Consider the following 72,089-nt stretch of genomic DNA (forward strand, 5'->3'; position numbering starts at 1 on the left):
TGGGGCCTCTGTGGCCAAGTGGTTAAGTCGCTGACTTCAAATCATTCCCTCCTCACCGATATGGATGTGCCTCACTCGTGGCGTTTAATTCATCATGAGAGGAAGTCATCCAGCTGGTTTATAGAAGATCGGTGGTTCTACCCAGGTGCCCGCCCGTGATGAAATTAGGCGTGGAGGGGCATCTATGGTCTTCCTCCACCATCAAAGCATGACCTGTAAGTGTGTCGGTGCGACGTTAAATCCAACAAAATAAATGGATGAAATAACATACCTTAATTAGACTTTGTAAAATGTACTCAATCCAATTCAAGGTAAAGAATGACATGAAACGGGGTGTATATTTTGTTTTTGACAGTCTATCAGATCTTGTTTCATTGCTGTTCATTGTATGGGTCTTTTCAAACTTTTGGTGTCAGTTTACTGATATTTCTTCCTTTTAACTCATTCAGGCCTGATAACTTATCTCTGATAAGAGTCTAAGGGTTTATCTATAGCTGGAGTCTACAGCAAAAGTGATAAACTGATATATCCTGTACAAGGATTTTGAACAACATGCACATGCCATGCAAAAAAGGTTGTAACTGGGTCATTATGAAATACAGACTCACCAAACTTCATATGCATATTGGGCATACTTGTACCTTTCTTGTGATGTAAGTTAATCCAATATATTTTGTATTTAATTAAATTCCAAGGCTTGAATAAACACAAAACACTGCACAATTACACTGAATTTTCCTGATTTCACAGACTTTGCACTTATTTTCTTTTTATTTTCATTGAATAACACACTTTCAAGGAAGCTGGTAGTGTTTTTTCTAATTTTATATAGAAAAAAATGTAAAAAAGCTATATATATATGTATATATATATACATGTATGTACATTATTTACAATAAAGATCTGGGCATGCTGTCAAATAAAATCATTTCACTTATACACAGTAATGTACAATGTATATGTGTATTTTTTTTTTGTTTATTTTTTTGTTTGTTTTTTTGTTGTTGTTTTTTTAGGGAAGGGGGTACTTAATTTTTTAATTTGCTACCAACTCCTTGATGTTCACTATATATTTTTTCCTTTGCGCTTTATATATTCCTGTATTTTCCACATATCGAATAATGAATAACGCGCACAATTTCACTTTCGCATAACTAGTCGCGACACTGCATTGGCTCAATAAACACACATTTCTAATTTAGCACACTTTCAAGACGGCAAGTAATTATTTTGAATTTTTTAAAATGTAGAAATGTTAAATAATTAATAGACATTATAATGAAACATATTTACATCAAATGTCATTCTTGTTGACTGACAGGTAATGATGATACCATATAGGGGCCGCGCCATGAGAAAACCAACATAACGCGTCTGCGACCAGCATGGATCTAGACCAGACTGCGCTTACGCGCAGTCTGATCTAGATCCATGCTGGTCCGAAATACACTATGTTAGGTTTCTCATGATGCGGCTTATACATTACACAGATGCTGTTGTAAATAGAGAAGTTAAGCAGTAAATTTATAGATTTTTATATTTATATTTATTTTATTTAATATTTTGTTAATGAATTACAAGCCCTCTTGATGTTCAGAGATTTAATTTATTTACACACTGATTTTGAGCACTATTTCCCAAATCGCTCCGGAAATTTTTCAACGTGGTACTGCTTATAGCACTCAACAAAAAGATTCACTCCGCATCCTTCACAGCCATACTGTGTTTCGCGTCGCTTTCCATTTTTTGAACACATCTTACAGGTTCGCCTTTTTCCCAAATTAGCCGGCCAGCATATCCTGCCTTGTAGCTGAATATTTTTCTTGAGCACGTCGCGTTTCCTTTACTGCATAAAGTTCCCAAGTAGCTGCTTCGCGAGTTTCTTTCGAAAATCCAGTTGTGTCAGTGGCTTAGGTTTTCCTGTTCTTGTCTTCTGTTGGTGATTTGGTGATTCCTTCATCAGAATATAGGCTCCAACTATGGCAAGATAAACTAAAAACCAGAAAAGATATTTCCACCACTTGGCTGACTTGCGCGCTAGACTGTACATTGCCCGTAGCTGATCCGCATGGTCAACACCGTTCATGTACTTTGTGTAATTTCGTACAGACTCCGGGCAAGAAACATCTTTCTGACTTCCGTCTTTCTGCCTTCGTTGAACTGTTGTCCTCGGCGTTGTTGGATCGAAGTTTGTAGATAAAATGAATACGGTCTTCTTGTCCCTCCAAGCTGTCGCAACCATGTTTCCTTTCTGCATCGTGATAGATGTCCCTTGTTCCTTCAGCTTCTGCTGTTTTATTTCGTCCGGAATTCCTCGTCTGTTGGATCTAAATGTTCCACACGCGTAAGTTCCTTGCTGTTGTAATTCCTCGAATAGTCCTACCGTAGTGAAATAATTGTCACAATACACATGATGTCCGCGATTCAAAATTGGTGTTACTAAATCCATCACAACTCGTTCCCCTAAACCCTTGTCTCCGTCACGGTTCTCCTTACCTAAATACACTTGAATGTCATTCACATATCCATTGTGAGGGTCCGCCCTTACCCACACTTTGATCCCACGTTTAGTCGGCTTCATTGGCACATATTGTTTGAATCCTAAGCGACCGGTATATCCAATCATAGCCTCATCAACTGTCGTTTCACGGTGCGGTTTATAATTGGCCATCAAATTTACACGCACGGCTTCAAGAATCGGTCGAACATGTGAAAGTTTGTCATGGCCTGGTTGTCCGCGTGCCGGATTGCATGATGTGTCAGCTACGTGGAAGTACTTACTGATTTTATCATACCGATCGCGTGTCATTCTCTCTTTTATTCCACATGGACTAAACATAGGATCACTACTCCAGTACATATCCAAATTGGGTGCTGCAATAATCCCCATCACAATCTGAAATCCAAGATAGGCTCTTATTTCACTAAATGTAACGTTCCTCCATTTATCGTCAGGTTTCTCCAGCTGCTTTTTTGTTGCATATTTGTTGGTCTCATCCACGATTTGTTGAATCATCTGGGGTGTGAATAATAAATTAAAAAATTCCATTTCAGTTTTATTTACATCCATAATCACGGAAGGTCCCGGATTTCCACTGAAAACGTTAACATTTATCGGTCTAAAATTTGCACTCCATTCTTGTACCCCACCCACTTCCTCGTCACGTCGGTTCACATTCTGTCGCTGAATTAAGTCAACTAAAGGCACATCGTCGTCAGAATCATCGTCACTAGACATAGAAATATCTGAATCATTCACGGTTTCATTAAATCCCATCATATATTCCATTTCTGTGTCGTCTATATCCGAAAAATCATTGTCATGAAAGCTCTCCATGTTTACAATTTTTGTTTTTCTTTCGTTTTGAAACTCCCGCATTTACATAAGAATAAAACAGATTATACTTGTCCAATCAAAATATTTTTTTAACATCATTGCGAAGTTAAAGCTTTTATCTGATTGGCTAAATATTTGGGAAAGCCTTTTGTGTTTATAGTTTTAAACCAATCAAACGTTTTTTAACAAGGGGTTGATCACGCATCAATACGGGACCCGACTTACACTATATCGTTATCATCACGCATTAATAAGGGATCCGACTTGGAGCGCTTATCTCATATCACGGATTTTCAAGGGATTAGGCCTGAATGAGTTAATTAATGTAAAATCAACAAGTATATCCGTGGTAACATGCGTTTGTTTTGTGGCTATACATAATTGATATATTTCACTTTGTTTGTCCTTTATTCGTATGTCAAAACCTAAGCGTATATAATCAGTAGAAACATTTATATACTTAATGTATGGAAGTATATAAAGATGGAAATGAATGCTCTTTTTATTTATTGAATCATAATGAATACGTACAGAAAGCAATTTCGTTACTACTACTACTACTACTACTATACTACTACAAATACCACTAATACAAATAATAAAACAAAAGATAAAAGGGAAAGGTAGATTTCCCGAAAGTACTGAGCACCCAAAACACAGCCATAGAGTCAAGTCAACCTTCAATAAGGCCCTCAACAAATTGCATACAAAACTGAACCAGAATACAGAATTTTTTTTTTTAAATATTCGCTTACCTTAATGTTCAAGAAAGAATATTAGAAGCAATGCAAATTGATCTATGAAATACTTAGGAGGATGTTCCGTTTTGATCATAAGAACTGTTTTGGAAATTTAAAGGGTTCAGGAGAGGTCATCAAATTTTCATTCCGACATTAATGTAACAGAAGGTGTATAATGTTTTATAATACGTAATGATTCATAAGGCAATACCAAATCTTCCCCAAATTGCACAACAGCAGTAGTAGAAGTCGAAATGAGGTAAAAGGTATGCATTATTAAAACCTTTATGCATTTCTCAACGGAGAAAGCGTTTCTTATGAGGCCAGCGGTACTGAAGGGAACGGCAGTTTTTCTTTAAACAAGACTGTTAAAAGTAAACATGCTGCCAAGTAATATTTCGTAAGATTTGGCAGTAATTTCCTTACCTAAAAAGTATACAGCTGTGTATGATTATGTATTCTTAATTTCTTAAACAATCCGCAGCAATTCATAATTTTAACATGTCCGAAACATTGCGGAATGATTTTTCTTGGGTAATGATTACATGACTTTATCATAGACGCCTTGTATAAAATCTCAAACTTTAAACATAAATCAAAGTATTAGATCCATATATAATATTTCGATGAAACTTCAAAGTTTTGTGGTTTTTTAGCATCGTCTGGGGAATGTAAGTCAAAATCTAATTCTACTTCTGAAATAGCATGATATTTATTTCTAAAGTCATTATATGTACATTGTAAAAATACTTCGTTTCACCAAAATGGAAAATGCAACTTTCTGATTGGTCAGTTAGAACTACTGTTGTAATGATAAAGTTCTGAATTGCTATATAAACATATAGCAAACAACTTAATTATGCATGAATCTTCAATAAAATATTTAGCCGTTCCTTTTCATCCTGCTTCCATAATCTGCCGTTTACATACCATTTTTCCACGGTGTATATGCATATCGGATCCCTCTCTGTGGAAAATGAGAAAACGGGTCCCTCTCTGTTCGCGCACAGGACACCCTTTGTGTTAAACAATTAACTCCAAAGTCAGGGAGCTCAGAAAATCAAAATGTTCGTCCTGAACACATGTTTGTGCATAAAACATACGAAGCACGGGATGAACGTCGTGCGATGTTTATGAAACTTAAATACGACTCTCCTTGATTATAGCAAGTATTTCATACCTTAGATGTGAATACGTTGATCCCATCTAATACACAGTAAGTGGTTATTTTCATCATATTTTCTAACTTTCGATTTCGTTAATGCACGGGATCCCTTTCAGTCAACTCAATTTTGCCTCACAGTATCTGTCTTGGCTCTCTGCACACGGCACGGGAACCTTCTCGGGCATTTTCTATCGGTACCGGCGCCCTGTCAATTTAACTTCAGTGTTAAGAGTTATGAGCTGGTGTTCGTATATCAGGTTTAGGAGTATATCATCAAAACACAGAAATATTTGATAAACGAACAACATCTTTGCCAGTCCAGTATCTTACCTGACAATTACATGTTCTGCCGTACTGTCCCGTACGACAGATACTTAAAATATTCTGAAAAAGTTGTCAACCTTTGAAAATGAATGTCATTTGTAAAGAAATAAAAATAAACAATTGCTGAAAACTGTGTTCCACCTACTTATGTAAAATTCCAACACTCGCAAGCTACTGCAAATGCATCAAAACGAACATATGTAACAGTTCTTTGAAAATGGTGAGGTTTTAAAGGCATGAAAGTGGGACCCTTTTTTGGCAGCCCTTTTCCGGAGTTCAATGTTTATATCAGTATACTGACACTTGTTTCGTAGAGTTATATACATGTTTTACGTGCTGTTCAATTTTCATGTGATTTGGTGTTGTTTGATTTTTTTCACAAAACGTAAGGCTAAGCATTAATAGCATCACAATAATTATAGGTTATCAGCTATGCACTAGTTTTGCGGCGGAAATAGTTTGCACGAATTTTGGAGCGCAGTATGATATTCTTCCACTAAAGAACGAGTGCAAAGATAATAAGCTTTTATTACACACGTATACCATGTAATGTAACTAGAATTGTACTATTTAACTGACCTGTCTAAACATGTTTCTGACTTTCATGTTAATCTTTTATAAGCGTGAACAGAATATAATGAAAGCCGTGAACAAGTTTTGAAAGGTCAAATAAATTGTACAATACTATAAATTTCTTCAATAGTCTGAATAAGTTTGAGAGTACTATAATCACGTCACGCGTCCGATATGAAAGTCAGGCGTCAGTGTGTATGGAAAAATACCGATGTTTCCGGTATCATTGTAACTCATCGGAGAGTAATGATACAGACTTGTGTGCCCGGTTTTGGTACAAAGGTGTCGCTGAATGCCCCCTTTTCAGACTAGCTATGCATGAATGGTCCCTCTTTGTATCATATCAAATATTACAAAATCTAGTTTAAAAGTTACTTGAGTATCATTATAAGGTTTAGGCAAATGTGATAATAAAATTTAAATATGCATGTTATGTGGGGTTGCCGATTTATTTTCAATTTAAAAGCACATTAAAGGAAGTAAAACACCATGATGTATTTTCCTTAGAAAAAGAGGTTGTTTTCAATAAGAACACCATCTCAAAATTCTAACATTGAAGTTTAAGGTACCAGTGCCGATAGAAAATTTTGTCAAAGAGGGTTCCCGTACCGGGTGCAGAGAGTCAAGAGGGATCCTGTGAGACAAAATTGCACCGACTGAGAGGGATCCCATGCATCAACGAGATCGCAAGTAGGTCGGTTTAAAGGAAACATGGTGAAAGTAACCACATAAAGTGTATTTACAAATAAGATGGGATCAACGATTTCACATTTAAGATACTAGATATTTGCTATGTTCAAGGGAAGTCGTATTTAAGTTTTATAAATATAGCACGATGTTCACCAAGGCCATTACCCTCCGTCTAATTTCCATCTTCGTTTGGATTTGTGTCAACTGATATAATAAATATAACTAAAAAAGCAATGGTATATACGTCTTCCCGAGGTTCATAATTTTTTTATGCACAAACATTTGTTCTGGGGTATCATGGATACTTCTCCGAAAAATAACAACTTTACATCTTTTAAGTAAATACTACTGCATCCGGAATCCAAGGCAATGGTGTCAAGCGCAAAAGTATTCTTTTGTGAAAGTTATTTACAGTAGACAAGGAAATCATGACAAACTGCGGATGGGATTGGTTTGTGGGTTGGGAGGACACGGATAAGAACGGTGCAGAACGTGTTATTACGGGAAAAAATGGTGGGAAATGGGGAACAAACAAATACAGGTCGCAAATAAATACGCATAGGTACGGCGTACTAGGTTGAACTTCGTTTTACTGCGACTGGCAACTTGCCCTGCGCTCGGACGGGTCTCCGGTGAACTACGATGAATTACGCTTAAGTACGGACAGTCTCGGATAACTACGTTCAGCTAGGGCAAGGTAAGTTTCAGTACGGATAACTACGATTTAGTACGTTTAGTACGTTTAACTACGGATGAATAAGTTTCAATACAACTGGACTAAAGTCACGCTCAAATGGCTACGGATCGCTCAATCGTTTGTACACGTTCAAAAGTTGGAGAAACTTGCAAGTTTGGGATTAATCTTGAATAAGTTTTGACCTAGTGTTGGTTGGGGTTGGTACGGTTTACTACTTTGAGGTGCGGCTCAGGTACGGATCAATACGTATTACTACTGTTTTGTCCGTAGCTAGACGTAGCTATCCGCGCCGTATGTGTGACTCTGGTATAAGAGCAGTACTGCCGATTTTTCTAAAATGTAGAAGCATCATGATCGTACTATTATAATTGTATATTTATAGTTACAATCATTTTAGCCTACGTTTTTAGACATAAATTTGAGTTATTCAACTGTTTCTTGTTAATAATTTTATAGTGATTTGGGATTTATTGTAAAAGAACATTTACAAGAAAAATAACAAAGAATAAATTATACACCTTAATACCAAGTTTCTCCAACTTTTGAACGTGCACAAAAGTTTTAGCGATCCGTAGCCATTTGAGCGTGACTTTATACCCCAGTCACACATACGGCGCGGATAGCTACGTTTAGCTACGGATAGAAACGTATTAATCCGTATCGATCCATACCTGAGCCGTACGGATTGATACGGATTACTACTTTAAGGTACGGTTTAGGTACGGATCGGTACGGATAACTACGTTTTTACCCGTGTCTAAACGTAGCTATCCGCGCCGTATGTGTGACTGGGGTATAAGTCCAACTTGGTTGAAACTAATTCATCTGTAGTTAAACGTACTAAAACGTAGTTATCCGTACTTGAATATACATTGCCGTAGTCAGTTATCCGAGCCTGTCCGTACTTAAGCGCAGTTCAACGTAGTTCACCGCAGACCCGTCAACGTGCTGAGCAAGTTTCCAGGCGCAGTAAAACGTAGTTCAACGTAGTTCGCCGTACCTATCAGTATTTTTTCGCGTCCTGTATTTTAATGTTTTGTTCCCCGTTTCTCGCAATTTTTCTCGCACTAAAACGTACTGCTCCACCCCCTCCACAGACCAATCCCATCCGCACCGTACCACATATCCGTATGTGTGACTGTACCTTAAAATCCCGCATAAATGAAATCATACAATTTGTCGAATAAAAACGGGCTGTTATATTTTCTGGTCCTTAGGGATCATTGATTTAAGCTCATTTAGATTTGAAGATTTGAATACTGCTTAAGCCGGTGCTAAGGGGCGTGGGCAGTGTTGCTTTATCCATAACTGCTCATGAACAGACTCAATCAAACCGAGTCTGCAATTTTCACTGTTTGCTTTGTTCTCGGTGCTCCCAAGGGATCTCCTTTTCAGATTTTATTAGCTTGTTTGATCAAAATAGTTGGCGAATATTTCACTGAAGTATGGTTTAAATGCACAAAATTGTCAGAGAGGGCATGCCTAAGTACATCCGGCTCAAGCCCTAGAAAATGAGTGTGTATACACTGAATGTTGCCATCTTACAACCTTGCAAGTTAGTCCGTATCTATCATTCTAAACTAAAGATATTGGCCATATTGTCTAATCTGCATTGCATTTACATCACAGAGGTGTCAGTCACTCAGTAACTGGACAAGATAACATATTGGCGTCTGGGTTAAAAAAAATAATACAAGTTGAAGCATAGCATAGTTAAAGCATAGCAAAAGTTTCTTCTAGGGCACTTCTATATAAATATATAATGATCATCTTGCATAATTCTAGTTGCATTGTCTGTTTTGAATATTGGTCATCAGTGTTCGGAACCCAATGCCCGATGATAGGACATAAGGACAAAACCATTCTACCTTATCGACATTCCATATACCCAGGTTTAAGCGCTCCCCCCCCCCCCCCACGCCCCCATACTCCAGGGGGGCATTACATTTTGCACCAAGGGTGCGACTATTTCTGTACCAAATACACATAAAAAGAATTTTGAGAAAGAGCTATGTTGTTTTCTAATACCGAAAAATGTTAAGTCTGCTATTTCAAAAGTATTTACGCTAACATACATATAAGTTTTTAAATCCTACGACAAAGTAAATCAGATACCACTTTCATTTGAGTAAGTACGGCAATCAAGAGTAAATACGGCAATTAAGAAACCCTGGCCGGTCAGTCCACATGTAGAGTACCATTCGATGCATGTTGCGCACAATTAGAGGGTCACATTGGGGTTTGTTTACACATAATATTGACCATGCATTAGAAGGTAATGATGTTTGTTAACCTTTGTGACAAATAAGATGTTTTGGCATGTTTAAAAAGCCATTTTTCTATTCTCGGGTTTAGTAATATGTCATCCGCAGATCACGTTTAGTCAAAGAGTCGCCTCAATAAGGAAAGAATAGTTGTAACGTCAGAGGGTCATTTCTAAGGTCAAGGACTTTGATTGGCCAGCTTGTAATTACAACAGCTTTCTAGGGCAGTTGCTCAATCAAGTGTGACTTACCAATTCAAAGTGTTCCTTCTCAAGAGAAGGAAACATTAATGTATTGCGTATAACCACCCATCGTGCATAAATAGTGTTAAAGCACTCTTTTGCTATAAATTATTTCTTAAAGGAAATGATATAATTAAATGTTATCAATGAAATAACAATTATGTGAGCTATATTGTTTGGAAATGAAGTTTGAACACCTTTTCGAAGAAGGAATCAGAATGTAACATACTTTACACATGCTACGCTACTATTTAAATAACCTTGTTTTGTTACATCAATTATTTAGAAATATAGATCAGACAGCTTTGATCTGGTCTTAATGTCTCTCATTGTTTTCTAGAATAGTATTTTATTACTGTGGAGGTAAATAATGTTTCTACATTAGGTATTTCAGCAAATTTGCTTAAATTAATCTATGCTGAAACAGACATCTCTGAAAACAAGATAAAATTAAAACTGAACAACATGATGAACTAAACTGTGATCAATAAACTTGTGTTATTTAAGCTGTAGCACATGAAAATATAATGTAAATACTTATTTGAAGGAGGAATCTGTTTGTAACATACCTTACACATGTTACGTTACCATTCCAGTAATCTTGTTTTATTGTATCCTTATCTTCTCAGAAAATGGTAGAGGAATATTTAGTCATCAAGTTGTTAAATACTTCTACAAAATAGTACAGCCGCATACTTTCCAAGCAATGATATTTTTTTTCCATAACGGCTCTTTAAAGTACGTTACCACTGTACTTTGCTGTATTCAGAAATATATATGAAGAAATCTGAACCATTGATTTGTATATAATGATATCATGGATCTTTTAAAACTTTAAGGTATTAATTCTAACATTCTTTCTTCACTTTTGTCAACAAAGAAATCATCTGAAACATTCATTACACATTCAATGTTCCTTTTTTCATTTTGAATTAATGCATCGATCAGTTTAATTATACAAATATCTGTTTCTTAAATATGTTGTTCTTTAATTTGATGGTTTCAATATTGTTGTCAATACTTACATTTTACATTGATTATATATTTTCATGTATATATCCTGTATATATTAATAATGTATACATCCCTGCTAACATTCTTACACTGATAATAGAGTTACAATTTGGGGCTTCCTTTCATGGAAATCGTTTTAATGGAATATTTATCTCGTTTTGTATTATTTTGAAGTGCATCAGTGCAGTTATTTACGTGTTTTTTAGTTTCAGAAACGCATGAATTGTATTGAGATATTCATAGACTTATTGATGAAATATTCACTGTTGAAAAGCTGCACTGAACAAAAACTAAAAAATATGAAATTTCAGGTACTTCAAGTAATCTTTAGATTTAAACTTATAAAATTGGAAAAAGCAGTAAAGAATGTGAATGATATTAAGTCTGTGAAAACCAAATTGTTAGGAAAACAATCACATAATAGTATTCAAAACTGACAGAAAGATACTGAGTGCTGTATGAACGACACTAATCCTAAAGCCTTATCAAAAGTTATATATATGTACTTGTTTAAGTTACTGACAAATTATGTTTCTATCTCAACGTTTTATGTCAACGTTTTGTGTATTTTTTTCTTTTTGCTATAATGTATGCATGTTACAAATAGATTAAAATTATGCCATTACTAAATAACAATATATATTTACTTTCTATGTAGGGAAGGGCCGATCGCTAATGTTGTAAGAACTCGGGCCCAACCCTTTTGCTTTTCAATATATCGTAAATGTCTTGTCTCTCTATATATACATGTATATATAAGCAATAAAATATGTTTAAACTAACGACACTAATGAGTTGCTGAAAACATTTCGCAATAGACTTTAAGAAGATACTTTTGAAGCAAAGATTGCAACCAAACAAATTAATAGCAAACTCAGTTGGACCAGCAGTTTATGAGAGGTAATGAAGTGTGAAAAGCACTTTTACGCCCCCTAGCACTGGCTTAAGTGGAATTCTATTTTAGTACAAAAGGACCCAAAATCAAACAACACTGAAAGTGAGTACGGGGAGACTATTTAAAACCATCATATGGCACTTAAAGAGTATTTAAGGGATAGCAATTGTTTTTAAGCTCATCCTTTTGAGGAATAACAACACAATTGAGCAAAATAATAGCTGAATTGATTTGATTATGTCTGTTCGTTAGATGTAGTGAAATGTGAAACTGCCCTCATACCCCTAGCACTACCTTAAACTGTGTTCCGTTATAGTGAAATAATTCTATGGATTATTTAAAATTTGAACTTAAAATTAGATGAAATGTCTGAAAAATATGGAATGAACACAATATGAGGCAGTAGTGTTACTAGAATCAAATTCTGCACGTCTTGATTAAGGTGTTACTTACGATATTTTCACTTTAATGTTACCTTATATAGCATATATTCAGTCATGTAATGTTGAGCAGTTAACCTAACAAGTGTCCATGGATTCTGTACTGGAACTACTCAATTCTCTGCAGGCAAGTGTTAAGTTCTCCGTATTGTACAGGTGGGTGTAAGTCTGCTTCTACTTAGCTGACTTTAGACACGATGTCTTTATTTAATCGTCACGGAGAGCAAAGGCCTCATCCAGATATCTCACTCAGGACCCTGTGATTCATCCTATAAAGCTAGGGTTGGTTTTGTATATGTTCTTTTAATGCTACTTTTTCTAGAATTCAAAAAAGTACTTTTTATTAAGCTTGACTTTCATTAACAGGAAGACTGAAATGTTGTATGATCATCATATTATGGATACACAGATGGATATTATTGCGTGTTTTATTGAAATTCCAATTAAAATTAGAGATACATGGATGGTGCAATATATATTTTGGGCTATTTCTGAAATAACAGAAGAAAACGTTCTTAAAGCTAACAGCTAACAGTTTAAAGAAATCAGTATGCGACCATTTGGGCTTCAACTTCTTTTTAAATATCTTTTTTAAATAGCAATGGTAGTGGTAACATATTTTAAAGTGTGTTACGGAAAACATATCACACACTCTGACAAGTAAAAAAGTACATTGTATTATTATGGAATATTTTCTGAATAATTGATGCAATACAACAAGGTTGTTGAAATGGTAACGTAACATGTGTAATGTATGTTACATTTGTATTCTTCCTATATTAAAGTGTTAATTCTATGTTTACAAACATTATAGACCACAAAAGAATTGGTTTTTCATTGATAACAATTATAACATTTTATTCAGTTTAAGGGGTTTCAGAATTTTATTCGTTGTTTGTGACACTGGTTCATTTTATGCAAATTAGCTAAGCACATCCAGTTTTGAGTAAACAAATTTGCCATTAAAGTAACAAAATAATATATTACAAAGCACTGAGAGACTTTAAGACCAGAACAAAGCTCATTAGTACATTTAAATTGATTGGAAACTTAGGAAATGTTATTTTTTAACAAAATTTTGTTATTTTTTTTAACATTCTCATTAATATTCCAGAATATGCAAATTAGTTAATTAAATAAAAATGCTGCTTCTTAAAGGCCAATGTCTTAGCTCCATTTTGACTCCATTTTTATTGTTCTATCACTAAAACTGACCAAGATATGACTGATTATCATCTATATGGTCGTCCTTTTCAAAAATGAACGGTTGCCATGGAAACAGTGAAATCATATATAGTTCAAAAGAGTTTTTTCATGGGAACATTTTTGATTCTGAAAGAATTGGTCCGGCTGAACAATTTGGTACTTATGAAAAAAGTCTAGGGGTGCATGATAGACCTCATTGGCCGCCGTACTATTGTCTACACTGCTAAATGATAGACCGATAAACTTAACTGTTTTATAAATTTATTTCATTTGAAAGTTTATACTTATTGTTTTTGTTTATTTTGATGATAGGCCAAATTTGACTGATACTGTCTGATCTCAGTTCATATGTTTGTTTATATATCGCTGACGTATCGTTGAAGCACAAGATAGCGTGTAGGCTGCTGGACTGCAAGGTTTCTTGGTCGATAGGCTTTAACAGATGTTTTATTAATTTATTTCCAATTGTATGGGGCTTTTTTATTAATACATTTTCGAATATAGTTACTCGTTTCGATGACACTTTGAGATAAGTCCCGTTGTGCTAAAACCAGTCGTGCAGTCTGAACTGACCACATTTAATTGCTTACATCGCTGACACGTTAGTGACTTCACTTACTGGATAATATAACATGCAAGTTGCTAAACTCCTAAGCTGCTCGTTGGCTTAACATAAAATGGTTTTTTATTCATGTTTTCCTCCTTGGATATTGGTGCTTAATAAAATTTTCCTTTCGATGATTGGCCGATATGAACCACGATGTGCGAAACCAGCCGTGTCGTCTGATCTGAATACATATGTTAGCTTATCAGTGTTGCCACAACAGTGTCTTCTATAACTGGACATGGTATCATGGAAGCTGCTAGGCTTAGAATTATTATATTCATTTATTACAACTTGGATGCCAAAAAACTCTAAACTAAAACGTGCCAAATCCGTAGAGATGTTATAATCCCAAATTTTCTATAGAATTAGAAAGCAAAAACGGCATAATGTTTAAGTCTTCCACGGCTCAGTACCAACGCCTTGATTTTTTTTTCAAGTCTTTTTCGTTTAAAAAATATGATTATAAAATTATTGAAAAAAATATAGATTTATTGAAACATGCAAGTTTAATGCATGGTAAATCTGTTAAACATGACGTAACTATTTAAATCACACCTGATATAATTTTGCGTTGTCTGTCTCAGGATTGCTGATCTTTCTCGTTTTTTGTGATGATAGGCTAGGTACATGTACGAGTTCGCCAGCCTAAAAACATTCAAGCTTCCTTCAGTTTTTGACAATTATTTTCCAAATAACTCGTTGACAAATACCATTGAAAATGATTAAATTACACCTAAACCATTAAAGAATGTAATATACAGGTATACAAAATATCTCAAATGAGTTATTTTTATTGCAAGAAAACAAGAATGTGCGACTTAAAAATTTAAATTTTAAATTATGATAAATAAATGTGAAAATGTAAACACACATATTTGCATATCACTATCTACGTCTCGTGCTTCGCCTATCGCTAGATAATTCGATGTTTGAAGCGCGAGATCAAAAGTTCGAAGTGCGAGAGACCACGATGGTTAAGAATGATATTTCAAGAGCAAATACATGTATGCGAAATAATTTCGTGCTTCTCTTATTTCAGTTGCAAACGTTTCCTCAAAGCTAGTTCATTGCTTTACTTTGATGACATTTTAAACAACAAATAATATAATATGATAGCTTGGGGTAAGTTGTAATAATTCAACAGTGTTTGGACGGTTTTTGGTGTAAACCATATGGCGGCCCCGCCCGCCTAGCTCAAAAGAGAAATCGTAGTTCTAAGAAGCGCGAGGTCATGAGTTTGTTCCTCGAACATTACAATTTGATGAACGACTTCTGTCTGATATCATTCTTCCTCCATCCCGCCCACCCGCTTAGCTCAGTAGGGAGAGCGTTGGTCTACGAATGGCGGTGTTGCGAGTTCGATCCCCGGGCGGGGCGTTTGTTCTCCGTGACGATTTGATAAAAGACATTGTGTTTGAAATCATTCGTCCTTCACCTCTGATAATTCATGTGGGGAAGTTGGCAGTGTCTTGCGGAGAACAGATTTGTACTGGCACAGAATCTAGGAATACTGGTTAGGTTAACTGAACGCCGTTACATGACTGAAATGCTGTTGAAAAACGGCTTTAAACCCAAAATAAACAAACAAATCCCCTACCCCGATTCATTTGGGAAGTTGGCAGTTACTTGTGGAGACTGGTTTGTACTGGTACAGAATCCAGGAACAGTGGTCAGGTTAACTGCCCGCCGATACATAGGTGAGATACTTTTGAAAAAAAACGGCGTTAAGCCCGTGACAAACAGACAAATATCAGTATGGCTATTAATTTGGACACTAAGAACGCAGAAAATCCATGTTTTATGCATTTATTCATACCCATTTAATACAGAATGGTGTTGTTAGTTGATACATTGTATTTAACAGCTCCTAAAGCATGTTTCAGTTTAAGTTACGAAAGTGTTTTGTTCAAGTTACATACATGTATGTACAGATCATAGCTTATTTCTCACAGTTAAAGTAGACACCAAAGAAAAGTATTTCAAGTTAAAAAATTTGAAGTTCAATATTACTTTTAATTTTGTGCTTTAAACAGACAAAGCAGCTGCCCAAAGACAGAAAATAACATTTTTATCATTTAAAGATTTCTTGTATATTATTTACATGAAACTTAAATTTCTAACAGCACTTTCAGTTATTTGGCTCGACTGAAACATTCACATATACTGATTAGTTATCAGGTTTCCGAACGGAAACTACAACTGCACTCACATATCATCAGTATTTGAACATTCATTTGCTTCTATGGAACATTCCAAAAGCCACGTTTCATTCATTATGTCATTGAAATAATTTGAATCTGAGTTTTCTTTGTCGATCTTGTGGTTTCATAATCATAACACTGTGTTCTTCCACCAAAAGATCTTCTTATATAACCGTATTGTGGACAGAAATTTCTCTTGCATTTAAGATCAACAGAAGCCATGAAGTTAAGAATTAAAGCATCCTTTATGCTGTTGCTAAGAAAACTGGTTTTACCAGTGGCAGACTCTTTGTCGTGTATTTCATATTCTATTGTCATCAAGCCTGTACAAGTTTCCGAATGTTTAAATCGAAGTTCCCCGCAGTTTGGCCACGATTTCAACACGGCAAGATAATCAAACTCAAGTTTAGGCCTTCCGTGTGTTTCATTTTCGACCGAGCTCCATAACCTTGTTTTCTCAGCCATACTGCCACACAAACGAAGATGATCCACCTGTATTTGCGGAAACTCCTCTTGCATTGATTTCACAAACCGGTTCATTAAAACATCTACAGCTTTAATAATGTCCTTAAGTTCCTCGTTATGCATATCTAAGCGTTCGTTTTCCATCACGTGTTTGGACAGAATTTCCATTTTATCATTAAAAGTGTCTAGAGTAAATTAAGCAAAAAGCCTGATCACTACATGAAATTACTTTTGAATAAACTTATATCAGAGTAGATTTATGCAGACTGATCACCATTTAGATAATGTTATCAAGTGTATTTCGACTAATCTTGAGGTAGTCATGACGATCGGTCGATATTGTTTTAATATGTCGTTAGGCCTATCTTAGGCATTATCATTGATCGATTATTTCAATGCTTTGCCCTTCCTATTGTCGCATAATATTATAACAAATTTCTTTACATTTCCTTCAGTTGCTGCAAAGTTACTTTAAGGTCCAAATGCAAGTACAGTAACGGAGATAACTGAAAATTGATTAGAAACATAGTTATAGTTCAAGTGCACTCTACTCCCGCTAGTCATTATCTAAGAACTAACAAGGGTATTAACTGGATTTAAAAAAAATGTAAAATTAAGTACAAGGAGGCAGACCAAAAGTATTTAAGAAATAGTTATGATTCTCTTGCTAAGGATTTTCTTATTCAGCATGTTTCTTTAAATTCCCTGTACTTGTTACAAAGTAAACATCCAGGTAATACCCCTGGTTGTTTTATTTTTAAACCAGTCCCTGACTAAATTTCTATGTACTTCTCTTCAGTTTGACAGGAGGTAGTAAAAAAGAGGAGTAGTGTCAACTGGCAACAGCTGTATAGCTAGGCGAACAATTTGAGAGTCTTTTCCGCTTTCTATATTCTTTATTAGAGATAAAATGATCCATTACATAAAGTTTCATCCCTGTAATAAACGTGTGTTTCACTGTTCTTCATGATATTTTGCAATTATCTCCTTTTAATATGAAAATCATTAAAAAGCGACGTATTTCATTTGATTCTATATAGTTTCCAGTTTGTCAACCTCATTTTATTCATATCATGATACTCAAGAAAATGAAACAAAGATAGCTTTAAAAATTGCATCATCGGAACTAATTTACTTTCAGTCTATCTGGCAACAAGTATAGGCGATGGGGAGGTGATAAATGTTGTACAGAGGAGATAATAATTTTTTACAAACTTGTATTTCTAATGTATTTCGCATCTGCTAATGACAAGTGTAATAAATTTGTTCTTTTACTTATATTCATATCATTCCTTAAACAAAGTACGTTTATCAACGTATATCATAATTATACTTAAAGGTCTATCTTGGTTATACGGTGGAATGTTAAAGGTACCTCAAGTGGAAATCCAACATGTTTAATGTAAATTCTGTCGAAGAGGGTTCCCATTCCGGGTGCAGAGTCAAGAGTGATCTTGTGAGGCAAAATTGCGCCGACTGAGAGGGACCCCGTGTATTAACGAAATTGAAACTAGAGAGTTTTAAGGAAATATGATGCAAATAACCATATATAGTGTAATTACAAAAAATATGGGATCAACGGCTTCACATTTAAGGTATTACGTACTTGCTACATTCAAGGAAAGTCGTATTTAAGTTTCATCGCACTATGTACAGACTTACTTGAAGCCTTTTTCACACAAGGGAAACAGTATGTTTATATAGTGAAATTGTTGAGTGAACACTGTTTGTTAATCCTAATCCTGTCCATGTTATATAAGTGCAAAGGAAAAGTAACCTATTTATGTTAAATGCTATGCATGAAAAGACAGTCATGCATCTAACAGTCCTGAAAGTGACTTCTTTGATTTTTTCATATTTTAAGATATGTTCGCCATACTTTGACGCATAAATATGGATAGTAGAGATTGTTTTCTTTCCAGCAGTAGCCTTTTCAACATATTTTACCTTGGTAAATTGGACTTTTTCAAAAGAATCGTCTGTTTGTTGACAAAAGACAAAATTCATGTAAGCCCTATATGACCTAAGCAACTATGAAAATTTTCAAATTGGCTAAAATCTGAAAAACTTTAAATTGTTTGTTACCAGATGGTTTATCTATTGTAAGGAATTAAGTTTTTTTGTAAACATATTTATTATTTTGTTCAACACATATCACTGAACATTGCTGAAATCGCAAATTTGTAAGAAAATGGGCGTTTTTTGCCATGTTTAGATCACATAGGAATAATTTTAATAGTCAGCACACTGAAGGACCACAAAGATATTTTGACCCTATGTCCAGCTTCTTTCACAGAATTTATGTTTAGATTTGAAGATGATAGTTTCCTTTTACATCATATAGTCGATTTAAAAGGTAGACAATATTTGTGACAAATAGCTATCAGAGCTTAGAATATTCTTATAGAGTTTATTCATTATACTCCTAGACGTTTATGTGAAGTTCCATTACAATATTTTCATTGGTTTCAAAGAAATGCATTGTAATTGTTGTGCATTGACAACAACTTAAATATGATCGTAGGCTGACATGGAGTTGAGGTACAACTGACCCATGAACATATCTACTTTTCATCTATTGCGTGCTTTTAGTGGATTATTGTGAAAAAGTATAACCGAAACAAACAGAAAAAGTGTATGTTTACATCATTTAAAAAGCTTGGTATAGGGAAACGGATGCTCACATAACTTTCGATAACTTTTTAAACTGGTTATACTTTTTCACACGAATGCACAAAAACGCACGCAATAGATGAAAAGTAGATATGTTCATGGGTCAGTGGTACCTCCAGTTCATGTCAGCCTGCGATCATATTTAAGTTGTTGTCAATGCACGACAATTAAACGGAAGTTTAATCTGAGGGCTTCTCCCGGAAGCCCTCAGTTAAACCTTCGTTTTTTTGCAGATGACACAGCTGTTGACCTAGCAATTTAATATATGGTGGACGATTCCCATTATCTACTAGATCTTAGAAAGACTGGCAAAAATGGGAAGAAAAGTTGGATTTGGATTTTGAGTTCAAGTCCAGTAAATCTACCGTTTTAAACATAGCTAGAACAGAGGGACAAATAACTTTTAACTGAATATACTCCATGTACACATTTTAGAGACAGTTCAAGATGAAAACTACCTAAGCCTGGATATTTCTGATACTCTCTCTCTCTCTCTCTCTCTCTCTCTCTCTCTCTCAACAAACATATGAATAGAATAACGTCTACCTCTAACAAAACTTGTTTTTTCCTTAGGAATATCATCACAAAAATTAGAATAGCAAGAAAACTTGTATATAAGACTCTTGTAAGACCGCAGTTTGAATACTCTTTATTTGTCTGGTCCCCTTGCACTTATTGTACTATTGATAAAATTATGAAAGTCCAACAAAGGGCCGTCCGCTGTGTAAATAAAATCTGTAAAAAGATCCTTTGGAAGCAAAGAATGCAACCAAGAAGAATAATGGCAGACTCGGTTTGATTAAGTCTGTTCATGACGATTATCAAGGACAATGGTACCTCTACGATAAAGACACAATACTTTATGCAAAGTTGTTTTCTGCTAAGCCGAAATCCCATTATCGTCATACCTTAAGCGCCCCATGAGGGTTATTCGTCAAATGCATCTATGCATCTACTATCATACAGATAGATTCACACCGCTGCAAATTATTTAAAGTTTTTCCTGATACAGTTGTAATTTGAAACTGCCTTCCTTCGTATGTCGTTATGTCAAATGATCCTGCCAGCTTCAAGCAGGCACAATCCTAAGATAGCTGATGCAGCGTTGGAACATTTGAACGCACCTGATTCAATACTGTCATCTGTTAACATTCGCTTTTGACAACGATAAGATAGGATAGGACGGGATAGGATAAGACAGATAGATAGTTTACCTTTTTTCAGCATGGTCGACTCCATTTCTTTTTCTACATTTTCATGATAATTAATATCAACATTTTCTCACTCAGTTTCAGAATAGAGGAGAAAGGTTGGGGCAGACGTTTCACTTTTCACACAAATAAAGATAGAATATTAATTGATACTTTTCAGATTTATTTTGTCATATTCTAAACAATTATGGTAAATTAGTGAGCAAGAAAATTGTTTTGAAAATTTGCAAAATTGTGGTGGCAGAGGTTTATAATTACTGTCTTTAAGAATAAGCAAATTTGAATGCTATGCGTTCAAAGTTCATGTAATTATGATTTCAATGAAAAAAGTACACTTTTCACTCATGTATGGTCATGGTAATACTGATAGGGCGTTGATCAAATTGACAATTTATACAGATGCAAACAGATCCGTTACCTGTATATTTAGAATAACCACACAGACTGACACAAGATTTTATTAAATACAATACAATACAATACAATAAAGTACTTAATTAAAACAACCCTCTTTTCTATTAGGGTCCAGTAAAAAATATTTAGGACATCTAAATGTCTCATAATTTAAATGTCTCGACGAAGCACAGGGTTAACAAAGACAAATACTAGTATCGACCGCTCAAGAGATATAAAACATTGTCACTACATTCGTTTATGGAAAGTGTTAAGTATTCGCATTTAATATAGAAATATGGCAATAATGAGTAAAACAGTATTTTGGATATCTACAAAAAATAGTTACAGAGTTACCTATGTCTCGTCGCCTGGAAAATTTACACACAATATAATGATCTTTTTATCTGAAACCGTAAAACGTTGACTTTGTCTACATTTACTATACTAGTATGTATGATAAAACTATACTGATGGATAAATGGTTATGAATTAGAAAGAGAGACAATGACGTCTTCCCTTATCGATAGATGTTGTGCACGGTACCATTATAATCACTTGCAGATTGCAGAGTTATGGACCAGGAACATGGGAGCAAGAGGTGCATGTGTTAATAAGATAACGTAGGTGTATAATGCAGTTCAGTGACTACTTTCGCGTTTCGCGTTCTTGTTTCCCATGGAACTCAAAGGTACTGTGTATCTTATTATCAGTCTTTAGCGACTTTTAGATAAGTAGTCACAATTTACGTCAGATACGTAAATGTGTTTTTACCGAGTTTCTGTGAATCATTGTTACTACTTTCAGATTTCAGAACACAGAGGTACTCGGTATTGCTGAAGAAATTATGACATTCTTTTATTTATTCAACCGAGAACTGATCAGTGAATTAATGTAATTTGATAAGGAGTGGCCAGCAGCTTTCCATGGGATTTTAACCAAACACCTTCCGTTTTCGGCGCCAGTAAACTAATCGCTAAGCTCATAGAAAATAAAGTGTGAATTTATTTTGTGATATTTAAAATGAAGATTTTATGATAGCAAAACACATTTTATAGCTCAAAAACTAAACAATAGTAACATATCTTTTTCGCAAGAAATAATCTAATAACAGCATCAAAAATCATTCAGAAAATTTAACCCTCGTTAAACGAAAATAAATCATATATGTAACACATAAAGCAATAACATTCCTTATAACCTGTTATAAAATGTGTATTAACATTATGATTCAGACAGATATAATTCATATTTCAAAAAATGTGAAGAAAAAAACAAAACATATGCCCCCCATGACGGCCTGTCGGGTGTTACTGGGAACGTATTTTCAGTATTTTGTTATCTAGCCATTTGGCCTTATAACAGAACAAATAACAAATATAAAAAGATGCTATATAAACTTTGATGGCCATCGGCTAAAATGTTCTCCACTTATACATCCTAAAAATTTGAAGTCTTAAAATCGCAGTGAACACAGTGAATACTATAAAATATGACAGCCGTAGGCTCAAACATTCTCCAGTTATTGATACATCGTTTGCTTCGATTCCTTTTTAAGACAAAATAGCTGAACAAAAAGAGCAGGACAACATATACAAACGACTACTTTATTGCACTAATCCGTTCGTCGACGTCCATGACCATGGTTACGTTTTTGGCATGTAAGATGATATCTCAGTTATCATTTGTAGGAATGGATTTTAACTTCTCAGATTTGTTGAGAACCAATGCACCGGTTACGTAACTACAATTTGCTTTTTCACAACGGTATGCCCTTTTCCCAACTTAGCAATGTTTGGTTAAGTTGTTGCATGTAAGCTGATTCTCTATAATCGATTGTTTGAATGAATAAAAACTTTACCAACTTGTTCATTCTGATAATATGGCATACAATGCTCATTTTACATTACTCTGTTTTGCATTTTACACAAAATTATACCCCTATGTTTGACTTTGCAATATTTGGTTTAGTAAATTGTGGCATGTAACATGGTATCTCAGTGACCAATTTTGGAAGAATTGAAACGTCAAACACGTCTTTACTGTAATGATACAATTTGCAATGCATAAATTCCATAACTCCAGTTTACTTTCTCACAAAATATTTGTTTGTGATGCTCATAGCTCAAAAAGTATGTGGCCTATAATAATGAATCCTTTTCATAAAATGTTTGTTGAGGCTATTCCCCATTAAGACTGTAAATATTTGAATTATTTCTTCCTTATTTGTGACAAATGTACCAGTGGGGGGCGGGGGGGAGGGGACGGGGGCACACCCTGTGTCCTACAGACATATTCTAGTTTTAGAATACATCTGCAAAAGGTCAGTAACGAAAAGGTTATAGAAAAGGGATTTCTTTTAACAATTAAACAAGAAACGATCCTTCGAAGTGAGATAATGACAACCTTAAACGTTTGAAAGCTATTGCTTAGAAACCAGTATTACTACAAAGTAACTTCGACTTAATTAACTGATCCTCAAAACAAAAATAGACATTCCTGACCACAGGCAATAATGGGATGCTATTGACCACTGTAGGCAGATATCACTATCATAGTGAGCATATAAAACAGACGATCACTCTGTGAACTTAGACTACTGTATGCCAAACTAATATCTTGATAAATTGATTAGAAAGGATTTTAGGGATCCAAAGTATCTTTACCGGCCTTCTGGCCTGCCGACCGACAGACCGACTGACAGTTAGTAAAACAATATACCTTTCTTCTTTGAAGGGTATAGTGCATAATAAAAGACAAAATGATGTATAGAATGACTGTACTTAATATATTATACATATACGAATAAAGCTTTTCCCGATACGCCACGCTGAGGTTTAAGGAGGTTTGTTTCGACCAGACGCCACACCGGCAAGTGAACGTGTACTTCAATTATCTTAACTTATTAGTAATTAATTGCGCCACTGTTTCCTGGTTGCGGACCTTCCTCTGATCTATAAGACACAAAATAAACGTTTTCGAAAAACCTTTCATAACACCAATGGCAAATAAGGTCAAAGAACAAACGTTAAACAACGCAGACACTACTGACATTTAGTTTTGTCCTTATGTATGCTATATGTGTTTATGCATTGTTGATGTTTCCTTTCTTCTGCTTTTATTATTTCATGCCTCATATTATATTTGCAAATGGTCACAAATTTTCCAAAACATAAATAAGATATCCCGAGGGTTGTTTGCTGGTTCTATTATTGATACAGAACTACCATGAGCATTAAATTTCTTAAGTTATTTTATAAAACCTGCGAATAAGTAAAGTTTCTCCGGCCCATGTAGTCAATTAGAAATTAAAGTTACAAGAAGGCAGGACCCTAAAAAATCCTAACATAGCTTCAGTTGAATTAATTTAGTAAAGAAGGAAGCCAAGCTTGTATATTCAGCGATAAACAACGGTTGACACACGGACCTGTATGGCTTCAATTATGAGGTTCCAAAATCACATGATGGATGCCAAATTCATAAACTCGTATGAATGGAGATCTGCATAGTTCCTATAATCATGTTAAATTAGCTTTTTACAATGAAATGAAACAATGACTGCATGTTGTTAATCGTCTGGTTAGCCATAGTTATTCGTTCAAGTACTAACTGAAAATATCTTATCTTTAGGTATTTTCTTTCAATGTAGAAATTTTTCATCAAAAGCGTTTAACCGAACAATATATATAAATCAGTTACATTAACTAAATGCTATGCAGTGACAGCCAATTGTTAACATACTTCCAGTTTAAGAGGTAGTGTATTATGTATGTACTATTTTAATCTAATGAAAAGTACTGTTAACACACATAGCCTTGTTTATTTATTATAATATATACGTAGATTTTATGCAATATATGTTATTAATATGTTATTTGAGTGGAACATAACAACACGAAAATGATCCGTGGACTAAGGATGAAAGTCGTAACCCAGAAATTAAGCAATGGTTGAGCTATGCCATGATGTTATACTGTCATTCTGAAAACTTTTAAGGGTAGATATCGGTCTGAGCAACATATCAGTAAAATGCAATGACGATTTTAAGAAACGTTGGTGTCTAATGAATACAATTTAGCATTGCATAGGGATAACGCTGATTTGGATGGTGAAAAAGAAAATTCATTTGACATTTCTTGTAGTAAATCTTATCTTTTAATGCCTGAAATAATTAATAATCTACTTTGGTTGTCAGATAATGCTACGCTATGTATTATATACCGAATAAATTGTAAAACATAGGGGTTGATATACCCCATCCAACACATTATTACATACGGGAAATCTTCAGAACTTCTAATCATTTATAAAGGAACTGAACTTTCATGTTTACAATAAAGAAAACAAAATAAATGAATGAAATCAGATACATTTGCTCCTTAATGTCATTTGGCCAAATCTATGGTTCCTGTTTCATTTCTGGACGATTTGCTTACTGACAGACCTATTCTTTGCTAGTAGAGTAGAAATTATGAAAGCATTGCAAAAACTGATATGACCGCAAAATTTTCAAGGGAGTCCCAATGAGGAACATCAAAAGGAAAACTGATCCAGCAATATAAGTCTTTATTCAAGATGACAGCTATTTCAAATTAATACGAAATTATCAAAGAGAGTGAATTCCGCATTTTTCATACACAAGGTTTACAGAAATTAGTGTAATTTCTTTTTGACATACGGTAGAAAGCGACATCCAGTGTAAACAATCCCGGAATTAATGTATTAATGCTGAAATGGATAAAACTTTGCCTAATTTCTGGGTTACGAAATCGAAAACCTAGACGAATTACAAAAACAGGCCCACGGACCAAAAGGTGGAAAACCACAGGTTGCCTAACAATACAAAAACGAAGATGTTGCAGGCTGGTTTTATTGAGCCTGTTTGTGGACAGATGTGAAAATGCTATCTTGAGTTTATTTTATACTTTTCAAACATGAGTTTAAGTCGTAAAATGAGCTATTTTATAGGATAGCATAATTCGTTGTTTTTTTTTATTATTATTAATTTTGAAAACTTATTAACAGCTATCACGTTTGATAGTCCTTGATTCAGGAGTGTTCTAACCAGATCTAAACTAGAAGATGCTTTTGCAAAAAAACGCATGTCTCCCCCAATGCAAAGTGGTATAGGCAAGAAGTCAATAGGAGTCAGGAGCGAAAGTCAAAGAGACACTGATGGTTGGCTGTAATAGGGATCATGTACTTGGCATGTCCAGTCATCCTGCTAAGTTTTAACACTCTTGGCCTAGTGGTTCTCAAGTCACTGTTCAGACTCCTGTGACCTTGACCTTTGATCAAGTGACCCCAAAATAAATAGGGGTCATCTATTCTGCATGTCCAATCATCCTATTAAGTTTCAACATTCTAGGTCAAGTGGTTCTCAAGTTATTTTCCGGAAATGATTTCACATGACCATGCCTCTGTGACCTTGACCTTTAACAGAGTGACCCCAAAATCAATAGGGATCATCTACTCTGCATGACCAATCATCCTATTAAGTTTTAACATTCTGGGTCAAGTTGTTCTCAAGTTACTGACCGGAAATGTTTTTCAATGTTCAGGCCCCTGTGACCTTGACCTTTCACGGAGTGACCCGAAAATCAATAGGGGTCATCTACTTTTCATGACCAATTATCCTATTAAGTTTCAACATTCTGGGTCAAGTGGTTCTCTAGTTATTGATCGGAAATGGTTTTCAATATTCAGGCCCCTGTGACCTTGACCTTTGACAGAGTGACCCCAAAAACAATAGGGGTCGTCTACTCCAGCAGCCCTACAACTCTATGAAGTTTGAAGGTTCTAGGTCAAATGGTTCTCCAGTTATTGCTCGGAAATGAAGTGTGACGTACGGAAGGACGGAAGGACGCACGGACGGAAGGACAAAAACAAGGGGGGGGGGGGAGACATAATTACGTTACATATATTTGCAGTACATATATCGACGGATTTTATACTATACTGATCATAACAGCTAACCCGTCATTAGTTCTTATATATATATAGTCATTTGAGTTGTAATATACAAAAAATGGGCACAGTGGAAAATCACATGCCGCCCAACATGACCTAATTGAAAATGTTGTAGGCTGGGTTTGATTGAGCCTGTTCATGGACAGAGGTGGAAATGCAAGCTTTAGTCTATAGTCTATTTTTTGTTACTTTTCCGGCATGGGTTTAGACGTAAAATGAGATAGTTTATGTAATAGCATGATTTGTTATATTTTATTTACCTTTACCCTGCAAATTTTGTTGAATGAACTGGTCCATCATTCAATGTGGGCACTATCTTTTATCATTCGAAGGGGTGTTCATTGAAAATTTACTGACCGAATAACGAACAGTGCAGACCATGATCAGACTGCACGAATGTGCAGGCTAATCTTGGTCTGCACTGGTCGAAAAGGCAGAATCACTTGCCACCAGCAGGCTAAAGGTTAATTGTGAAAACTTATTAACAGCTACCAAGTTTGATAGTCCTTGAATCAAGAGTGTTTTAACAAGATCTAAATTACGTTACATATATTTGCAGTATATATATCGACGGATTTTATACTATACTGAACAAAACATCTAACCCGTCGTTAGTTCTTTTGCCGGTACTTAACAAATTACTAAACGTACCATTTTGAAACCTAGTGCACGCTTAGAACAATATGCTGTTAATAAGTTTGATATAAATTAACTCATTTTACGACTTAAAGCCGTGTTTGAAAAGTCACAAAAATACACTAAAACATAGAAAAATTAACAAAAATAGAAACTGGCGGATAAGCTCTTTGGTACAGTAATTTAATTATATATTGATAACGTTCACTGATGTCATCACGAGCAAGTAATATCAACAGTTACTGAGGAATGTTCAATTAGTTTTATTTAACTGGAACTCTTGAGAATATATAGTATAAATCATTATAATATAATGCATCCATATAAAGAGTCCACATGGTATAATGGTTCTTGTTAAACAGTATACTGGAAAGTAAACGTGTACCGCACTAACCTTTCCAGATCAGAAGTAGCTCCGGTTTTGTTGTTCTGGTTGTTACTACCGTTTGATCTATAAAACCCAAAATAAGCGTTGTTTTAAAACATCATATAACAACATAATACATGATACATTGTATGTATCTTAATATGAAACTTTAGTTGTCTTCTTTTTTTAACTATGTTATGATATTTACTAAAGAAGACAGTATACTGGAAAGTAAACGTGTACTGCACTAACCTATCCAGATGATCAGAAGTAGCTCCGGCTTTGTTGTTCTGGTTGTTACTACCGTTTGATCTATAAAACCCAAAATAAGCGTTGTTTTAAAACATCATATAACAACATAATACATGATACATTGTATGTATCTTAATATGAAACTTTAGTTGTCTTCTTTTTTTAACTATGTTATGATATTTACTAAAGATGACATTTAGCATCAATGATTTGATTCTAAAAACGGAAGATAAAACAGCTCTTCAAAGACGTTAAGAAGTTAGCAGACTTTTAAATGAGGACGTTTTCACATATACAATTTCTGGAAAACTACATAGCTGAGTTCATTGTACCAAAGGGACTAAGACTACAAATGAAAGTACAAGTTGGCGAGAATAAACGTCTACAAGAATCTGTTGACCGTCTTCTGGAGAAATCGTCTTTTGGAAATCTGTAGGCTGATACCAGATGAACATACCCACCATTTGGCAGAATCTAAACGCAAGATGGCCGAGCTAGAGAAAAAACTTTCTTCTAATGTGACAGATACTAGTAAACTGCACTATATTAATGATGAGAAATTTAAAAGCACAGATGAAAAGAATAGTATCATCATTGAAAGACAAAAACGTAAATTAAACTCAGGTATGAGAAAGATGTTGTGATTGTGCAAGAAGCGACAGCTTAAACAAAGTCAATGGAAAAGAAACTTAACAGACAGAGGAAAAGAAAGTAAACCCAGTAAAAAGATCAGTCTTCTGGTATGAAGCCAAATTCAAATGGAAATAAGAAACCATTTAAATCCAAACAAAATGAAAAACCATCAACCCTATATCTGCAAGTGGACACGATAAAATTAATAAACATTCAAGTCAGTCTTCACGACCACAACAGCAACAACGAAACAAAATTTAACAGCCCTGGGCATCATGAAAGATAGGAGACCATATACAGAGGCCATAAAAACAAGGGATGACCTCAACCAACCAAATTCAAGATTCGATCAACACGCAGATCAAATTTCTCCAAAACATCCAAGAAACCACCGTTTAGTTAGAATCACAAACAAACGCAAATGGAAGCAACAAAAGAAGAAAAAAAACAAGAAATCCAAAGAGGTAAAGCAACTATTAAAAATTTATCAAACAGAATTCGAACTGATAATGACTATACACTTTTAGGGAAAGAGACATTTTGCTTTACCGGTAGACTTAGAATTAAAGAATAATTCTACAAAGAACATAAAAAGATGCAACATCAGATGAAAGAAACAGTGAAAATTACTCTGAAAAGCCTTTCTTTAATAAGAAAACTTCATCATTCACTCCAAAAAGTGATTGTGATCAGTATTTATATATGAATGTTTAGGCAGTTACTGAAGAAATTATAAACTCTGTACCTAATAAGAAGAGGTATACAAATACATGTATCAGCAAAGATGAACTTCAAAGCCTAAGAAACCTTACACAGGATCGTACTATTACCAGATAGAAAAAAGACAAGTCTGAAACTACAGGATGTCCCAGAATATATGTCCACTTAACAAATGTTAATTACTTTGTCAAAAATGCTTCAATATTGACAAATTTGGTCTCACATGAACAGTAATGGATGTAAGTTTTTCCTCATTACCAGAATGACGTCATGCGACGTAACGGTAACGTCCTATGACATCATCAATGACGTCATTCATATTCAAGCTTCCAAGATGGCTGACAGTACTGAAATTATCAGGCTCTACTATGAAAATGGTAAATTCCCATCTATTGTGCGAAGAAAGTTGATTAAAATACACCCTTCAATAAAGGCACCTTCCAATAAACAAATCATCCGAGTGGTTTAAAAATTTGAGCAGCACGGAACAGTTTTAGATCGCAGGAAAGCTAATACTGGGTGACCAAGAAGTGCCCGTTCCGAAGAACTGATTCAAGCAGTGCATAGAATTTTAAAATATGACTTGAAGCTAACAGCTTATAAAATTTCAATGATGCAGCACTTAAAAGACGATGACATTTCATCACAGATAGCATTTGCAAAGTGGATGCGGTCAAACGAAGAACTAAGAGACAGTATTTGGTTTAGTGACAAATCACATTTTCATCTTGATGGCTATGTCAATAAACAAAACATCAGGTTCTGGGGATCCACCAAACCTGACTTTCATGACAAGAAGCCGCTGCATAGTCGGAAAGTTACCGTATATGCTGCCATGGGTGCATCCGGGATAATCGGGCCATTCTCTTACGAGGAGAACGGCGAGTATTGTACCGTAACTGCTAAACGATACTTGAAAATTTTGCAGAATAAGTTTATTTCAGAACTAATAAGAAAGGGAACAGTGATTGAAAGATGTTGGTTTCAACAAGACGGGGCGACCTTCCACACTGCAAATGATGTTTTAAAGTGATTAGAGCAAACATTTGGCACCCGCGTGATTTTTGTGAAAACCGACAAAGTTTGGCCTCCGTATTCACCAGATCTCAGCCCCCTTGACTTTCATCTATGGGGATACTTAAAAGACCGTGTTTATTACCCCAAACCAACATTCATTAGAGAGTTAATAGCCGCTATTCGTAGAGAGATAAGAACAATTTCAAGAGACACATGTGCCAGCGTCATACGTAACTTTAGAGAGCGGATTAAGCTGGTAAGGCAAAATAATGGTGGTCACTTAGAACATGTACTATAGAAACTGTAAATAAATAATCAAGCTAATTGTTTGATGTACAAAACCTTATGTATGTACTTTTTCAAATAAGATATAATTTGCTTATGTGTGACTCTTCTGTGAAAAGTGATTAGCATTTGTTAAGTGGACATATATTCTGGGACACCCTGTATAATAATAATGAATCGAACAGACTATGAAAGCGAGGTAAATAGACAGCCTAAAAATGACAGGTATTATGAAAAAGGTTGATTCGTGTATGTAAGAGACAGTTAAAAGTAATGTTTAAAAGTTTGCAGATAAAATTAGTCAAAAACAATTCTACATCACAGATGAATTTGAAACTTTTCCGGTAAATATAAAAATCCCACATTTTTATATTTTGCCTAAAACTCACACAAAAATTGATGCCACTTGGATTCCCAGGTAGGAACTCTTGCACGGAAAACATATCTAAATATTGATGTTATACTTAAACCTCATATACAGTCCCTGCCTTCTTACGTTAAGGATACTAATGATTTTCTTGTTAAACTTAAAGAGTGTAAATTTGGTTTTGAGAAGGCTTATCTGATTACTCATTATGTTAGTTCTCTTTATAATAACATTCCTCATTATGTTATGAAGGCATTCAGGCCTGTAAACAGTTTCTTGAGAAAATTAGCCATACTGGCAAACTGTCAATTGACATTATCTGTTGTTTAACTGAAACTGTATTGCGAAACAAACTTTTTCAATTTGATGATCAGTACTATTTGCAACAAATGGGTACTGCAATGGGTAGTCCTATGGCTCCTGTTTATGCCTTATTATTCATGATTTCCTTAGTTCATGTAGTTTGAATCGTGCTCTGTGGTTTCGCTTCTTGGATGACATGTTTATGATCTGGATTCATTTTTTTTTTGATAAATTAAATGAATTTTTAGAAAATATCAACAATATTCATCCTCAGATTAAGTTTTCCTATAATTTTTCTGAAAAAATGTGTTTCATTTTTGGATGTTAATGTAGCTATTCATTTCAATACTGCTGGCCACAGTTTTTTCTGATTTTAGTTTTATGCATATTGACTGTGTTAAGGATAAAATGAACAGGCTGCTGAAGGAAACACGTTGGATGCACACATTAGATACTGTGTACCCACAAGGCCTCAATTCAAAGACTATACAATATACAGTAGTGTAGCTCATTTGACATTGTATTATTTACTCCAAATGATTAAAAAAGAGAGCTGAGTTTTACGGCGAATCGACACAAAATTGTCATATATCACCGATCCAAATAATTATTTGAGCTGTTTAATGCATATGTTACAAGCATTTCAGTTAATACTGGTACGTTTATATTGTTTGCTTTTAATGGCAGTCCTTATCAGTAGTATTACTGAATCTTTCTGATCTTGACTTGCCGTTGTAGACGAACTTTTGTGCACACTATTTATTTATTGATTTTACATTAATATTGTTTTTAAAACTATATGTTCTGTTGCTTTTTTCTGGATTATATATATAATTCAAATAGTGCGGCAAACGTAACGTCATATTTTGACGTTATGATGTCATGTTAACAGAGTCATGACGTCAAATATATGTTTGTATACATAGATACATTGTATGTTTGCCTGAAGAAGTATCTTAATACGAAACGCGTTGCAAACTTGAGTTGACTTCTTTATTTAACCATATTATGACAACATTGGCAAATTAGGCCAAATAATAAACGTAAAACAAATCTAAATAAAGTCTTCGATTTAAACGCAGACAGTACTGACATGTAGTTTCGTCTTTATGTAACTTACCTATGTTTAAGCATTTATTGTTTTTCTTATTACTTATTCTTTTTCCTTCATGTACATCATACAGACAATGATAATAACGTTTACATAATACATATACAATGTTACCAACATGTTTAATATATCAAGTATGTGTCCATTGCTAATTTTTCATTTTATAAGTTGTTGCTGATATACTATCATTTGATTAATGTACATCAAGAAATTTCTTTTGAAATCTCACACCAACATCTCAAAGATATTTACTCATACAAACAACCTCCCATACAATCATACATGCTCTCAAACATATCCACGTATACAAATGTGATATCAGCTGATATAGTGTTTCATGTCTTCTTTATGCATTTTTGTTGCTTCTTTCTTCTTGCTTTTAGTATTTCATGCTTGATGTTACATTTGCTTAATATGTTCACAAAGATTTTTAACAAATAAATAATATTTACCGAGGGTTGTTTGCTGGTTGTATGATTGATATAGAACTATCCTGAATATTAATTCTCTAAAGTTATTTTACTTTTTAAAACCTGCGAATAAATTGTCCGGCCCTTTTTGTCACTTAGAAAATCAAAGTTACAAGAAGACAGAGCCCTCAAACAATAATTCTAACATTGTTTCAGTTTTATTAATTTAACAAAGAAGGAAACCAATCATTGTATATTGTATTTAAGAAATAATAAATATGTGCCTATATTTTATCAGTTAATAAAATATGGGCAGGCGTTCGGATGCGTAATGGTTAAATCACGAGTGCGTAGCACGAGTGATTTAATATTCGCATCCGAACGACTGCCCATATTTTATTAACTGATAAAATTATTGGAACATACTTATTATTTCGATTCTAACCAAGCAAATTCTTCGCATTTTACAGCACTACATTTTAGCTCGATATGTCATTCGGCTGGCCATATGCTATTATAAAAACCTCCCCACGAGTGGAAAGCGTTGCATAAAACGGAATGTTCCGATATTCAACAAATTTTAATTAAAGTATTAAGTAGTTACCTCTGTAAAAATGTTATTTTCAATAACATCTAAGGTCGGATATAGAAATCAGAAGTAAATACTTCATTCAATGTTTATATATGCAGTTTCTAAAAATAGTGCGCGTCACCTACATGATGGCACTGAAACATACACGCCAGAACATTGCGGCGGCATATAAACACGTAAACACTTGAGTCTGGAAGATTGGAACATGAATTATAATTTATTTACTGTCAAAGTAGAATCTAGTTGACATTTGTGGTGCCTACAGCGCAGAAATTGTAAACTACAGACACGACCAGACATAGATGCACTGGTGTTGAAGTTGAAACTTACCGGGCTGAAACATTTTCTTACGGTAAAATTACAAACAAATAAATTCATCAGTTAGAAATTGTTTGTTTCAGAAAATTTGATGTACTTTTTATTACTAGTCTACTTGATCTAATATCACTGAAAAAGTCGAGTATTTAGTCGGTATATAACAGAAGCAGAGTAGAATCTCGCAGTCGTGTGACAATCGTAGGGTGGAATGGAAGAGCTATATTTTATCGTAGATTCATGTATAGGCGATTTCGCTATATGTTTATATAGCAACTGCTGCGGATCGTGTTAGAAATTGCGATAAACAACGGTTGACGCGTGGACCGGTATGACTTCTATTATGATGTTCCAAAACAACATAATGGATGCCAAATTCATTAAGTCATTTAAATAGAGTTCAGAATAGTTCTTGTAATCATGTTAATAGGCATGTTAGGATGACAATAAACAATTCCCGCACATTGTTAATCATCTGTTTAGCCACAGTTCTTCACTCAAGTGATTAAATATGCAATGATATCTTTCAAGAAAATATCTTATCTTTAGATATTTTCTTTTAATATAGAAATTCCTCATCAAATGTGTTAAATCCATCAATATAAATCAGTTATATTCTTAATTAAATGCTATGCAGTAACAATCAATTGTTGACATACTTCCAGTTTTAAATGTGGTATACATTATACTGTGTTTAGCAATAGATATGTGTGTAATATGTTTACAGCAATGGACAGTACTGCTAACACACATACCTTTGTTTATTTAATGCATTTTATGTCATTTTAATGTTATATACAAATCATGTTTAATAGTCCTTGATTCAAGAGTGTTATAACTAGATCTTAATTACATCAGTAAATTGTAGTTACATATATTTGCAGTATATATATCGACGGATTTTATACTATACTAAACAAAAACAGCTAACCCGTCATTAGTTCTTTTGCCAGTACTTAACACATTACTAAACGTACATTTTTTAACTTTAGTCAACGCTTAAAACAATACGCTGTTGATAAGATTTTACAATTTGCTGCCATTATATGTGTGTGTGTTCGGGTTTAACGTCTTTTTCAACAATTTTTCAGTCATATAAACGACGGTGTCTACTTGTAGCAGTGAGCACAATGCCCAACTTTATAGTGCTGCCTCACTGGAATATCACGCCGTAGACACGTGGCATGATACCCCACCCAGTCACATTATACTGACACCGGGCTGACCAGTCCTAGCACTATCCCCTTAATGCTGAGCGTCAAGCGAGGAAGCTGCTAGTACCATTTTTTACGTCTTTGGTATGACGCGGCCGGGGATCGAACCCACGACCTCCCGCACTCGAAGCGGACGCTCTACCACTAGGCTACCGAGGCATAAATTCGCTCATTTTAAAACTGCAAACTATCTTTGATTAATCACAAAAATACACTAAAGCACATAGAATTGACAAAGAACATTTAATATGCGTGTGAAATTTAAACATTGCTTGGTAAAATGATAAAAATCTGCACTTCCTTATTTCTAAAAATTGTATATATTCATTTTTCTAAAAACACATCTTTTATGTGAATTTGTGTGACGGTTCAAAACGGGCGTTTGTAGCAAAATGAATGAAATTATATTTTTGAGTAACTTAATTACTATTGAACTTTTAGTATGATAATATTGATAGAGCGGGTCTAACTGTCCCTTTAATTTAAGAAATGTACATTCAGTAATTTTCAAACTATTTGCAAAATAGCAAATGGCGTATGGGTTCTTAAACTTTTTGCAAAATAGCACATAGCGGGTGAGTTCTTTGGTACAGTATAGTTATATATTGTCATATATATAAGTCTTCCCAAGCAAATCTTTTTAACTGAGGAATGTCCAACTAATTTTATTTAACTGGCACTCTCTGGAATACATGGTATTAATTATAATAATACAAACGGAGTGTCCATATAAAGAGTCCACATGGTATAATGGTACAGTATACTGGAAAGTAAACGTGTACTTCACTAACCTTTCCGAACCATTAGCCTTCGCCTCTTTGTTGTTTTGTTTGTTTGTTTCGTCTGATCTGTAAAACCCAAAATAAGCGTTGTTTTAAACCTTTCATAAAATCAATGGCAATTTAGTCCAACGAATAAACGTTAAACGAATCTAGATAAATGTATTCATCGATTCAAATGCAAACACTATTGACCAAGTGTTTCGCCCTTATGTATCTTATTTGTGTTTATGCATTAATTGTTGCTTCTTTCTTCTGCTTTTAGTATTTCGTGTTTGATATTACATTTGAAAATGATCACAAAGATTTCCAACAAATAAATAAGATATCTCGAGGATTGTTTTCTGGTTGTATGATTGAAATAGAACCACATGTATTCTGAATATCAAATTTCTAAAGTTACTTTATAAAACCTGTGAATTAATAAAATTGCTCTAATCCTTAGAGTCAATTAGAAAATCGAGGTTCTAAGAAGGCAGTCCCTCAAATCATAATTCTAACCTGGTCCGAGTTGTTATTAGTTAAACAAAGAAGGAAGCCGAGCTGTTATAAATAAGTCAAGACGCGCAAACCGGTGAGTTAACATTATGACTTCAATTATGACTTTACATATCAAACTGATGATCCATTCATTAACTCGTATGAATGAAGTTCAGCATATTCCTTCCTGTTTTCTTTTTGAAGGAGTTCATTTAGTTTGTAAGTCCATGGTATAAAAGTTCTTTATTCACAACTAATTTAGGTTTTCACCTGCTGACTGTTTCGGACAGTTCTCTGTCCTTCATCACGAGCACTGACTTCCGGTCATCTTCGACTGTTTCGCCACTGCAGGGGTGAGCGGCGAAAACGGAATCGTAGACGCTTGCAAGCTTGTACGCCCCCTCGTCACGGTTCATAGTCGAAGACTGGCGCCTGATATGTATTGCCTTTTCACTTGCGGAAACAGTCGAAGATGACCGAAAGTCAGTGCTCGTGATGAAGGACAGAGAACTGTTTGAAACAGTCAGCAGGTGAAAACCTAAGTTAGTTGTGAATAAAGACCTTTCATACTTCCTTCCTGTTTGTTGCTTATCGTCTGATAAGCCTCATTTCTTCGCCCAACTGATCGGATATTTAAAGATGTCCAATGCTCATTTTTCACGAAAATATCTTATCTTTAGATATTTACTTCCAACGAAGATCGTCTTGATCAAATGAACAAAATATGCAAATCAGTTTTGTAAATATTTAATTAAATGTTATGCAGCAACAGTCAATTGTTAACATACTTCCAGTTATTTAGTGGTGGTACACATTTATACTCTATGTATCATTTGTTTATAATTTTAAACCTAATGGTCAGTACTGATATTAAACACATAAATTATTGTTTATTTAATGTTTACATAAATGATATTCAGTAATTGTTGATACTTTTAATTAAATCATTTGAGTGTAATATACAAATCACATTTGCTTTAAAATACATGTCGACGGGTTACATTTAAACATTTATAGAAGCTTTCCTAGTTTTTAACGCAGCTTTTATTTTACATGAAGCTCAGCATTTACTTTGTTTAAATATCTGTATTCAAAAATGAATTTGCCTAGAAAAACAGCTACAGGTATCGCTCGTGTCTTATATTTGTCTGTTGAACGAATAAATAACTTAAACACAATGAAAACTAGAGCTATCACTAAAGGTGATGAATGTACCCCCCGCATGCACTGACACAGTACATTGCAATTTGACGCACACAAGATTGCATAATTATGTGGACTGTATGTATATAGACTGTATGTATACAGTATAGTAACAAAAAACAAAGTCCCATAACTATGCAGAATATTTATCTAATAGAACGTAACATGCACCATGCACAACTAGGGTTGGTACTGATCACTTGTGTGACGTTTCATTAAATTGTAAGCAAGGGTTCGGAAGATTAGGCTCGCACAAGATTGCATATGCAGACTGTATGTACATAGTATGTTAACAAGAAACAAAGTCCCATAACTCTGCAATTTTTGCTGTTGAAAGAACTTAACATGCCCCATGCACAACTACTGTTGATACTGATCATTTGTGTGAAGTTTCATTAAATTGTGTCAAGGGGATAAGGAGAGATGGTGCGCACACGATTGTGTCTATGTATATAGTATAGTAACAAAAAACAAAGTCCCGTAACTCTGCAAAAAAAAATTCTGAAAGAACCTAACATGCCTCATGCACAATTACTGTTGTTACTGATCACTTGTGTGAAGTTTCATTAAATTGTGTCAAGGGGATGAGGAGAAATGGTGCGCACAAGATTGTGTCTATGTATATAATATGGTAACAAAAACAACGTCCCGTAACTCTGCAATTTTTTTCCGAAAGAACCTAACATGCCCCATGCACAACTACTGTTGTTACTGATCACTTGTGTGAAGTTTCATTAAATTGTGTCAAGGGGACGAGGAGAGATGGTGCGCACAAGACTGTGTCTACGGACAGACAGACAGACAGACAACCTGAAACCAGTATACCCCCCTTACAACTTTGTTGTCGGGGGGTACAACAAACCTAAACAATCAGTGAATGCGAGCTTCTAGTCTATTAGTTCTTATAAATATTGTTAAACTAAAAGATATATTAACATAAAGATGTTATGTATTCAAACGGTTTATGTTTAAAATGGTCGCCATGTAGCAATAAAATCTGGAGCAGCGTGTTTTTATCAAATATATTCTGATCTGTATCATTTAAATGCATGCAGCACTGGACCAGTGAAACACAATACCTTGTGTAGCCTTCCTAACACATAAATGTTGAATACATGTAGTTAAATCACCAATAGATTCCTAAAGAGATGTTTTATCTATTTTGAAACAATTGAAATGTATTACTTACTCAAAAACTATCTTGCAAAAACAGCGATTCACTATCTTACTTCCGCTCTTTCCGAAAGCTTCCAGCATGTATTCCGATAACGTTTTGTGTTTCTTTATATTTTCATCCTCGTTCTCTGTTTTTTGTTTATCAGTCTGTTCCTTTATATTCTCCTCGTTCTCTGTTTTTTGTTCATCAGTCTGTTTCTTTATATTCTCCTCGTTCTCTGTTTTTTGTTTATCAGTCTGTTTCTTTATATTCTCTTCGTTCTCTGTATTTTGTTTTTCAGTCTGTTTCTTTTTATTCTCATCCTCGTACTGACCCTGTAATTTATAGAATTATATTTTTGGTTTAACAAATAATGTTCTATTCGAAATGTGTTTGACTTTAATTTGGACTTTAATATGCATCTATATGGTAAGCCGGCTCAAGCAACTTTGATACCGACTATGCATAAAAACGGCAATAGGTATACAAAAAAACATTTCTGTGGCGTTTTTTTCTTGCAACAATATCATTTTCAACCATTATTATTAAAATCTCCATATGTACAAATGACATTCACACGGTAAATAACATTGGTAAACACAAATCATAAACGTCACCTTGACGACGTCGTATGCGCTGTTGAACAATGCGATCAAAAGGTTGAACACAAGCATAGTGAAAAGGGAAACGTAAAAGTATATTATCATTTTTGAAAACCATCTAATTCCGCTTTGGTCTCCAGCATACTGGTCTTGCAATATAGCAAACGTGGCATATATCTCGTCACCATTGATGATGGAAAACAGTGTCTCTGCTGTAGACTGTTTTGTTTTAAACTGAAAAATATAGATGTAAAGTATTGTATGAAAATATACTTGTTCATCATTTAGGGAAGGTCAGCGCCTGCCTATATTTACGGTCTTATTGAACGGTTACAACAAAGCTGCTGTTTGTTATCGACGATAAACATTCGAAGCTGTTGATGCTCTGAAAGAGCCACATAAAACAGAGCAAAGAATGCATTAATCAAATACATAGGAGCAGTTAAAATATGCCAGATTCATGCAAACTGTTGTGCTATCGCATCATTTCGACTGTGGTCAGATGAATTATTTTCAAACCTTTGTGCGGGAACATTCTGCAAATCTCGATAACAACAAAGATATTATCAATATTTTAGTGTTTTTCAAAATTTTACACACTGTACAAATTTTGTATGGTAATCATAACTTCTAGGAGCAGTGTTCATCGCCTGTCGACTCAAATTGATGTTAACAAATTAGCTATAAGTTTTTCACTAAGTGTACAACATTTACTTATTATTCTTAAGAAGAATTTACCTAATAATGTGATAAGTGTATTTGTATTATCATGGTGTGACTTCTTTTCTAACAGGACTCGCATTAATTACTGGCGATCTATGAAGATATAGAAAAAGCCTTTATATGAATCTTCGATATGATTGGCTGATATTTTGTCCCTACAATTGTAACATAAGATATTCTACTTTTGTTCCATTACATAAGCATTATATTAGGGCCAAACGGTTGAAAACAAAATTTCAAAAACATAATTTGTATAAAAAGTCAAATGTTGGGCTGTAAAACACGTTTTAATATCCACGACGGTATCATATGAGATGAATTATGATTCAACGGTTACGTCATAAATGTATGACATAAAGTTTGACGTCATAATTATGTGACGTCATACAAACGTTAAGCTCGCAACTCGTAGCACAAGGTCAACTAGCCTAATAGTCTAGTTAAGCTAGAGAAAGGTTGGAACGCATAGCAAAAGTTTGGTTTTTGGTGCTGCAAGAAAGCAGATCTGCATACTTATGGCTATTTCCAGAAAGAAATTGACGTCCATAGGTTCTAAAGGAATTTTTCTACGGGCAGTTAAACTTTACGTAATTTTTTTTATTGTTACATAGAATTTGGAATTTGGCGCTAACTGTACATCTTGGTGACGTTATCGGGTACATGACAACAAGTTAGGCCGCCATTATTTTAAACTTGATGCAAACTGTGGTTTGAATTTCCATTCCAAAAGTATTTATCGATAATTGAACATAGGTGAGTGTGTTTCTGATGTATTTATAAATGACTGGCATGTGTGCGGCAGGATAACTATTGTCCTAATTTCGCATTGTGTTTGCTGGTAGACTACCGGCAAAAGATACGATGTAAATTTGAATATGTGTTTCTTGAATCTTTCCAAAAAAAGTTTTATTAAGCTGCTGACCAAAAATGTATACCAGAAAGTTAAAATATAGCAGTTTTTCAAACAAAATGTTAAAAAAGAAAGTGTTCCCGTTTGATTTTTTAATCTACGGAACCGGGTAGGGACCATGAATGCGCCAATTTCTCGATTTTTTTGTAACGTCATCTAAAAATTGAAACCAGAGTATTTTTGTCAATTCAAACAGTTGTGTTGAATTTTTTTGATTTAGATTATATCTCATGATCACATTGAGATACCTAGTATTATAATTCGGTATATGTTTTTCCAGTTCAGAATCTAGTTTCATGGTATGGACCTATAAAACCTTACTTTCATATTGTTTAAATAAATCAAAGTCTTCCCTTAGAGAATTACAGTCTCTTATTGGAAAACTGAATTGTTGCGGCTTGTGTCAGACCAGGCTGTATTTTTATATATAGAAAGTGGAATTGGTTACGGTACATACATGCTTTGCCCCCAAATATGGAAACTGATATTCCCCCATTTATCAAAAAGGATTTACTTTGGTGGGACAGATTTTTGTTTCATTATAATGGTATTTCCATTATGATATATGATCACCGGTCAAGGCCAGATGATTTTTTTTCTACTGACAGTAGTGTCACAGGTTGTGGAGGTTATTTCAATGATACATTCTTTCATATAGAATTCCCTGTTCAAACAAGGCAGAAAAGAATTAGACGTTGGAATGCCAGAACTAATAGCAATAAGTGTTGCTCTGAAACTATGGGGTCATGAATTTAAAGGTAAACGCATTGGTGTATACTGTGATAATCAATCAGTATTTCACGTCCTGCACATTGAAAACACGATTAGAAGAATTTCAGAATGGTTTTGAAGTTTGTTACTTATCAGCTCTTTATGAATGTGAAATTAGAACCAGTCATTTGTCAAGTAAAGAGAACAGATAAGCAGATTCCCCTTCTAGATGACATTTAGGTAAAAATATGAGGATGAATTCATTTGGAGACATTTGAGAGTTTTGTGTCAGATGACTTATTTGAATTTGCTAATGTTTGGTAGAAAATTTACAATTCTGTTATAGATCAATAGTTTAAGGAGTTGAAACAAGATCTAAAAATGTCAAATTGATCAGCTTACGCAACAGGTTCAATAAGGAATTTGAAGATTCAATGGGAATCTTTCATATTGTTTTGTTTATATTTTCGTTTGCAGTATTTACCTGCTGAAATGTACACTTTGCAATTATATGCTCAATTTTTGAGTAGATCTTTCAAATCAGTTCGAACCATGCATTTTATTGGGTCATTCAGTCGACCATTTGAATCGATTTCTAATAATTCTGTTTTTTAAAGGTTTAACTAGAATAAAACAACATTGTGTTGAACAAGCTGAACCTATTATTCCGGTTATATTAAACAAGTTGTATAGTAAACTTGATATCACAAATGCTGATGATTATGTTTATTGGTGTTTATTTTTATTTGCCTTTTTATTGGTGGCTAGAAAGTCCAATTTAGTTTCCACTTCTAAATCAGATATTGAATCCTTTCGTTGTTTGTTGAGAAGTGATAGTTCTCCTAAAGAGGAAAATTTATGTGTAACTATGAGATGGTCAAAAACCGTTCAGTTTGGACAACGTTTTTTAAAGACTTATTTTCTTAAGTTACAGACTTCAGTCTTATGTCCTGTAGCTGCCTACTACGATATATTAGAATTTATTCCAACTATGTCACAGCAAGATCAGCATTTATTTATATAAAAAATAGAAAAATGGTTACATATATGTTTCAAAAAGGCTCAGGTCTCTTCTGGAAGAGTAAGATTATAATTCTTCGAAGTTTTCTTCACATTATTTCCAAAGAGGTTTGCTACTTTTGCAGTCAGGTCTAATGTTGAAGCTGACGAAATTTAAATTTTGGGTGACTGGCATTCTGATGTTTATAAAAGATATATTTAGAAGAAGACAAACTCAATATTTTACTTTCAATAAGTGTTAAATTACAGTTTTAAGTGACGCAGATTGCTGAGGTCATGCTTGTGCCTTTCTAATGTTAATTAACTCGCTTGTAAATTTTAACTTTCCTTTTCTTTTTCTTCAGTTTCTCGCATAGATCAACTTAGAAACACCAAAATCAAGAATTGTCTCATTATTTCGGACTCCATTGCCAAACATGTAAAAGATATTTAGGATACAGACATTCAATCGTTTCCTGGAATTACTATATCACGTTTGATTTCTAAGATTGCTTAAGGTATATTAACCTCAATTATGAGAATATCATTTTTTAACGTTGGAAGCAGCGATGTTAATAACCATTCAGATAGTGAAATTTCCTCTCTTTATTCAAATCTTTTCACTTGTGCTAGAACATATGCTGATAGCTCAGTGTCTTTTTATTTTTCTTCAATATTACGTACACCAGTGGATTTTTCAGAAACTGGATCTAAGGTTTATTAAATAAATCTGACTTTAGAGGCTATTTGTAAGGCTAGAAAGGTCAAATTTTTGAAGTCTATTCGTCCTCTTTTAAAGGCAAATCTGCCGCTTAGGGATTTTTTTGCAGTTAAAGACGATGGTTTACATCTTAATCTTTTTTGTTGGATTTAACGTCGCACCGACACATGAAAGGTCATATGGCGACTTTCCAGCTTTAATGGTGGAGGAAGACCCAAGATGGCCCTTCGTGCATTATTTCATCACGAGCGGGCACCTGGGTAGAACCACCGACCTTCCGTAAGCCAGCTGGATAGCTTCCTCACATGCAGAATTCAACGTCCCGAGTGAGGCTCGAACCCACATCGATGAGGGGCAAGCGATTTGAAGTCAGCGAACATCTTAATCTAGATGGCACAAGGCGTTTAAGACAATTTTCCATTAATATATAATTTAACTTTTTTCATCACTGAATTACACATAGCTTTGTTCAGAGCTCAAGTTTATCTCTGAAAAAGTCATCTGAATTTCATTTTGGTATCGAACAATTTGCAGTTATACTCCTGAGTAACTAGCAAAAACAATATAATGAGTTTACATATGTACACAAGTATATTGAAGGACAGATGAGTAAACTTCTCTCGTAGATAACTTATCAGAAGGAAGTTCTTTTCTCTACAAAGTAGTATGTTATACTTTGTAGAAATTTCTAGAGAAAATGTTAAGTGACGTTTCCCTAGAAGAGGAAAGTGTCGATGTGTTATTAACAGATTCATTTCTAAAATTTTGTTGTGTTGAAGTGTAATTATACAAACGTGTAATTAATTCAAACAAGAGGTGGATTACTAGTGCTATATATTAAATGAATGTGTACTAGTAGATTTCTCTCGTAGATAATTTATCAGAGGAAGTTTATTTCTCCATAAAGTAGTATGTTATACTGTGCAGAAATTTCTAGAGAAAATGGTATGTGACGTTTTCCTAGAAAAAGACAGTGTTCATATGTTATTGACAGATTTATATGTAAAATTCTCACGTGTTGTGTTTTGCTAACATTTATGAATAGACAGTCTTGTCTCATAACTTTTGATTCAGTTGTCATATTTGCCATATGTGTTATATTCCTTGTTTCATTTATTCATTTGTTTGGTCTCTGGGTTGGCGTTATATTGAATATTGATAATGATTATGTTGTTTGATACTTAACAGTATGTCTTGATATTTTCATTTAAAACAATATTGGTTATTACGTGATCAATTTAATCCTAATTAAATATTTCATATGTCAGTTTTGTTTTATTTTATTTATAAACAAAAATAGAAATTTAAGTGAACACGTAATTCAGATGTTTGTGTCAATAATGAGATGATAGACCTAATCAAACGTCTGTCATTTTATTATTAATAAATTATATATTAATGTTGTAATACTTTATACAGGAAATATAGAAATTAATTTTACTGAAAAATGTATCATCTGAGTAAAACGTAGTTTTATCTTTAAAAGATAAAAGCTGCCTATCTGCGAAGATTTTTAAAGACCGGATCGCCCACAGTTGTGATATGTGAAAAGGGAGCAAATAACAACAACCAGTGCACAGAGAAATTCGAATGTAACCGTGAAATCAGGTGATTCAGTAAACAGAGACTGTAGAAGGGATTTTATAGACCTAAGAAATGTAAAGACTGATAATAGTGGATATGCATGTGAATCTTTTACAACAAGATCCAGTTGCACGACTTTCGATCTTAATCTAATTGTTTCTTCTGCACTCACAAATGTAATAAAATATGTAGTGAATTCCACAAAGTCGAACAATTTAATTTTACTGCAACTATAAAAGAGTTATGTTATGTAAGAAATGACTCATGGGGTAATGAGGTTCATGCTAGGTTGGCATCAGTCCTTGACTTGCAGGCTGTCTAAGCAATTTACCATGAAGTGTGCAATGTAAACATTCGTACTTTTACACAGGTACCTGACAAGTTTGCAAAAGATGAAATAAACAAGAAATCACGTGGAAGACCAGAGTGCACAGAACTGCTGGAAGGTTTAACAGATGTCATAAACAACATCAAAAGCAATTAAGGGGGAGCACTATCAGTCAAAGAATTAGTTCAAGTCATGGAAGAAACATGTGGAGATGGAGCCTACTCAAGTAAATACATGAAACAGAAAATTACTGAACATTGTTGGTGATACAATTACATTTGTTTCTACGCAAGGCCAATAAGATAAAAAATCATTATGAAACACACAGCATCTGATATCTTGAGCAAATTCACAAAAGAAACTTTCGACTCTCAGAGGCAGAACAGAAACGTAAAATTATTTCAACAGCTGAAAATTTTTTTTAGCTAAGTCTGATATTGCTGCTGTAGATGCATCAAAACATTTTATCCTTCTGTTGGTACTGTCCAGTCTGCAGAAAGAACAAAAAGTTACTACGAGACAATCTATAACACATTTGAGAAAAATATGGAACATTAAAAAGAACAAGGAAGGTCTTGGGTAACAATATGTGTCGTCTTTTGCCTTTCCTGCATGCTCTGACAGGACGTGACACGACGTCTCGAATTTTTGTTATTTGGAAAGTTGTTGCACTCCATTTACTCAGAACAAACACCAAGTTCCAAGAGACTGGAATACAGTTCCTAAGCAGCAGTTCAAATTACGATACATGTATCGTATAGTTAGGCGAAAGAGCACTTGCTATATTAATCGACGGTGATCCATATGTACGCTTTGCGGTTTCGGTAGTTGTTGGTGTTTGTTTGTGAAATAAAACTTTAGTATTGTAATCAAAGGCAAAAAGGCGCTGAATAGTGCTAAACGTGTTACTGCTGGGTGAGAGAAACGTCGATTCCTGATGTAAATAACGTCAGTGAGGGGTTCCGTTTTTGCCCTAGCTTTGTCTTTTCTTTCTCTTAATTAGAAATTTAAGTTTACATACCACCATCGGCAACACCAATGTAACGAAATCGTGTTGATCGTTTGCAGTATATTAGTAGACATAAAGGGGATGATCAATAGACCAATTTTGTAATACCTTTACATGGTAAGGTCCTAGAACGACATACGTGCTTGCCCAAAACCCGACGAATATTATGATTACACAAACCATGAAGAAAAGCACATCTAATGCCGCCTTGCGAATGGTTTTGAACAGCAGCTATAAGTCAAATATACATGAAAAAATATATACTTAATATATTATTAATATATATAAGTATTATTATATCAATATAATATTATATTTCATTTTACATGTTTGACGAAACAGATATAGAAGACTAAAACAAAAGGAAACAATTTGTTATGAAGTCCTCGTATTATTGATAATAAATGTGCCTGTAATGCTTCTTTTACCTGTGAAATAGATTTTTTTATCCCACGGCTGTTAGTTGATTTGTGTATCAATTGTAAAAAAAGATGCACATGTATATTGAACTTAGATATATCGAGAAGACTGAATTAAAAAGAAAAATATCACATGCCCTTTATCTTTACATCGTAAGACAATAACTTGTAAAAAGCTTACGGAGAATTTGTGATTAATCCTTATGTAACGGAGGAACGAAAACCAAGTAAAAAGACAACCTAGGCCAAGATTAATCATACTTCTATCCCAGTCGCTTAGTGGTCTGTACATATGTGTATCCTCATCTGTCTAAATAATCAAACATATTTGTTTTTGTATGTGATTATTTTTATATTTCGATGTCTAGCAAGAGTAATAAAGTTACAGAATGTATTTCAGACTAGTTTCAAATTGTATTTTTGATGAATTCATGAAGTAAAAGATAAACACTGATAGTATCCAACTCCTTTGCATTCTGTCATTGCTATAATTATAGTTAAATTGTTATTAACGAAAGGAGATGCTTTATAGTTGATTTGTGATTGTGCACCCATGACTGGATCCCGTTATCACGCATTTTATTATACACACATTAAAGTATCAACAAATATTATGTGGACACTTTACTTATATTTATTCAAGTTTGAAACTTACATCTGAAATGAGACCATATAATCCTCCTAACGCAAAGCCATCTCCTATGACTGACAGGCAATTCCACCATTGAACTTTCCAGGAATATTCTCTATATCGTGGATTTTCATCTTTCTTCTTGTTAATGAAAGTTATCTAAAGTAATAACAAATTATCTTGATAATTATGCATCATCAACAATATCTGCAAAGATGTTTAGTAAATGGTGCTGCTTCAAGTAATTCATCAATATAATGTTTGTTGTGCGGTGGATATAAAAGTCTTTCTGTACTTTTATTCAGTGTAATTATATTTTCTGCTCTTTTAGGATCATGGATTCCATTCATCATATGTGTAATAGAGTTCCGCTTTTCATTGGAAATGAATTGCTAAATTTGTGCAAAGAGCACGGGCTCCGCTTAAGTCAGTGTTTGGGGCGTAAGAGGTGTTGCATTTTTCATTACCTCTCATTTACAGATTCAGTTAAACCGAGTCTGCTATTATTCTTCTTGGCTGCATTCTTTGCTTCCAAAGGATCCTTTCACAGATTTTATTTGCTAATACACATTTATGTCTACGTACGTCCAGACCGACTAACGGTAACATACAGCAGAGAAAACAAAACTTCACATAATCAGAAAAACAAAAAGGAAGGGAAACAAACATAATGGTCTTTGATTGCTTTTCTTATTTGCAAAGCTGAACAATAAAATTGTGGTTACCCATGGAATATTTCTGAATGATCCTTGGGTCAAACCAGTTCAGTTAGGACCTACATTTAACCATTTTAGCGACTTTAACACATTTTAGGCTTAGAGGGCATAATATTGACCTCTAGAAAGCAGAAAAGGTACATTTATGGTATATGTAGGAACCCGACATGTAAGGACATGAACATATGTCAAAACGCATCATTCTGTCTTTCTAAAGGGACTCGAACATGATAAGAGGTGCAAACAGTATGGTCATATGGGTTTTTGTAAACGTTGATCTTAAAAGTCGCGTAGGATTGAAAGAAGCCTTGAAAAATTGTATATGTCAGTTGGTATTAGATACTTTCATTGAAATATCTTTTCGATGGATCATTTAATAATAATCTGAATATTGTGGACTTTTACATGCAGAAAAGTATTCGAACATAGTTTACAGCTTATCAATCTCTCAATTATTCGAGCTTCTAAACGGGACATATGCTGATTTGTAAATAAGGTAAACTCAAGGGTTGAGGAGGTACTATTCCGAACACGTTATTTAAGATGTCATTATTTTCTCTCAATATACGCTGTGACATATTAAGTGTGTTTTGTTATTGTGTGGCTATATTTTAAGGGCAATCTTGAAATGTTCGGAATTTAAGTATGATCGGTGGGAAAGAAACTTGCTTTTCATATTGACTTCCACATCTGATAACAAATGAAAAATACGGCTTGCATTTGTAGTATGGCTACTTTTCTTTAGTACGGTCTATTCTGTTTGGTTACGGGGAGTTATACAATTGTTCGTATCCCGAGTGGTATTGTAAAGTGCTCTCAAGATAGACACAACTGGCTGTAGTTAGTTAGTTCTATTTATTGTAATTATCTCAGAATAGCCAGAAAGCTTAATTTAATAAGAGCAACTCAGTTTGATTTTAGTTACTAATTGAGAATGAAAGAACACCAGGTTAGTTTGATCTGTCAACAGTTTAGTATGCAGATAAACTCTAAACACAAGATGGTAATGTGAAGTGATGAAACAATGCAAAGTTATTCTGAACAAGTGCCAACCAAGTTTGTAAAATGTGATTTTGAATTGCAATAACAGACACTGACACTATAATAGTACTAAGTATGAACTGATTGCAAACACTATTTAAAGTAACTAACAAGAAAGGCCACATCTTAACATGAATACTACTTTAAACCTTGAATGTACTTAAATTTAAGTATTGCAGGAAAAGAAAAATACGTTCCTAACTAAACTTGAGCGATTTTGATCCTTCACTTTAATTAAGACTGTTATTAAATTTAGACTGTTATTAACTTAATAACATTACTAAAAAGACCAGTCAAATAATAGCAGTTTGTGCTCAAGGAAATCAGTCGCCTGGAGGGCAGCTCACATGTCTACCAGCCAGGTCTCACTAGGAGAGAAGCAACTAAGTATCCTTATATAACGTTGAAGCAGAGCTATAACAGTAAACTTATAAACTCCTACTCCAGCTTAAGATCGAAAGATTTGGTTAATAAAACGGAAAAATAATTCTTTTATTTCAAAAATGATTAATCTTTTTCCTTAAGATCTAAACCATTTGTTAAATGTCTATTATTTTCAGAAGAGGTTACTAGAATAAACAGTTTATTCTAAGATTCCTTTGTTTTCCAAAAGTTTTACTGAGAAGAGTGGAACGAAATGCTTTGACTGCTGTCAAAACCCCACTTATATACACAAAAGGCAAAAATTCTACTAGCCAATCAGAATGATTCAAGCTGGACTAACCCAACCTTAAGGCTTATCAGGTTTACACAATAAAAAAGTACTAACGTAATAAGAGTCCTAATGTGGCCAAAATTACCAAAACTAATATAATATTTGTACACACATATACAATGGTTCAAAGAAACTGGCTAAAATAAATCAATAAATCAGTAAGTCATTAACCAAAACAAATTAACAACAGTGTCCCCTAATTACACAGCCGATCAATGGACTCTGGCTATTTTTAGCTGTAGATAAGTCAGGAATCAGTGCTTACATAACTGTAAAATTACACTTTTTAAAACCTTTTAACTATTAGTTTTACTGTAAATCAACTTGAAAGTATCTATAAAAGTAAAAAGAGTGCTTTTTACAAAAAAAAAAAATCTTATAACATTATAAATCCTGGGAATTTAATGAAGTGTAATCTACCTGATGCATTACCATAAGTAAAAAATAGACTGACCCTTCTTCCAAAATGAGAAAAATGGTATTCAAAAGTGGTTTAAAGGCTTAGAAAGCATGTCACTTTCTAACACAAAGTACAAAATAAAATTGCTCATTAATAAACAAAAATAAGTAAATATAAAGTAAAACACTTGTTTTATCTAAGATATGAGTGGATTATCTTCCTTGATTTCACTAGTTCATATAATTATATATTATGCAGTATAAGTCATATAGAAGTTCAGCCTGTAAAAGACTGTAATATATTTCTACTTGTACTATTAAAAGACATTTTATGATAATCAAGCATTGTGTAATATATTGCATAATATGGTATAATAAGGTGCTAAATTATTCAGTTTTACTACACACTGGCAGATGAACACTCCATTCTTTTGTACTTTTGTCCTTATGTGGACTGTACTCGTGAATACTTGGAAATTTTGTTACGTGTACTATTAATAAATATCAAACTGCATTCAAACCTTTTCCCCAAGTTCTCTGCCTAATTATGAAATATGAGTATTAACTTTTTATTGAGGTGCTTTGCTTCTCATTAGAGTGATCAATGATTGAGAAATAAAATCTTTGTTTGACTACAATATTGTATCTTGTATTGTATATAACTCTTGCATCATCTATCAAACCTGTGTCTGTATGTGCCCTTTCACCAGCTGTCTTTAAAGGCAAAGGTATTTAAACCAATTTGTATTAGCAACTCGACCTAGTATATGAAATGGAGATCGCCTGCAAATATGAGCATACCTCGAAAACATGACGGACTAACTTTTCATACATCTAGTTCCAAATCTAAGCGCTTGACTCAAATAAATATCTGTTACCCTGTAACCTTAATCCACCGACTTAAACTTGAAACCTAGCAGTTCTTCGTCATAAACCTCTGTTTTAAACCTTCTTTCTAACACTACTAAGGATCAACATAACCTTAATCCATCAACGCTTAAAATGCGACCCAGACCGATAAAAGATAAACACAACCAGCAAACGCCAAAGCTGCAAACATGTAGGCGACTCGCCTAAAGTACATATAAACTAGGGATGGGAACGAATACTGAAATCAATATTCGAATATTCGGTTTGCCATATTCGAATATATTCGAATATTCGGTTAGTTTTAATGGAAGCTTTAAATTTTTATTAAGTGATTAGCATATACATAACGTATTCATTTGTTTAAAGCGTGGATAATCGTAAATAAGGCCAAAAAAATGTTTGTTCCGGGTAACCCGATCCTACATAGCAAAACCCGCCGAATCTAGCGTTTTATTTCACGATTCTGTCAGTATAATCATGAACATATTTAACTAATTCAGTGTTTTAGCTTCAAAATGATACAAAAAATCAAAACGATTATAATTTAGACCGTCGCAATTTTATCTAAATATAGCAGGTCGTCCCATTTAAACACGTGACGCGCTGTTGTATTACCGCCGCCGCCATTTTGAAAAATTTCAATCGGCGCGTAGAAATCGTCGTGTAAAAAGCAAGTAAGGCAGACTTAAACCTTCTTCAACATGAACTTAAGCATCAATCATATGTTTTTCTTGATTTTATTATTAACTGCTTCAAAATTTAATTCGAATACGGCCGACTGCGGATGAAAACCGATTCTGCGGATGGTCTGAAACGTCGTACAAAATATTGTGAAATGATAGACAATATCTACAAATTTGGTATTGTTTTCGAAAAAAAAATTTCTACAACTTGTTACATAAAACCGGCGCCAATGAAAATGTACAAAAGATAAAAAGATATCACATTTACGCCTAATACAAACTGTTAATCCGTAGCGATGACCCCAGGTAATTATGTATTGCAATTTTCTTGTTAATTGGACATCTTTTGACATGCATCTGACACATTGACGCCTGTTGCAAACTGTTAACCCGTAACGATGGCCCCTGCCAATTATGCATTGCTATTTTCTTGTTAATTGGACATCTTTTGATACGCGATAAACTAACATGACATGGTTTTATTCTGTAGAATTATCATGCTCATGTTGCCCAAAATCAATGATACTTATTTTGAAAAAAAAAATTACAATAATTTACGAATATTCGAATTTGATTTTCATATTCGAATATTCGACAGATTTTCGAATATTCGAATATTCGAATATTCGTTCCCATCCCTAATATAAACAAAATGTACCAAATTCCCATAAAAATTATGATGTGATGTTTTCCGAACGTCTGACGACGAAGCTCTCTGGTACTTTCGTGCGTCAGGTTTAAAGCATTCGTACACGGGGCTATTATTAAAAGCTGGTCTTTCCTCTGGCCAGACTACATGGTAACGTGTTGATATGGCTATATGTCTTCACTGTTTTACGAATATACATTATCTGTTACATTGATCACTATACAAAGACGTTTTGACAACATTTTACCTGTTAATATTTCATACTTTACCTTGCCATAAGCATTGGTCTGACATTATTAATTTCTGATAATATCTAGATAATAAACAACTTGCATTTTAAATTTTAAATTGATCAAAGCTTTCGTAGATTCATGTAAATAATTAGGTCCATAATTTCCTCTTTTATTCACCCTAAATGGTCTTCGTCTATGTAGATCTTGTCAGTAGAAATACCTAATGCCCTCATCACACGAGAACGAAAACCATGAAAACCGCATTGCGTCCTGAAAATTTCGACGAACGAGGCGAGGACCGGGCAAACTCAAACATTGTGTTGTTTCTAAGTTCATACTATTCCGATACAATGTTTCTTCCATGTTCTCAATGCGTCTAACACGTCCTTCTAATTTCTTACCACGTGTATTTTCACGCGCGTATTACGTTATTACTACGATCAGACCCTATAATTACAACATACGAGTCCTATCGCATAGATATTAAATCTATGTCTTCTTACTTGAAACTGCAACACAATATGTTTGCCTTGGCTGCTTAATGCTCAGCGCTTACGCTATCATAAATAGCATTCTACTATCGTAAAGGTAACCACAATGTCTTGGCTGTTTTTCGCCAATAACGCCGTACCTAGGGTGTTAGCTAGAGCTCTCCTACTGCCTGATAAAGTTGCCTGAGCTTTTCGATGCTCATCCTATACTGAGCAATACTTCCAAATAGACGCTTGAAGAATGTAGATATCTTTTTATTTAAAAGGTAAGCTAATGACTTGTAAATTAATTGCAACCGAATTTTAAGAAAACAAATGACAAATTCACGATTTGCACGTGCACAGCCGAGCACGCTATTTTTGCAATGTTAAATATTATTTTACCGGTATTTGTGTAGGCATTCAGATTGATAAAACGGTATTTAAAATTGGTTAGCTTACCTTTTAAAATAATAAAAAATACAATCTTACGGGTCTAGTTTGAAGCTTTGCTCAGTTTATACATACTATCGTCTATAGAATTCAATTACCGCCAAAGTAAAACTTCTATACGCCTGCATTTCAACCCAAATCACAGTTACAACACCGCAATTCGTCTTTTGTCAATGAAGGTGAAATGTCGTTTTTTAAATAATTTATCCTCAATGACAGCGTAGCGGTTTTCTCATCAAGGTACTTCGATGAATTATGAATTAAATTCTCGATGTGTCTACATCAGTTGCTTGATACAGAATGATCTCACTGTCATATGTCTAGCTACTTATAAGTACAATCTGATTGGTGCTATCTATAGAACTTGTTTCTGATTGATTCAAATATCGTGCATAATATTCATAACGAGAAATTGTTCAAATAAATAGTTGGTTCCTTTAAACTATTGTACATAACATATTGTGTGATACTTGAATCCAGCCATAAATGAACCTTATCCTAATATCGATAGTAATTCAACTATTATATATGAATGATAGAATGAAAAGGGCGTCAAACACTATTTGTGCTTATGTATTACGTATTCAATATGCCAAATATATTTATAATTCTGACACATGAATTGTTATTTTACATACTGTACATAGAGCGTAAAAGGGTTATATCGCCACAATTCTTGTTCATAACTTTTTCTCGTATTTTCTCCTGCAACTGTGACGATTCAACATCATCCTTATGAGGGCTTTATACCTCCATCACACACAGCCACATTCCCACTACGTCCGATAAACTGGCAGGACGCAGTAAGAACTTGTACAACATAGAAAGAACGCAGTAGACGACACCGATAAGGACGTGATATGGTCTCCATAGACGCAGAGGACGCGGTCAAACTTTGAACATGTTACAAAACGTGAGGACATGGTCGAATCAGAATGCAGTTAGACCTTAATAATGACATAGTTACGACGTAACTAAACGTCGTAGCTAAAACCTAGTAGAGAAAATTGGACATAGCATAAGCGTGATGCGGACGTGAAAGATTGCACTGCGTTCTCATTGCGTTGTCACTGCGTTCTTGCTACGTCAATGGAGTTCTCTCTACGACCCCTCCACGCTTGTGCTAAGACAATGGTTCGTCGTACCACGATGTAGAAGACCGCATTATGTTGTTAATACGTTCTTTCTGTGCTTAATACATCTATGGCACGTTTGCAGAAATCTCTCGCCGCGTCTAAATATAAATACTGGATCTAATTTCCCCAGCACTTCATTTTCAACCAGCAATGGATATGAACGCCCATATTCAGGAATTTTTTCAGCAACTTGCTCTGCTACAAAGACAAAGAGTTGTACTTGATGCACAAGATTCGTTGACATAGTTGTATATTGTATTTGATTGTTGTTGAGTGCAATGTGGATACAATAAAACTTGAAGAACAAATGAAAATGACTGACGCGTGGCGTAGTGAAGATTCGAAAACTTTGCAAACGACTGTACACTTTAATATCACTAGATTTACCTGTATAAAACCGATGTACAAAACGGATGTGTGCTCAACACTGTACATTGTGTATAAATATAATTGAAATCTTTTTTTATTATTATTAAATATTTTTATTTCTCTATGTTCAAACTATGTTTACAAAGAAATATTTTCATTTTCCACACATACCCACACACACACACACAAACACACGCACACACACACACACACACACACACACACACATGTATACCTGAACAAAAACAACAGCAATATTAAAAACATACACACATCCATACATATATGCATATGCACACACCCACATACTCACACACGACTGTATTCACAAAAAAATGCATATGCAGATATCAGCAGGTATAATGATAATGAAAAAAGAATTATAAAAAAAGAAAAGAAGATACATCTACCACAACTCTTGAAGTTTTTGTTCTTTTTTATATATATTTAATTTAAAATGACCGCATAGGATAGGATTTCTTTCCATTTCTGATAATGTTTTTCTATTTTGTCGTGCTGCAATGCTATACAGCTTTCGATTTCAAGTCTATTCCAAAGGTATTTTAGAAAGAAATTTAACTTTGGTGTACATTTTCTTACTTTACAACTATAAATATAATATTTTGCTACTAGAAGAATAAAAATATTCGCGTCCTTTTGTTTGTCTTTTTCTGTGATTAAGAAAGAAATAGTAGAGCAGTTAAGATCTAAATGGAAGTTTCATTCATGAAAGTAACTTTTAAGCTCCCCCGCCCCCACCTCCCCTCCCCACTCCCCCCAAAATGTTTGTGCGCATGGACATTCCCAAACGTTCGACAGATTCAACATTCATTGAACAGAAGTCACATATATTCGATACGACCTTTTTTTTTGTTTTAGCATACTTTTATTTGTCGCGATTATTCTGTGCAGATATTTAAACTGAAAATTTCTATATTTACTATTTATACTTGATGTTAGTATATTTTTATATATTTCTTTCCATTTTAAATCTGCATTAGGTATGATGTTTTTCCATTCATTTTCTGCCGTGTTCGGAGATATTTTATCATTTTTCATTTGATGTTCATACAAGTATTTATTTGTTTTCTCTACATTCAAAATTTTTTTTCAGAATGTCTTTGTTTGGTGTATCATTTCTAATATTGTCTATTTTAATTTTACTTTTTATTTCCTGTGGTATGCATCTAACTAAAGTCATATACTTAAGATAATCCCCACTTGGAATATTATATATCTCTTTGATATTGTCAAATGAATACATCTGATTAATTCTAAAATCATATAAATGTTCTAGGTATAGAATTCCCCTTTCAAACCAAGATTTATAAAAAGGGGTTTTGTTGTTCGATTTTACTTTGCAGTTATTCCATATTATTTCCTTGTTTGGGTTTATGCATTCGGGAATTAGTTTGACTTTATTCTATGATAAAATGATATCTCTTAGGAACGGACAATGTTTAAAAATTTCTTGTATATCCTTTTCATTTATTTGACACTCAAATATTAAGTTTCCACCACGTTTTCCAACTTAGATTGATATACAGATTTTATAAAAGAGTCATGTTCATTATTTATAAATTTCTTTACCCAACTAGCTTTTGTAGAGTATATAAATTAATGAAGGTCAATCATTTTTATGCCACCATTTAAGTAGTCTTTCTTCAATGTATCTCTTTTTATTTTGTCCGGCTTTCCATCCTATATAAAATCAAATATACATTTTTCTAAAGATGTTATTGTCTTCATATTTGGGGATGGTAAAACAGAAATGTCGTATATCAATTTTGGGAGAGCAAAAGATTTAATAACTGTAACTTTACCAAGCAGGGTTAATTTTCTGTGTTGCCATTGCTTAAGACAATTTGTGGTTCAAGATTTTTTTGATATGATAGGTTAATGTTTGTGTAGAAAGTTATTCCTAATGATTTTGCGCTATCTGATGTCCAGTGAAAGTTTCGATTTTGACAGTATTTAACATCAGAGTTGCATAAAGAGCCTGCTTTTAGCACATGGCATTTGCTTTCGTTTAGTTTAAGTCCTGAAATTTTGCCAAAATCATCTAATACTGCTATTAGGGTTTCAAAGGACCTCTTTGAGCCGTCTGTGACAAACGTTACATCGTCTGCAAATTAAACGTTCTTGATTTCAATTGTGTTAACTGAAATGCCTTTTATATTTTTGTTTTTCCAAATACAGTTAGATAGCAATTCAATACAGACAATAAATAGGTAGGGAGAGAGTGGGCAACCTTGGCGAACGCCTCTTTTAATTCTAAAAAAGGCCGACATATGTCCATTGTTGATTACACAACTTTTTGGGTCTTTGTAAAGGAGGTTTATCCATTGCAATATATTGCTTCCAAAGTTAAAAAAATTTAATTTTTGAAACAAAAAATTATGATTAAGACTGTCAAAGGCTTTTTCAGAATCAGAGAAAAACAAAATTGCATCTTGGTCTGTAATTTCCATTTGTTCTAAGACTTCAAAGATAAGACGTATGTTTTCTCCAATATACCTTCCTTTCATAAAACCTGACTGACTTTTATTTATTATCAAAGGTAATACTTTTTTATTCTGTTGGCTATGACTTTAGCTATTATTTTATAATCGATATTCAGTAGGCTGACAGGTTTCCAATTTTCTATATATAGCGTATCTTTATTAGTTTTTGGTAGAAGTGTAATTATGCTCTGCTTTTAAAGCTCCGTTAATTTTTGATGTTCAAAAGAATATTTGATAGATTTTATATAAAACTTCTTGATATCTTTCCAAAAAAATTTGTAAAATTCAGTTGTCAGCCCGTCTGAACCGGGACTTTTATTGTTTTTCATATCTTTTAATGCTGTTGCGAATTTTATATTCTGTTATTTCTGTATTTAAATTTCTGTTTGCTTCATCACTTAGAACAGGCATTGTTGGATCCATAAAATTAAAGTTAGATGTTTTTTGTTCCACATCTCTATAAAGGTTTTGATAGAACTTCTTTTGTTCTTGAATTGTTTTATTTTGATCTGTTATCAAACACCCGTTTACATTTATCTGATTCATTATTTTTTTCTCAGCATGTTTTTTCTCCAAATTTGAAAACAGTTTACTATTTTTTTCACTATATTCCACATTATTAGCTTCTGCTCTCAGTATAATTCCGTTTATCTTTTTATCATAAATTTCATTTAACGCAACTTTACATTTGTCAATTTCTTTATTTATATCATTGACTTTATCAATACGGATTCTGATATCAATTGTTCATTTAAATCTTGTAATGTGGATATTAATTCTTTTTCTTTTTTTACCATCTTTTTTTTTTTTGTTTACTTGCAAACTTGATAATTTCATTTCTTATGTTGCCTTTAATAATTTCCCACATCGTATTTGGATTCGTACCCGTATTTATCTCGGCTGTTTCCTTTATTATATTTCGTATGGTTCTTTGATATTCCTCCTTTAATAAAAGATTATTATTTAATTTAAAGTAGCCATTTCCTTTCAGTGGTATCTGAGTATTTAAGGAAAGAGTTATTCTATAATTGAAATCTACTGACCGGTTCATTTGCAATTTCGATTGCAAGCATGTCTCCACACCAAGCAAATGAATATCCTGCACTGCAGAAAAAAGTTCTGAAATATCAGCTAAAGCAGGAAGGTTTCTGATTGGAGTATAGAGAATGCAAACTAGAGCAAGGTGAAATTGTTTTCAGTTCATGGCAGTCCATGGACAGAGAACAAATTTAAAATGCTAATGGATCCGATGATCAGTTTTGTTATTTTTTTTTTCAGATGTGTTCCACAGATCTTGCCCTTTTTTTAAAAAAAAATCAAAAGACTTGCAAAAGTGAGAGCTGAGATCATAAAGTTGGCATGGGACTTTGACCTCAAACAGGATTTTATGATAATATTCCTTCTCCAATAAGCCACCAAAAAGTCAAAGTATGACACCTGAATCTCAGCAGCAGCAAAGGAAAATGCCAGCTTTTATCAGTGTTTCTTATGTAATAAGGAAGTCCATATAGCACGGGGATGCAGAGCCCAAAATAAGATGAAGCGAAAAGACACTGCTTTAGTCAGTAGGGTTCCAGTGATAAGAGAACGAGAGGAGGAATGGAATACAAGATTCTGCACACAAAGACTAGAGAAAGAAAGATCAAGAGCATAAAGACAGACAGTCTGAAAACAGGAAAGTTTCAACCTCATTCATAGCTGTATCATTAAATGGCAGACAGTTAAAAATCTGCATAGAAGATTTACGGCTTATGTTAGCATGTCAGAAATCCATTCTTGACATAATAAGCATCTGTACCATTGATGCAACAACCTGTGAAACTTGGTGCTGAAGAAACAATAAGTAAATATTGCTGCATTGTAAGGAGAGCATAAAACCATTTTCGAAGCGAAACAGAATAAAACTTGTGTCGGGCGATTAAAAAAGCACAGAAGGCGGAAAATATCTTAAGGAAACTTTGGACTCGAACAAAAAAGAAAATATAGACGAAAATTTGTTTTACGTATCTATATGACGTAAAGAAAGATATGTAAAATAAAACGAAAGAGCCTATAGGAGTTTGAGCTGAAAACCGTTAGTTGTATTTTAGAGTATAACAGTTAGTGATTTGCTAGATCCCTGAAATTGTCGAGCTCATAATTCAAATCATTTACGAATAATTGTACACGAATCGTTTAGGCAAGGTAACTCGAGAAAAAATTATATTTTGAGATATAAATGTCTCGCCAGCTTAACGTTTTAACAAAGAACATTCAACATAGTTTGTCAGCTGTTCTTATACATAGACATCTTAGCAACTCGACCCATTTCATAGCTCAAAATGTGAAAGGTGTAGGCACTTCCCTGGGTCCTATAACTCGTATCTTTACATCTTTGAATTATAGTTCGTATATAACTATAAAAGACAAGAAAGAAAACGATTTTCTATTAGTGTACCTATTTCGATCTTTTTCAAGCTGTTGTTTTGAAATACATACAAATTAGTCCAAATTTCGCACTTCAAGCTCAATAATGACGTCATGATAATTGCCCACGGTCCATAGTTGGCCGAACCGTACATATATGAGTAGAGAACCGTAAAATGCTTTAAGGCTATGCCTGAATACAAACAGAGATAACATCTTCGTGTTATATGATGTCAGCCTGCAAGTGATCAAAGAACTAAAACACTAATGATAGAAACATGATGAATACATTATAATGTGGATACTATTACCTATTGCAAGTTTTATGAGTACTGCGATCATTTAATTGAAGATCATTTTACATTTATAATTTTGTTTGTTTAATGCCAACTATTTTCAGCCGACAAGGAAGGCCATGAAATACTGTATATATTGTACATTTTTAGCTAGACCGAGCACGCTTCACAATCATACCGTTACATATAATCTCCATTAATAAAACTTACTTATCCGGTACATAATTCTAAATTGCTGGGAACCAAACATTTATCTAGACTCAGTTTTCGAATATGCACCTTAAATTTGTCTTATTTTATATTTGTAATAAAGGTTTTTCCAGCAATATAAAAAATCTGATTCAAATTAAACACAACAATAGGACAGATTATGAGGAAAACCGCAATCTTCCACTTCTTTTTATTTATCTCTCTTTACATTTTTCGGTTAAAAATATCTTAGTAAGTATTCAAAATCTAGTCAAGGAACAGACCTGAAATTTTACATTGTGCACATTTTTTACCGGATACCTATTTCTAATCTTAATGTATGTTTCAATTTAGTCAGCAATTGTGGAGTAATGCGGCACTCATGGGAAAATTCAGTACAAAAAGGCGATACTCTGAAAAGTAATGATACTTCAACTCTGAAATTCTCGTTTTGGGTGTCGAATTCGTTCAATTGGGGAAGCCAGCCAGCCAGTCAGGCAGCTTGCATACAGAAGGTCGATGGTTCCATTTAAGTGTACCCACATGCTTTAAATAATGTTCGGATATGTACTTTAGGTCTTCATCTAAGCTAGACAAAAGCCCCTATAAAGTGTGGAGATATGTCTTAGAATCCAAAACAAAAGAAATAACAAAAACCTATATATATTCCAAGTTTCATTGACTTTTTAATGCTTTTTGATTATCATCCGAAAACAGCGACAGCTTCCTTGCGGAGCATACAATCGGAAAAAAATCATAAAAGAAAAATAAGGTAAAGAGATTTAGTTTTGATGATGATTTTTTGTCACACGGAACATGGAGATCATGCCAATAAAATCAATACAAAGTAGTCTACAAATACCATTTGAATGTTTTATGTTATATGTTTTTGAAAGCTACTCGTCCAAAGTTTTGGTGACACTTTTCAACATGTTTATTTTCTGGGTAAAAATGATAAAAGTTATATATTGGTAAAAATGCATGTGGCATGTTAATATTCTGCATTATTTAAAAAAGCCTTGCAACGGTTTACTACCTTCTGCACGTTAGTTTTGGTTATTTTCATAGAAATATCTTGCATAAATCTTACGTCAATTAGTTTATACCACTGGTCACTTTTTATGGTTTTATGAGAAAAATTATTTTTCGCCTAAATTGTGTGAATAAGTCCTTTAAATATTAATCAAAAACGTTTCTAGTTTAAACCTGTTTAGAGTACAAAACGCGATACTTATAAACCTTCATTCCAATTAAGAGGACTCATTATATTGCCAAAGTCAATAGACAGCTGAATAATACTGCTTACTACGAAAAAGTTGATCATAACCCTGTTGAACAGTTTTCAAAAGATATTACTGATGTTTTAGATGTTATTTATAGGGATGGTAATGGTGACTCTGTGACTCTGTTACTGAAGGCATATCTGAATACATGTACATTAGTTATATCTTGAAGCCTGAAATGGAAGCCCTGCCCTAATGTTTTAAAGACTCTACTGACTTCATTGAAAATGCATTTTTGGTTACTACGGATGTTTTATCCTTATACATGTACACTATATACGGGATAGAGACAAAAGCTCAGTCATATTTGTCACACCAGTCTAGATATGTGTCAGCTTACTGAACTAGTCTTGACTTAAAACCACTTTCAGTTCAATAATGAAATTATTTCAAATTTTAGGTATTGCTATGGGCACACGTATGGTTCCTACTTAGGCTTCCCTTTTTTATGGGTAAACTGTCCAGAAAGCGATTTCCTAATGCTATTGTTTAGCTATCGCTTTGGTTACGCTTCCTTGATGACATATTCTTCATCTGGGAACAGAGTGAAGCGGATCTACTTAAAATCATTGACAGTTTAAACGATGTCAATCCCAATATAGAATTCACCCACAGTTATTCAAGAGATACGCTTACATTTCTTGATGTTAATATTGGTAGAACAGTAGATGGTAATTTTGATTTTTCTGTTCCTGAAAACCACAACCAATACACATCAATACTTTGGATTTTCATCCTGTCACCCACTTTCATGCAAGAAATGGATCCCGTTTAGCCAAGTTAAGCGGTACAGGCGTCTCACTTCTAATGATTTGTTCACAAATGAATTGTAGAAATTGCGAATGTATTTACAAAATCGTAATTATCCAAGTCATGTCCTTGATGAAGCTTTAGCTAAGGTATCAGTATTGTTAGCCGAAAAAGCCATGACCAATCACAGGCAGAATACAAATTATAGTATCCCCTTTGTTTGTGTATACAAAGCAACCCTACCAAATATTGGTCAGATCCTTAATAAATATTGGAGGGCTTTTTGAAATATCTGAGAAAAGCAGTGTACGCAACCTGGCCATATGCAAACCAATTACTGCCTACAAGCGACCTACAAATCTTAGTGATATCTTGGTTCACAATAGCTTTATGTTTTCGGATGTAAATGCCGGTGTTCTTAATCTAATAGAACACGGTGTTCTCATTGCGCGAATATCACTGGATCTGCACAGTTTACAAGCTCTCAAAATTTAAAACCTTACGATGTTAAACAAAATCTTAACTTCATGTCTGAAAATGTTATTTAATTGATAACAGGCAAAAAGTGTAAAAATATGTGAGACAAACACATCAAAAATGTTCACAAAGAATGAATAGCCATAAATTTCTTAATAGGCATTTTCCTGATACTCCTACAAATGTATCAGAACATTTCAATTCTGAAAATCACTCTGTTAGTGATTTTTCTTTTATGTCAATCGACTTCGTAAAAAATGACTGGTTTAGACTCTTGAAAGAGACTCGTTGGATTCATACATTGAATACAGCCTCGCCATATGCCATGACTGCTAAAATATTATTTTAGTTTTTAATTTTTCACATAGTTTCTTCCTAATGTATTTTAGCCTATTAGTTTTCCTTACCTGTATAAATATTATTTTTGCAGGGAATAATTATCTATTTATGATCCTATACTAAGTGTGAATATTACGCTGAAATGGGTAACGTCTTTTGACGTCGTCATTGACGTCGAACGTACCCATGGCGTCATAGTGCTTGGTTATTATACTCTGATGAAGTCCGATGGACGAAACATGTTAGTTTTAAAGTAAAAGGAATATATCTAGGGATAGTTGTTCGCTATATCTATTAAGTCGAATAAGGGGAATATTGTTTTAAAAAATGCAAAGTAGAGGCCTACACAGTGCATGCCGGATCATAACAGTGAACTGAGGTTTCAAATCATTCCCATTATTGGATACTGAGATAAAAGCTTACATACAAAAACTTAACCAAAAACTGCTAAGTGAAGAAAGAGGCATACATTTTAACAAATGCAAAGTAGAGTTATGGGACCCGCTTAATGCATGTCAGATGATGACACTGAACAAGTGTGTGAAGTTTCAATCCATTCCCATTAGTGAGTACTAAAATACCAGCGTACAAGCGAAACCTTAACATTTCTAAGTCGAAAATGAGGCATAATTTTGTAAAAAAGCAAAATAGAGTTACGAAACCTGTGCAGTATAAGTCAGTTTATCAGTGAACGAGTGTGAAACGTTTCAATCTATTCCCACAAGTGGTTACTGAGATATCAGCTGACATACGAGAGTCATCCAATAAGTTCTGATAATGGTCCCATTTCTTTTTCATCTTATATCGAAAAGTAATAAAACATGGCACGCATGGCCATTAACTATTACGCATTTAAATGACGCCAAATACGTGCATGTGCGTCACTCAGACGTCGCTTTAGCGTCATGGCCGCGGTAAGTCAAGCTGAACAGCATGCGTACATAAAAACTGAGTATTTGATATGGAACACAGGAAAGGAAATCCGCGAAAATTTATCAGAAGCTTGTGATGGATCTGCAGTGTCATTTAATACAGTTTATAGATGGATAAGACGATGATCTAAAAGACTTGAAAGTTGCTATTGCAAAGGAACTGCGAAGCATCTCCGATGGTTGCCTAGCAACGGGAATCGCGGATCTTCCGAAAAGATGGAATGCTGTAATCCGAAGTAGGGGTCAATACTTTGAAGGAATATAGTGCATGTATGACACTATTTTTTATAATTTGTTCGCTATAAGACCACTATCAGACCTTTTTTGATGACCCTCGTACAAAAACGTAACCAAATCGGGACGCCGACGCACAGGCGAGTCCAATAGTTCTGCTATTCTTTGAAAAGTCGAGCTAAAAATATAGTTGTGCCATAAATTACTTACATACAGTGTAATAGCTCCGGCAAAGAAAATGAGACCATCGACAAACACTGTAGCGAATACTAACGCTCGTGTAGCTTTTGCTAACTCAACTTTGTAATGTCTGCATTGTGGAGAATCTGAAAATGAGACGCTAACGTATCAAATATTGCGTCACAATTCATATCAAATGATTAATTTTGATTTTTTAGTTTTGAGAAACTATGGCGGCCATATCTGCGGCCATCTTCAAAATTCAACCCGCTTTGGCAACTAAGGAATTGATTTCAGGAAACTTCATATTATTGGCTATCAAATGAAATAAAGTGTTTGCTTGAGCTCAAGAATTTAAATAAAATGGCCCTATCTCTTGGACTATTTTTTCCAACCCTACTTATTTTTGGAATGGACATCGGACAAAAATCTAGAAATTTTGCCTAAATTTAAATACAATTTCATTATTTCAGTAACACATAATTTGATATAACGGCTTCAAACTCTCATAAATAAGTTATGTTCCTATCAAACTGTCACAAAAATAGTTATATTTTATATTTGTTTTGTTGAAATACTAGCATTTAACGACTAAGGGTCTTATTTTCTGTAAAATGTGCTATGTGTATTTTCAGTGAAATATGCATATGAAGGTCGGGGTTAGTTCCGGGTGCGTTGGGGTAAGCTCTGGGTCGATATTAATATTTTCTTTCCATTTGATAGAATTCTAGACTAACGCACTGGTTTCTAAATATTTTGACATTCTGCTCGATATAGAGTCTATTATAGTGTTTTTTATGTTTGAAATATTTACAAAAACGAATAAAACTATGAGTATGTAAGATTTAGGAAACACTACTTGTCAAAATATTTTATGTAACAAGAATGTTCTAACACCCTGTAGGAAGTCTTTTTCAATTTGAACATTTTTTCTCCTATGACCAAGCACCCTTTTTGCAACACAGGTAAATGATAATTATTTACATAGATATGAAAAATATGTTGATGCGTCACAAGGGGGAAGTACAAATAACTTGAATTCATCCTGAAATGATTTTTACTATCTTTCTTACGGTCTCTCAGAAATCTCTTCTGAGTTCAGCTTTAACTTTTTAGACAAGCAATCTAAATATTAATAATATCTGTTATGTGTTTACGAATCGGATAAAAATGTCCGTCCCGAGGGCACCTGCGCATTGGGTGGTAATGAGGCTTGCCGAATTACCGTCCATGCGCAGGTGGCCGAGGAACGGATATTTCCATCCGATTCGTAAACACATGACTGATTTTCTTTCTTGCATATCGTATACATGTTAGCATTTTATTCCAGCAGACTTTTTTCTTGCATACCGTATTTTACAAAAGGTAGAAATAGTTTCTTTACAGCACTCTTTCTTATAGTGGAGAATGAACACAAAACGCGGGAAATTAACGTCCGTAAGCAGACGTGACGTCATGATGTTTTGAGTTACGCACAATAACAAAGTTCCACTTAGTTTTGTCGTTTGTAGCGTAACGTTATGTTTTTATGGTAAACTAACGTATTTTGAATCAAGAAATATACTATAAGGAACAAAGAGAAACTATCAAGGTACCTGCTTTTTTCGTATTTTACATAAACAATATATTTACAGTGCATGAACCACTTGTTGTCATTAACAGCACGAGATTCATCTGGCATGGGGGTGCCAGATGGGTTTTGCTGGCATGGGTAAAATCACCGGAAACGCCAGTGCGGTGTGCAAGAAAAGAATGTCCGATGTTCTTTTGCGAGATATTCCGGGTATGCTAAATTCCACTGTTATGAACTCTAATAAGACATCAGTACACTTATTTCAATGGAACTCTCAATGGCTGTATCATTATTTGCATTTGCAGTGCTATTAATTATTATTATATGGAATATAAAACTACTATAGACAGTAAAATGGGCATTACCTTTCAGCTGGCACTTAAATTTTGAACAAGTTATAGGGACTGTATTCGTGTTCAGTTCAACATCAACTTCACCATTATGATCATTATTGTCGAAGGATATCTGCAAATATTTCATTATCTTAGATTTAGCTATTTATATAGTTAAATAATTATGTGAGAGAAACATCGTCGAGGATGACTTCAGTTGCACTGTCCTATCATTTTACAATAAATTAGTTGATTAAAAGAGTCCGATGGTGCTTTTGTTGTTTGCTGTTCCAATGCAAAGATGTCTACCACCTTTTTATGCTGCTCCAAGGAAACTGACTACTGTAATAATGCTGTTCCAAGAAATGCACTACTGTGTTCACGTGTTCCAAGGCAATGGACTACTGTGCTCATGCTGTTCCAAGAAATGCACTACTGTGTTCGCGTGTTCCAATGCAATGGACTACTGTGCTCATGCCGTTCCAAGGCAATGGACTATTGTGTTCATGCTGTTCTAAGGAAATGCACTATTGTGTTCATGCTGTTCTAAGGAAATGTACTACTGTGTTCATGCTGTTCCAAGGAAATGCACTGCTGTGTTCATGCTGTTCCAAGGAAATGCACTGCTGTGTTCATGCTGTTCCAAGGAAATGACTACTGTGCTCATGCTGTTCTAAGGAAATGTACTACTGTGTTCATGCTGTTCCAAGGAAATGCACTACTGTGCTCATGCTGTTCCAAAGAAATGGACTACTGTGTTCATACTGTTCCAAGGAAATGCACTGCTGTGTTCATGCTGTTTCAAGGAAATGGACTACTGTGCTCATGCTGTTCCAACGAAAAAGAACTACTGTGTTCATACTGTTCCAAGGAAATGCACTGCTGTGCTCATGCTGTTTCAAGGAAATGGACTACTGTGCTCATGCTATTTCAAGGAAATGGACTACTGTGTTCATGCTGTTCTAAGGAAATGACTACTGTGCTCATGCTGTTCCAAGGAAATGGACTACTGTGTTCATGTTGTTCCAAGGAAATGCACTACTGTGTTCATGCTGTTCCAAGGAAATGGACTACTGTGCTCATGCTGTTCAAAGGAAATGCACTACTGTGTTCATGCTGTTCCAAGGAAATGCACTACTGTGTTCATGCTGTTCCAAGGAAATGCACTACTGTGCTCATGCTGTTCCAAGGAAATGGACTAATGTGCTCATGCTGTATAAAGAAAATGGACTACTGTGCTCATGCTGTTCCAAGAAAATGCACTACTGTGTTCATGCTGTTCCAAGGAAATTCACTACTGTGTTCATGCTGTTCCAAGGAAATGGAGTGCTGTGCTCATGCTGTTCCAAGGAAATGCACTGCTGTGTTCATGCTGTTCCAAGGAAATGCACTGCTGTGTTCATGCTGTTCTAAGGAAATAGACTACTGTGTTCATGCTGTTCCAAGGAAATGGACTACTGTGCTCATGTTGTTCCAAAGAAATGGACTACTGTGCTGATGCTGTTCAAAGGAAATGTACTACTGTGTTCATGCTGTTCCAAGGAAATGCACTACTGTGTTCATGCTGTTCCAAGGAAATGCACTACTGTGTTCATGCTGTTCCAAGGAAATGCACTACTGTGTTCATGCTGTTCCAAGGAAATGCACTACTGTGTTCATGCTGTTCCAAGGAAATGGACTACTGTGCTCATGCTGTTCCAAGGAAATGGACTACTGTGCTCATGCCGTTCCAAGGCAATGGACTATTGTGTTCATGCTATTCTAAGGAAATGCACTATTGTGTTCATGCTGTTCTAAGGAAATGCACTATTGTGTTCATGCAGTTCCAAGGAAATGCAATACTGTGTTCATGCTGTTCTAAGGAAATGCACTATTGTGTTCATGCTATTCCAAGGAGGTGTACCACTGTGTTCATGCTGTTCCAAGGAGCTGAATCTGTGTTCATGCTCTTCCAAGGTTGTGCACTACTTGGTTCATGCTGTTTCAAGGAAGTGCACAACCGTATTAATACTGTTCCTAGGAGTGCACCAATGTGCTCATGCTGACTAAAATTACCACACCCGTACCCTACCCGTGCATGAAATGTTATTATAAATGGCCAGGACTGACTTTACTGTATGATAAATAATAAAAGAACATGAATTTATTTTACTAGAGAATATAAGTTCCTATAGTTAGCACAAAAGCAAAGTTTTGATTTAAAGAAATTTAGAAAATAAACAATGACAAATATTAGTTTTAATTCATTTCATTTCTATGAACTATTGCAGGTAAAATTACGTATACGCTCATACTATTGATACCATTAAAGATAAAAAGGATACCATTTACACCATTTGGAACATTCACAACGATAATTATAATACTTATATTTTGACTATTTAGAAATAAAGCCGCAATTCACGAATAGTCTTGATGTGGAATTCGATTCATACGTAATGTGTGAAATGAATTGAATAAAACGAACTTACGGTTCCAAAAATCTGTAGACATCTTGCGTCTTTTTGTTTCTTTTTCACTCTTAGCGAATGCAGTGAAAAAGAAATATCTAATTCCAAAGTTCTGTAATACAAATCAATGGCTTGTTGTATCAAATGAGATACAGCTTGTTCTTTTTAGTGGAAGTAATATGCCTATTTGTACGGAATTGGATATATAGCCGAAAACGCCGAGTAAACTGAATTTTCTTATGGACATTTCTGATAATCTAAGTAAATATTCATACAAGTCAAATGGTTTATCGCGGCCAGAAATTTGTACAAACCGGACAGAAGTTGCAAAATTGTCATTTGTGCAGGAAAGAAGCGTTTACCGTAATGTCCAGTACTGGACAGGTATAGTGACCATGCACGGACACAGCCAATTTTCCCAGAGGGGGGCCGATCCCCTGCCGCGCCCCCCCCCCCCCCCCCCCCCCCACTGGACAATTTGAAATTTAGCACTTCATTTTTTGCATTCTGTGACAGTTTTATGGACTAACTTGTTAAATTTGGGAAAATGATAAAATCAAGCTTTCTTGAAGGTAAAATTCTTAGTTTCTTTTAGATAAATAATATGAATTATGTCGGGGTCGTATGTAGCAGCAGCCGCATATACTTTACATGCAGTCCTAATGTTGCCTTTTTCGAAAAACATTTTCTTTCCTTCTTGTCATCTTTCCTTTTTTAAAGATTTTCCAGCGGGGGTCCGGACCCCCGGTACCCCCCCCCCCCCTCTTGATCCGCGCATGGCGACATATCATGCTTTCTGTTTATGCAGGTAAACTTGTGTTTGGTTAAATTTCAACAGAGCACAGTTGTCTGAACAGTGTACAAACTCATTACTGTTTTTTCGGGCAAGGGTGGAAAAAAAGTGGTAAACAATGAAAGCAGTAACAGTTTTATTAAAAAGAATAAACAATGATACAAACATTTCCAACACCTTTGGACGGCTCAAAAATCCCATGTTAAACATACGATAAAGCCCGAAACGCGTGAAAATGTTCCGATGTAAATCGGGTGAAATAGACGCTCGTATAGTTAGATTATGCGTCTAGATTGATTAAACTGGGCGAGTCTACTTACTTATTACTTGAGGATGAAAAAAAACGTGTTTTTTAAATGTTGCTCTTAAACAAGGGTGGCGGTTGAACTACTAAAGGTACAACAACAGTTAATTCACAACAAATCGTACGGTATGTTTTTATAATCAGTAGAAGCTAGTCGTATTTACGCTTATGAGACCTGTTTCACCCATAAGTAAAGAATTGACAGGTCCATCATGAAATATTTTCCCCAGCGTGCAAATACTTGTCCTATTCAATATGAACGCGGCCTCATCGGCCGCGATCAACAAGGAGCTTGCATATATATCAATACATTCAAACTTAAAATTATTAACGCCTTTTTGTAGATTCAACTGACTTACACATACATTAAAAAAACTCCGCGCTGTAAAGCATAAAATAGCAAGATTTGATAAAAAATGTGCTTATAATATACCTATTTAGCACTGTTGTTAGATTCATATGTTCAAGGTCTTTTGTGATGTTGTATGTATAATTCATTTTTCCATTTTCGTACGTATGTTTTTCTAAACCTAGCTGTGGTTCAAACGAACGTTCATCTGAAAACATTTACAGCTAAAATATCAGATTGTTTCTATCTATAAACTTAATAATTTTTGCGAATGATAGTATGAATAAATCTTAAATTATGAAAGCAGGTTTTATTTTTTACTCGCATAAAATTCGTTCCCAAATTGATAATAGTAAAATGTATGCCTATGATCATTACATAGACAAAAATGTTACAACTTTTAAACGCAAGCAGTAAGATATAAAACGAATAAATATGAACGTAGAAGCGTTTTCTGACAGCAAATTTACGTGCCCTCAGTTTTATCTGCTGGTACTTTTATTAAATCTCAAATAATAAATTCAAACACTTACCGTATGGATTTAAATCTACTATTTTACTATCATTCCTAATCAAGTCGAAATAGACCACATTTATTGAGATATTATCCCCAGGAAGTCGCCAAAAGGAAGCCATGGCCTCAGTTTCTAAATTGTAGTACTAAAAGTATACATGATATAACAGTGACTGAAACAGCTTTACTATACATGTATTTTTTTTTTCAATTTTATGCTCTACAACATGAGGAAATCAAATTATTTAACCATTATTAGTTAACAGTGACTAAAAAAAAATATTTTAAAATCTGTCATATCGTTATTGACTGACGAATATCGTCGATAAAAATATCTTCAATCTAATATGCTATTATTTCCGTAGAGACGGCATTCGTCTCCTAAAAATACGAAACAGGTTAAGTGACTGAAGTTAGACACACCTGGTTATTAATATCAGCCATAGTGTATTTTATTGAACAAATAATGCCATTTTATGTAACTGTGGTGGCCGTAAAGAGTTTGTCATATTGTCTTGCCTTTTGGTTTCGTAGTGTATAGTAGGATACCTCTTAAGCCTTAGCTTTTTGGCGTGAAGGATGTTACATATGTCATTACCTCTCGTGAACTGATTCAGTCAAACCGAGTTGTTTATAATGTTGCTTGTTCCAAATGATCTTCTTATATATTTTATTACTCACTGCTATATCTAAGTTGTTTGAGCAATTCAAGTAGAATCTGCGTGATACGTTACCATTATCGTAAATTGATTGTATAATCTTTTGTATAGGTTTTTCGTAAAATTACAATGAGAGAGATTAGGTAATAAAGAAACGTATGCAACCTACTTGTTGAACAGCATAATTAATCCGTTCTTGAAAATCTG

General features: G+C 34.3%; 2 protein-coding genes across 2 annotated transcripts; both read right to left on the reverse strand.

Annotated features, from left to right (window-relative positions):
- Window positions 1–1,843: 1,843 nt before the first annotated feature.
- LOC123550661 (piggyBac transposable element-derived protein 4-like) lies at window positions 1,844–3,337 on the reverse strand. Its single transcript, XM_045339087.2, has one exon. It carries the CDS (start codon window positions 3,335–3,337, stop codon window positions 1,844–1,846), a length of 1,494 nt encoding a protein of 497 aa, XP_045195022.2.
- A 19,910-nt stretch (window positions 3,338–23,247) lies between these two features.
- On the reverse strand, window positions 23,248–39,066 carry LOC123550303 (uncharacterized protein DDB_G0285917-like). The gene is made up of 5 exons (XM_045338735.2): window positions 38,981–39,066; window positions 36,121–36,177; window positions 28,363–28,422; window positions 28,138–28,194; window positions 23,248–24,091 (listed from the first exon to the last, which is right to left on the reverse strand). The coding sequence occupies exons 1-5, from the start codon at window positions 39,046–39,048 to the stop codon at window positions 24,043–24,045; spliced, it is 291 nt and encodes a 96-aa protein (XP_045194670.2). The 5' UTR covers window positions 39,049–39,066; the 3' UTR covers window positions 23,248–24,042.
- Between the last annotated feature and the right edge of the window lie 33,023 nt (window positions 39,067–72,089).

The sequence above is a fragment of the Mercenaria mercenaria genome, chromosome 6 (genome assembly GCF_021730395.1).
Source record: "Mercenaria mercenaria strain notata chromosome 6, MADL_Memer_1, whole genome shotgun sequence".
Lineage (NCBI taxonomy): Eukaryota > Metazoa > Mollusca > Bivalvia > Venerida > Veneridae > Mercenaria > Mercenaria mercenaria.

Excerpts from the sequence above, each read along its gene's own strand:
- LOC123550303 (XM_045338735.2), bottom strand. The coding sequence starts at position 39,048 with ATGCTGGAAGCTTTCGGAAAGAGCGGAAGTAAGATAGTGAATCGCTGT. Across the intron at positions 28,195-28,362 it reads ACTTCTGATCATCTGGATAG|ATCAAACGGTAGTAACAACC; the intron begins GTTAGTGCAGTA and ends TGGGTTTTATAG. Across the intron at positions 24,092-28,137 it reads GCTACTTCTGATCTGGAAAG|ATCAGAGGAAGGTCCGCAAC; the intron begins GTTAGTGCGGTA and ends TGTGTCTTATAG.
- LOC123550661 (XM_045339087.2), bottom strand. The coding sequence starts at position 3,337 with ATGGAGAGCTTTCATGACAATGATTTTTCGGATATAGACGACACAGAA.